Source organism: Cebidichthys violaceus, unplaced genomic scaffold (assembly GCF_023349555.1).
Source record: "Cebidichthys violaceus isolate CVI_PGR_0920_01 unplaced genomic scaffold, fCebVio1.0.p SCAF_8, whole genome shotgun sequence".
NCBI classification, from domain to species: domain Eukaryota; kingdom Metazoa; phylum Chordata; class Actinopteri; order Perciformes; family Stichaeidae; genus Cebidichthys; species Cebidichthys violaceus.
In genome coordinates, this window is record NW_027176964.1 from 3,081,073 (window position 1) to 3,142,500 (window position 61,428).

Genomic DNA, 61,428 nt, shown 5'->3' on the forward strand with positions numbered 1-61,428 from the left:
AATTTAAGTGTACTCGCAAATCTATAGTAAATCAGACGTTGTTGTGTCAAATGTGCTGAGTTTGAAACATGAACAGTGACATTCTGTGGATATTCTGCACATGATGTGTTACTGAGTTAATGCTCTTCTATCAACATCTTTGTTTAATCAATGCAAAGTCATTTAATGCGCAGATAACAAAATCTTCCTTGTTTGAAATATTAAAACATACTCACTAAAAATCTTCACAACTTCAAATTTCGAAATGTAATGTAATAAATAAACATTAATGGCTTTCATCAGCGCTTTATCAGCACTTCATTTTCCAAAATGAGAGCAGTGTAAGTATCAGAGGATCAAACTGTACACATTTATAATCCCATCATTTTCAACAATAGGGAGCGCTTCCATCCTCAGAAAAGAATTTGGAAATGCCTTGAAATTCTCTGACACATGGATTTAGTTCCCTGAATTCTTTCCACAAATGTTTCAACACCACTTAGAAAGCTGTGATTGTGAGGAGGGAAAGGGCAGATAAAGAAAACATTTATATTAAGAGAAATATAAATTGATCTTTAGGCATTTGGAATCTGTCCACCTTTGGTCTTTGCTGTCCCTTTTTTTCTGATTTACGCAACCATTACTTGTTTTACACTTCCCATCGTGGCCACCAGAGGGTGCTGCTGCCCACCACCCTCCCAGCCCCTCAGGTGCCAATATGTCCTCAATTCAATTTTCCCGTTCATTAATTCTGTCTTCATAAGCCAGCATCGCTGACAGCTCAGCGAGAATCCCTCCTCCGCGCCATCAAATAAGTGAAATCCAATGACGCATATGAGGTTGGGACCAGGTTATCCCGGCAGTATGCAGCCCCCAAGGGCCCTGCAGACGCCTTCAGTCTGATTGTACTCCTGCCACCGGGGTTACACAGTTAAAGGGTGACTGGGATAAGTGGGGAGACACACAGCTTTAATAGCGGGGGAGGCTTCAATTAAATGAATAGGATACTGTGTCAATGGGTGAGGAACAGACTGCTGCAGATGGTTTGTAAAGAGAAATTGTGTTTTTCTAAGTTGTTGAGGGAGTAAGTGAGGGATATCAGGGATAAAAGAAGCTGTAGTGTGCTCCCGAAGCATCTGCTGACTGTTGTTCTCTCTCCTCCTCGTTGACTCTTGCTCTCTTCTGTGTAGTCTTTTTTCTGCTCTCTTTCCGAACACAATCTTGGAGTGCAATGTACACAAGATGACGGAGCTTTCCCTGTTCCTGTTTTGTTTCCATTTAAACGTTAGTAACAACTCATCAAGCTTTATTGTCAAGGTTTAATCCACTAATGACCACGGTAAGAATATGAAACATCAGTGACTAATGCCGTTGTCAAGCTCTTGTAAAGCGTTGTGGCTACGCATCAGGGGAAGTAGAAATTACATTTCTTTCAGGACAATACTTTGGTCTATGCTCAGAAGTTAGTGGTGGCACTGTCAGAGTTGACCAGTCTGTCAGATATCAGGCAGCGTGAACTAATCACGAAAATAACATAAATAATAATAATAATCCAATTTGCTCACCACAAATCATCTTCAAATAGCTCTTTTTTTCCAACCAGCAGTCCAAAACCTAAAGCTAGAACCTATATGTATCTTGCATTTTTGTTTACAACAAGACTTATGTCATGAAAAACGTCAGTACTTGTGGGCACATACATTTGGATATCTGGAGTGCCGAACAACCCACAAACTGTGAAATCAGACAACCCAGTACATTTTTCAGACTGCGCTTTTTCAAGAGGCGGTCTTAAAGACACAGGTGCTGAAACAGAGCGTTTCAGACAGACAGTATGAGAAAAATAATGTGTTTTTTGAACATTAAAGCATGTTAACATGTTCTAGTAGAAACACAAAATACAAGAAGAAACCTGATGATTCTCCTTTTAAAGATGAATCCATCATCTGTACATTTCTGTAGATCTACTTCGATTATTGACTGATTGTTTCGGCTCTGAATCTTAGTTCTTTTTTTGTTGTCAAGAAAAAAATTCATGAATACTTTCAGAATGAAGGGCAGGAAAGTGTTGGCATTAATGACATTAAAATTATCTTTGAATTTAATGATAATGATTTTACCTCATAAATAAATGCCATGAGATGATCTGTTTCCATCTTAATAAAATAGCTATAATTTCTCTTTTCATTACTTTCTGAAAGTGAGATGAGAAGATCGATGATAAAGAGATATTAGGATATTTAAGTGTTGCACTTCCATAAAATGATGGAACTTATTAGAGACAATTTTAAAGAGAGTCCTGCATGTATTTCCTAATATGGGAGGAGATTCAATAGTGTCTCTTCATCAGACCCCTTTCTGCCTGGTAAACGCCCACATGTTTAAAACTCCACACTCTCATGTCGAACTGAACCCTTTCTATAAGGCAGCTGTATGCAGCTTTCTGGAGTACTCACTGAGATTATCAGAAAAAAACTCAACAAGAACAAATTAATATTTAATATTAACTGACCATACTTAATCAGGGTAGTCATTGAACAAATCAGAAGTTTGTAACAGTGGAGTTATATTACTTTCTGGTTAAAAATGTAACAAAAGACACAGAAACAATCATAATGGAGAAAATGTGTTACTAATGGGGCTGCTCCATAGTCAGTGTATTACTACAGTAGATGGAGTTTAGAGAAACAGACAGGAGTACAGCATGGGAGCAAATCAATGTACTGCTGTGGACGTATTTTAGACACCAAATCTATATCAGTTTAAGTGCAAGCTATATCTAGAATATTTTTGCTTGTGAGACAGCTATACAGCCTACAAATACTGTATCTCTGTGTCTACCGCTGCCTCAATGGGTTAGTTTGTTTGTGTTATTGTTTGACTTTGGTTGATTCGGATTCACCAAACTCCCACAACAAACTAGCCGATCGAGGCAGCATCTCCAGTAGTCTGTGCGGTAAAATTATAGTTTGTTCTTCAATGGGGTCTGGTTGGAACGTCTGTCTCACATATAGGTAAACTGGTGAAAATATTGGTAAATGGTAAATGGACTTTCTAGTCTTCCAACCACTCAAAGTGCTAACTATGGATGAGTACCTCATACAACCACACTTCAACACACCCAAATTATCCCTTTGATGTAAAAAATGAAAGGGTGATAAAACCATATTGATTCAGGTATTGATATTTCAATGGAAGCATGACTGCAGTTTATTTTGTGAAGATTGTGAAAAGTCATAAAGATCATTTTGATTTTTTCAGACTTGTTCACTTGAGTGCGAGGGTGGGTTGGACACCCAGAAGCTCCGCCTGTGCCGGGACTATCTCTTAGAGGAGGAAAACCACATTCCCCTGAATGCCGACCCCCGTCAACCGCAGGAACAGGAAGCAGCGGACACCGTGACAGTCGACGATGAGGACGCCCCATCACCGGAGCACCTGCTGGCAAAGAAGTATGGCGGCTTCATGAAGCGCTACGGCGGCTTCATGTCTCGCCGCTCCCCCTCTCAAGAGGGGGTACTGGAGGATCCTGGAAACCAGGACGAAGAAGAGAACGTTCGCCTGGAGATCTTAAAGATTCTCAATGCAGCGGCTGAGCACGGCGGTGAGGGCGAAGGTCAGGGAGGGGAGGCGGTGAAGAGGTACGGAGGCTTCATGCGTCGGGCCGGAGGGGGAATGGCGCAGGGCGACCTGCTGGAGGCGGTGTTGGGCCGTGGGCTCAAGAAGCGCTACGGAGGCTTCATGAGGCGTGTGGGCAGGCCTGAGTGGCTGGTGGACAGCAGCAAGAGCGGGGGGATGTTGAAACGGGCCTGGGAGAACGGCAGCGAGCTACAGAAGAGGTACGGGGGGTTCATGGACTAGGATGCGACAGTTATGACCCTTCACCCCCCCCCCCCCCCCCCCCCCCAATCCCTCCAACCCCCCCTCCCCCCTTCAACCAGTCACCTTGTAATCTGGATTTGTTGGTGTTTGAATCAACTGCCCACCCCCTCTGCTTTGTATAACGTGCCGCTGCCTACTCCATTGGTTCAATTGCTCCTGTAATGATAAAAAACGATAAACATATGTTGTTCTGATGTGCACAAATCATTTTTTTGGTCTGTTTTTTGGTTTTCCTGACGATATTATTTATTAAAAGAATTTGTTGATCAAAGTGTGTTGGTCAAGTGTATGATTTAAAATAACTTAACATGTTCACGCTTGTGTGTGTGTGTAAGGGTCTATATTTCAGAAGCAGGGACACACTCAATAAAGGGCTCTTATCAAAATATTTAAGTATATCAACACAGCATATAACATTTTATGAAATTGGTGTCGCTTTCATGCTTTCCGTAAAACTGGCGCTTTATCAAAAGCAATAGAGATAGAGAATATAGAGAGTCCTGTATTATTTTTACACACCTATAAGAATTAGTTGGACATGACACCTGAACTGATACTAAACCTGATTCTTAATGAAAGAAGCTTTTTAAAGCTGCTATCATCAATATTTGTTTAATAACAATGTATCAAATGTGAAAACAATAAAGACAAGGGGAAAGGGGTCGCTCATAGTGATGCACTTATAGAGAATTATTACCTGAATCTACAGCTGTCCTCGTCCCAAAATAGCTTTATGGTGAGTTTCAGCTGTTTTGCTATCTGGCCCACAACTTTACTGTTATGGTTCACTCTCCCTGCTGGCGTTGTTTCAAGCAGCAGCGGCAGATTTTTCACAAAAAAAGCTCTAAAAAGCCAGAGCACACCACCTGCTCAGCAGCAAACAAGAGACACACACAGTTAGAGACTAGCTGGTGAACATGGCAGATCATTTAACAGCTGAAGAGACAGATATTTCCCTCAAGAGCTGGTGGAGACCAAAAGCAGAGCTAAAAGAGAGGGAATATTGGACTTTCATTCATCAAGTGGACACAAACAAAACTCCAAATGATGTGTAAATATCTAAAAAGTTCCCCACATTAACTTAAATGTCAACTATGTTGTTAACTTATTTGTGCTGCCCAAAATAAATCAGTTATTGCAGGCTTAAAGGAGCAGTGTGTAGCATTTTGTGGTACCTATGAGCAGAAATGGAATATAATATTCAAAACAGTGCTTTCATTAGTGTATAATCACCTAGTTGCGTTAGCTTAGAATGAGCCCTTCATACCTACATAGGGAGCGGGTCCTCTTCATGAAGTCCGCCATGTTGCACTGCCATACATGTACAGTGGCCCAGAACGGACAAACCAAACACTGGCTGTAGAGAGAGCCTTTGAAGTTTTTACGTCACCCGAAGGCCTCTGCAGTTCCCCAGAAACACTTGTGAAACTGCGGTAACAACTGTCTGACTTCCGTTGCTCCTTAAGTAGAGTTATTACGGTAAGCATGGCCTCTGGGCAAGGGGAACGATGTCAGCACGGTTTTGCACTCGGCGGCCTCACGTTACCGCAGTCTTGAAAAGGGAGGAGTGAGCGGAGAGGTATTCAGTTGTTTGATATCTGCAACCACACTGCTAGATGCCACCAAGGGCTTAACTGTATGTTAAGGGGATAATTCAAAATTCTCAAAATGGGCTGCATGGGCTCACTATGTTAGAGCTAATGAATGATTAGACAATTAGTGCACAAGGAAAACATTTGTATGAAACCAGCCGTCAGTCATTGCTTTTCTTTGTCAAGGGACATTCAGGGTTATTGTGGTTGCACTCAAATCAGAGCTTCGGACATCTGTCACTAAATATACTTCACAGTCACAGGTTGTCATTTTGGATCGGTTGTCAAACTCAAGAGGGCGGATCTTAAGCCAAGTTCGGACTACGTGATTTTCAAAGTGGTCAGATCTCTGCACTGTTCACACTACACAACTTGCAGTCTTGTAATTTGGAGTCTTGAAATTATTGGGATTTTCACACCACATGACTGACGGGTCACGCGCTACAAGATCCTTTATCTGGAATCCCCCCATGAGGTCTCCAGACCATGTTTCGTCACACAAAAAACGCAAGAAATGACACGGGCATAGTCATGCTTGTTTATGTTGTCCATGTTTCCACACACTTTTACAATTCCTCCCCCAATGTAGACAGTCTCTGAGTTATGTGTTATGTTTATTCATGCAAACATCCAACATCCTAGGTGCAACACCAGCAACGTTTGGTCCATGTTGCAAATGCAACTCATAGTTTCCCCTCAACCCTTGAGCTCCCACTGGCTGTAGCTCCCAGACAGACTCTCCCGACAGGTTCAAATAATTAGCATACTAGATATCTAGAATGTGATTGTAGGGCACCCGCGAACCTCTCGGCTGGCATCTTTGGACAGTTCCCACATGACTCTCAAGCGCAGGTGTACGAGCGACGAGCCTATGCGGAGTTGCTCTGATCTGGAGATTTTGTCAGAGAGCTTGAAAAAACTGGGTGTGGAAAATCAGGGCTAAGGCCATGCACCCAATATGAGTCGGCCCGAGGACAGACTTCAGGTGAAACAAGAGAGACGAGAGATATGGATGCTTGTGTGAGTGTCGTGCTGTAGATGAATGCACAGAGCAACTTGTAATTGAGACTGTGACCGACAATGTGTGATAACCCAAACCCCTGAAGTATTTTGGATTAGTTTCTGTTTGCCTCCGTTTGTCAACCTAAATTAACGAAAGCCAATGTTGAGGCTCAAGAAGAGGACCAGAGTGGACCTGAATGTGCTGGCCTGTCTGCGCGGTCGAGTGGATTACACTGATGGCAACGAGTGTAGCTCACCTGGATTGCTGGTAAACCCTGCTTCTTTTATTGCGTTAACAAGTACAGTATGTCTGTATGTAAAGTCTGTAGCTGGTACAGCTGCACAACGTAGTGGTAATTTAATCCCCTAGACCTAGAAACAGATCCTTTTACCAGCACAACCTCTGCTGTGACACTATGCTTCACTGAATACACTGGTTCACCCACATTGTCCTCCAAATCAGTGGTTTGGATAACTGAATTATGATTAACATGGTTTTCAAATTATGATTACCATGCTGGGTAAAGTGAAGGGGGTATATATGTATGTATATGCATATGCAGTCAGGGGAGACTTTGTTTTGCCTCCAGAGCGGAAGTTAGGGCTAACCTCCATCACCTTACCCAGCAGTTGGGAACTGGACACAGAAACTTTATTTGGGTCTTGAGAGGTTGCAGCATCTTAACTCCAATTTGTTGCACCTCTGCGCTGGCTTCATTTCTCAGTACCTAGATCAGTTACAGTTGCGTGCTGTCAGGGCGTAAGTGGTCTGCTAGAACAGGGCTTCGTTGGATTTATTAACCAAAACCAGACTGTAGTCCGAGAAAGAAAAGCATCGACATTTGTTGGTGAGTGTTTTTCTTTACTGTCCCACAAAAATAATTTTTAAAATGTGAAAATGCAGGTGTTCTGTCCTCAACGCGACTTCAAACCAAATCCGCAGCATTTTGTGAGATCTGAACAGAGAGGTTGATTTTCCCATTAAATGCAAGCAGGCCCATGGCTTCAGCAGTCAGTGATTGCAGTAACCCACAACAGCCTCTATTGAGTCTTCAATTATCTGTCCATTTTTGAGCCAGAGGAGACACTTTTGTATCTCTGAAATAATTGGATTCATAAAATCCATAGAGTAGGCAATAACAGCGAATGTCTATTCATGTAGAAAAGGTGAGGCAAGTATATGTCAAACGGGGAGGGCTGGACAAATCAATACAACAATTTCTATCAGGCTTTTCCTCAGGCTATCTTTATTAGCAAGCGAGAGAGGCCTAAAACTACATAGAAATTCTGTATTCAACCAAATGCTATGAAGGCTATTTGTATACAAATAAAGGAAAACATGAAACAGGTGAGGGATAACAATGCCAAGATTGTAATTCTTTCTTGTGTGGTTCCTGTTCCAAAAAATACATTCTTTTTCATATTTTGTTTTTCCACTCAAAAATGTTTCTGCTCGTGACTTTGGAGAGAACTGTGGCATAGTCACATAACGAAAGCATCAGATTATCAGTCAAGGGGTAATATGTCTATATTCTATTAATCTGTGTACTTAGCCTATCAAAACTGTTTTATCTATGCAAAGAAACCTTTCTGTTCAGGTTTCTTTTGGTTAAGGAAGCACTTTGACGAAAGTGGGAGTTAAGAAATGAAGCTCTATCTAAGTCCAGTCAGGAAGAATATACTCTTGTATGCTTAGGCTAGTTTAGTTCTCATACATCTGCCATTCACTCCTCATGCATGCTCGCTCATGTCCTTGCTGTCATTGTTTGAGGCTGTCAATCATGATATCAGCTGGTCTCCTCTATCCAATAGCACAACGAAACAATGACACGGTTAGCCTATCATCTAGCTGCTGTCTCTCTTAGATATGATTGTCTCTCTACCTGCAGTACGTCCATGCTGCTGTTACGCACCCCTCCACCTCCTCATCTCCAATTTTGAATCACTTAAAACTTCTCGCTCCACTTATAACTCCCTCAGGATCGCACGTTCCTGTCAGTCTTTCACCTGAGTCTCCATTCTAAACAGTGGGTAACCGAGGTGACGGGTGCACACATCATTTTTAAACGAGGCTGGTTTTGGGTGACTGTGATGTTCCCAGGCCAGATGAGCTATATAATCCCTCCGGATGTCTGAGCGCATTTGGCCGAACATGCAATCCCCTCCTTTCAGTCACTACCCAACGCTTGTGACCATAGCTGAGGGTCAGAACGTAGAGGGTCGGCTCCCTCTACACATATATATATATATATATATACGTATATATATATATACATATATATATGTAATATTTATATATATTTTTTTTTCAAAGGTTTTCTGTTATTTAATTTATTCTTAAATGCATCCCTCATTTTACTTGAAACGAGAGAATAATATTGATTAATTATTCAATTATGTATTATTTATAATTCATCCAGTTCAATTTGAAAACTGACAATAAATATTGTTGAGATATTATTCAATAGCACTTTCTTTATTTGATTTGATTAGTTGTCTACATGCAGACATTAATACAACTGTTGGCTACTTCAGTATTTATGGGACTAAATCATAGCGCAAGTTAGACAATATTGTGATGTTCCGGACCTTTGCATGAGGAAATTCTCTTTCAATGGACATGGTTGAATTTTAATTGAATACCCCTGGTGTAGGAGAACTACGGCAGCAGATGCAAAAACCCAAACAGAGTGTTTACATTTTCTGTTCTACACTAGAAACAAAGTGCTGCAACATGTAGGACTCTAAGGATTCTAAGCTAACAAAAACACTTTCACTTTTCAGTTTCCTTCACCTTCAACATCACTTAATTGTTAAATTGAATTCAAATATCAATTCCTCCCTTCTGGTGTCTGTAAAGGATGATTATGTCCCCAGCACTAGTATTTCCTGCGTATCTGAGCCTGATTGCAAATTATACCAAATCAGAAATATTTATTCTTTGAGTCATTTTATTTTTCAATTAAATGAGAGATTCTTTTACATCTAAGTTTCCCTATGCATATCATCCTTCATGGCCACTCCATCTCTGTTATAGGATTATCTGAATCAGTCACTAATATAAATGAGATGTCTGGGGAACACACATTTCCCTCCGTCTATCTGATAACACACAACGTCATGACAAAGAATGAGTCTTTATTTTTTTCCTGCCATCTTTTGTGTTGGTGACGTCATCACCCAGCTAAACACAGCTTTAAAACTTTCTCAAACGAGTCAGTCAGGTAACCTCAAGTGATTATACAAGTTGAATTTAAAACCAACCGCCATCCAAACATGAAGTGGAAATAAATCAGAAGGGAAAGTGCATTGCCTTAATCACAGTTGCTCTGAATGTCCCTGATTACTCGCCAACAGCTTCTCATTCCTCCTGAATAGTTAAAGGGGAAAATTTGCCACATTTATAAATGTAGTGAACTGAAGCAATAAATTCCTCGGTGGGTGCTATATTGACTGAGGAGGTAGTGTTCCTGAACACTGCTTTAAGCACGAGCTTCTGTTGCTTGTCCCGCTGACCAGATCCTCTTGCACGGCCTCGGCCTCTCTCGACTGCATTTCTTCAGCCATTTACTCTGGCACTAATAAATGCAACTGAATATCCGAGTCGGCCAAAACACTATCAAATGTATCCTGTTCCATAACATCCTCTGCACTCATATGTTGGAACACCATTTATTTTCATTTCAGCAGGGACCAGGCTGAAGTTCTTTCTTGCATCCAACTACGTCACTGTCATGTCAAATGCAAGCACTGGATGCAGGACAGATTTTTCAACTAAGAATTCAGCTTTCTGGGTCAATATAGCAGCACCATACACTGTATATAAGAAGTAGTCATGGTGACGTCACCAATTGGTTTGTGGACTGATGTTTTGAAGCCTCGAGTTTGTTGATTCTGCCGTCGCCATCTTGGAATACGACCATTGCCATGTTGTTGTTTTTTGCAACCGATGAACAGAAGTGCCCATATTTAGAATGTGGAGGAGAGGCGTAGAGACGCCGGATACCGCTCTGGCAGCGACCTGTCAATCACAGTAATCCCGCCCTAAAGCATACCCTGCTTTATGGTCTATTTGACTCTAAATGGACCATAATCTACTAAATGAACATCATACTGCATTGAAGAAGACTTGAAACTAGAGATTGAGACTTTAAACTCATGTTTACAATGTTTACTTAGGTAATAAATCAAGAGAGAAGTAGAGTCATTTTCTCATAGACTATAAAATCAGACTTCTTTTTGCAACCAGAGGAGTCGCCCCCTGCTGGTCAGTAGAGAGAATGCAAGTTTTAAATGAACAACATAACAGAGTTACAACAGATTCAATGCTGCAGGATCCTAGTGCGAGGCCTCACAGCTCAACATTAAGTGACAAGTGTGTCCCTAAAAGCGTCTTGGGTGCTCGCACGGCACAACAAGCCAGACGCAGAGGTTTTTCAGAGAGGTTATGGTGACAGTTTTGGAAGAATTGGCTACTGACTAAGTCGATGGATGGTATCAACGCCTCAGTTAAACAGGTGCCCCTTTCTGCGAGGTCGCACTGTCTCGCACTGTCAGATGATGTGCAGAGAGTGATCAATGGTCTCACTCTGGCCAAATTACTTTTTCATTGCGATTGACGTCAATTATGTGCATGTATGTTAGATATTTCAGGGAAGAGCCGCCTTTAAAAGAACACACTACTGGGGACGTTATATTTACGAAACCAGAAGAGTTGTTCAGGCTACCTTTAGTCTTTTCAGAGGGTTAACCTAATTGTGCTTTGGTGGGGGAGCACAGAGGTTTACTGAGCAGATTGTAGGAGCTCCACCCCCAAATACACTGTATTGCCTCATCCATAGTAAAAAATATTTATATTAAATAGATAAATAATAATAAATAATAGAATAATGATAATAATAGGTGTTTGTTTTTAGTTAAACGGGCTGTAAGACAAATGGGATTTCAGTCCAATGGAAACACTTTTGGACTATTGTGGTTTAGGAACCAGGCTGGGCTCATCCAGCACACATAGCTATATCTACGAAAAATAATGTGATATAATTCGTTGATATCCCAAGGAAATTTTTCATATGTTATTCACATAATCTTGAACGAGGACATATAAAGACCGCTAAATCTGTAAATTGGGCAGTAGAGGAGGTGACATGAATGGGTCCAAACAAAGCTTTTTTTAGCCAGGAATGTGAAGCGCAAAGTCAATCTTGAATTTTTTAGTTTTTAAATTGACACGCGTACTTTCGTAGGAAAATGCATGAAATATTGAGGAGTTACTTTTTGTAAGATATCATACAAACCGTTGTTTGAGGATACGTTGTCCGATTTTGTCCCTGTCTTTGTCAAGCCAGCTATTAACAAATGTGTATTCATGAGAACAACATGGTAAGAAGTAGAAGTAGAAATATAGTATTGCACTGCAAGCATCAGTGCTGAAAGGGTAAAATGCGGCTACAAAATAGTAGATTAAGTAAAAATAGTCATTTACTTTACGTCAATCGAACATTGTAGACAAAACCGAGCTACTGTTCCTCCCGGGGAAGGGTTGCCCGCACCGGGGCCTGTCCATCACCATTGATGATACCGTGGTGACGCCAACTCGGACTGCGAGGAACCTGGGTGTGACTCTGGATGACCAACTGTCATTCTCAGCAAACATTTCATCCGTTACACGCTCCTGCAGATTCCTGCTCTACAACATCAGGAGGATTCGTCCCTTCCTCACTGACGAGACGGCGCAGGTTCTCATCCAGGCTCTTGTCATCTCCCGCCTGGACTACTGCAACTCTCTACTCGCCGGAGCCCCGGCGTCGGCCATCAGACCTCTGGAGCTTGTCCAGAAAGCTGCAGCTCGCCTGGTGTTCAATCGCCCCAAGTTCTCCCACACAACTTCCTTTCTCCGTTCTCTACACTGGCTCCCTGTAAGAGCTCGCATCCAGTTTAAGACTCTGGTGCTAGCCTACAGGGCAGTGAAAGGAACAGCTCCTTCGTATCTCCAGGCCATGGTCAAGCCCTACACCCCCGCCCGACCACTTCGCTCTGCTGCCTCGGGGCGATTGGTTGCCCTGTCGCTCAGAGGTCCTTGCGGCCGATCGACCCGGTCACGGCTGTTTTCTGTCCTGGCCCCACAGTGGTGGAATGAACTTCCAACTGACGTCAGGACAGGCTGAAAACCCACCTCTTCAGGAAGTGCTACCCTGAGCCTTCCACTTAGCACTTATTGTTTTCATACTAGCTTGTTGCACTTATTGTATTCGTATTACTTTTCTGCGCTTACTGTTTTTCTTTGTTTCTGCACTGTACTTTGGCTCTGAGTTATGCTCTGCTTCATGCTCTTAGATGCTTGTTTGGAAAAGGAAATGTACTTATGACTTCTGGTGACTAGTAGTTCTTTTGATTACCAATGTTGAATGCACTTATTGTAAGTCGCTTTGGATAAAAGCGTCTGCTAAATGACTATAATGTAATGTAATGTAATTGTATGGCGAGAAAGGGTTTATTTTTTTCTCCCCTGGTCCTCTTTCTGTTGGCAAAGTGGTATTGAAACATCTGTATACAATAAACTCTAAATGAACAAAAAGCAATTACCTGTTCTCTTCTCAGAATGTCCTGATTATTGCGACTGTACTCTTTGTCCTACTTGCCTTATTGACATTCCATGAAGAAGAACATGGTCCAAAATTACTGTTCTTACTCTTCCTCCTCGTCCACCACCTCTTACATGTGTTTTGATTGTGTTTAGAGTCTTGACAAAAAAAAGACAAATGGATCTAGGGCACTGAGTATTTGGTTCACAGAAGGGTTTAGTGTTTTAGCAATTGATATGACAATGAAAATCTGTAACTTGTTTAGAGAGTTATATAATGAAGCTCGTCACCATATTTCTTCATAATTGCTTATATGGAAACGCTAGCCATCAAAGTAAGGTCTAACTGGGACATAGAGGGGCCAGTTAATGTGTTATGTATCGTGATCCCAGAGAACTTAGAAGCTGGAAGCTGGTAAGAAGTTAGATTAGTGTTAAATTCGTGCTGGGCAACTTTATTATCGCGTTAACGCATTCATTTATTAACGGTTTATCGTGCATTAACGCAGTTTAAAAAAATGAATGCAATACACACTGTTGATTCCAGCAAGTCACCCAAACAAACGGTGGAGGGAGGCTTCAGCAGACTACGTTGGATGCAGCGTGTGGGAGAAGTATAGATAAACAAAAGCAAGACAAGCTAACAAATGCCACAGCGAAGTGGATAGATACAAACTGCTGGACGACTAGTATTGTGGAAGATGTCGGTCAGAGGAACGTGCAGATTCACGTGCAGATTCACAAGAAGAATACACGAGTTGTATGAAAAGGTGAGGACTACAAAAGCGACGGCGTTACAACGTGCACCAGCTGTTGCTCTCACTGGAGACTACTGGACATCGCTGGGTAACCATAATCACCTCGGAGTTACAGTGCATTATATTGATGAACAGTTGGAGCTGCATGCTCTGACTGTCATGAAAACAGAAGACAGACATTTTGCTGAAACGTGCGTGAACATTTTATTCATGTTGCACAGCAGTGGAACGTTTCAAACAAAGTCAGCACACTGAGCACAGATAAAATAAAAGTACGCAATACACTACTTTTGAATTCATTATTGAACTTTGTGAATAACAATGAGATTAATTGCAGAAAATCATGCGATTAAAAATTTTAATCATTGCCCAGCACTAATATATATATGTATATATATGCATATATACATATATAGGTTTGGGTCTAACCTCTGTGACAAGTATCTTGTGTGACCTGTGGCTTCGATATCCACATATAGTTTTCAGTGTGAAACGGCAGCAGCTGGATTTTGAAGGCGGTTCAATGAATCCAAAGCAAAGTGTAGCTGTCAAACACACTAGTTCTTGTTTGCCAGAAGATTTACAGGCGGACAGGACTGGCCCTGGGTATAAACAGCAAAATGCTGTTATCCTCCTCCTCACCACAGTACTACATAGTCGATACTTCCTGCATGAAAATCTTGCCAACGGGGTGTGCTTGACAACAAAAACAATGTGATGTGAAAGGTTTGATGTGTAGAGGCTCCAAAGACAATGTTTGCTGGCAAAAACAGAAAAAAGCTTCGATTTTGTTTTGATACAGCTCCAAACATCAGATAGAGACAGAGGTTTTTCAATAACACATCATAATTGTCTCTCTCTCTCTCCTCATCTCTTTCCATCTTGCTTTATTTTAGCTTTCAGCTGTGAAATGGGGGATCATTCAGCTTTGTGGATGGAACATAAAAGCATTTTACTTCAATTAGACTGCACAACAAAAATCAATCCTCCAGATAGAGCACCACAAGCTAGGTGTGTGTGTGTGTCACATGGCAGTGTTGGTGATTAGGTTAGTCTTATTCTCGTGATTCATTTATTTGTGCTGTGTTGCATGATCTATATTTACTTATTTCTTTATTCATCCATGTGTTTCCCTTCTTTAATCTTTCATCTTTCACCTGTTCTCTTGCTGTTTCACAACCAAAAACGTTTTGACAGAGCTTGATTCAGCCTAAAGTCTGATTCATGCTTAAGGCATGAGTTGTCGCCAGTGTCCGGGCCACTAAAATGGCGTCACCTCATCAAATATGTCACTTCTCTGGGTTTTGTGCACCGGGTTTTCTTTCCTGCCTGAGCACATCCAACATTTTCTAACTGTGCGGATTGGCAGACAAAAAGGAGAACTGGGATGAGCTGCTAGTGGCAGAAGTGAGGAAGTACAGGTACGACTACTGAATGAAGTTGAGGGGGGGGGGGTTGGGCGACATGTCCCTTCTATTCTGAAGGAGCTCATTTGTTCTTGGTTCTTATATTCTTTTAGGAAACCATGTTGAAGATGTGAGTTTTCGGTACACTGCCAACTGTAGTTTGGGAAGATATCGAGAAAACCGCACGGAGTATAAAAGATGCAAAGCTTTCCTCGTCATGATTATGCGTCAGTTCATGTAAGATGTTCAACCCTACACCGGTTGAAATCCAATTGCTCAAACCACTTTTGCAGGACGTCTGGGGCACATCGATCCATATGTTGAAAAGGTGTAGAGAAGCATACGTAATGTTTATTCCTCCCACAGTGTGAATATATCTGGGTCTGTCCAGGCTGTCTCCGGTGATAATGGCAGCTAAAGCTGCACTGAAATCACACTGAATTATTTGTTGTGTATCACCATGTCGTATGAGAAAGAGCAAGAAAAGTAGCTCCAGCTATTACAACACATCCAATCACAGATCATTTATGTTTTTCTTTGTTCTTTGTTTGTCAGTTTGGCCCAGTTTAACACCTATTTCACATCAACCGTGGGTCAACTGACAATTGTTTGAATGTTAACAAGATGGCTTGAGTTTTAATTTACAAAAAGAGTGAAAAAACAAGCAAAAACGGTAAGACCAAAAGTGACATATTCAATTCACAATAGACAGCGTTTTTCTACTCCCCTGTCTGGTTCTCAGCCACTTGCAGACTGACCCGCAAAGCCTTGGTGGCCAGAAGCTTATAAATGTTAAGCCCCTCCCCCAGTATAACCAACCGCTGTCTTTCATTTTAAACAATTTGCAATTTTACTGCCAGTTCTTTCATCAAACAAATACAGCACATCATAAGAACCACCATTCCCCAGTCAAACAGCTTAAAGAGACAGTGTGTAGGATTTAGTGCCATCTAGTGGTGAGGTTGCAGATTGCAACACCGTTCGCCTCACTCAGAGGCCATCCTCACTATAAAAACAACTGAAGGTGAAACAGAAGTCAGTCAGCAGCTGGCGGTACCACGGTGTTATATTCTGTGGCTCAGGTTACCTCAATTTAACAGGTGTGTTGCAGAACTACGGTGGACTATCATGATTTTAGTTTTCAGCTTAACACTTTACCGTTATATTATATGACTGTAGTTGATGGTTTGACCACTTGATGTAACAGTTTTGCATTTACCTTAATGCTTTGTCAGAGGAGGAATAAAGAAAATGTTGCAGCCACACAACCACCAGGCCTGTGAAACAAGCTTGTGTGTTTAAACAACACGTCATGGAGTTGGTGGGAGACATTGTCCAAGATAACATGTAGCTTGGACAGCATCCTTCCAGACACCGCCGTCAGGGAGCGCAGCTCCATCCCTACCTAGAATATCACTGGCCTTGCCTATCAATCCGTTGAGTCTATTAACGTCTACTACCCTCAACCTGCTGCCATTGTCCTGTATAAGTTGAAGCACCTCAGCCGACTAAGAATAGTTCAGATTGTTCTGGCCCTTCTTTTAGAGGACATCAATGGTCTTAGCCCAGTCTGGTTTATTGACAATGAATACTTCCAAGTACTTGTAGTCCTCCACAATGTCCACACTGACCCCCTGGATGGAAACATGGTCACCGGTTCCTCGGTCCTCCTGCAAATAGTTGTGCTCACACCATTATTCAAAGTTACCCTCCACAATCCTGTACTCGGTCTCCTCAGCTTTGCTGATACATGCAATATAGCAGAGTCAGTAGAAAACTGAAGATGTGACAGTTGAAGTCTGTGGTGAAGAGAGTGTAGAGGAAGGGAGACAGGACGGCGTTGCTGATCAATCTGTCCGTTGTCTGATGGTCAGGTAGTTGACAATCCAGGATAGGAGGTGGGGCATCCACCTGCATCGCTGTCAGCTTCTCACCAAGTGGAGCTGGCCGGGTGGTGTTGAAAGCACTGAAGAGGTCAATAAACCTGACACTCACAGTCAGCTTGTTCAGGAAAGTGTAGACATGGTTTAGCAGTTAAATGATTGCATCCTTCGCTCCCAGTCGAGGCTGGTAGGCAAACTTGAGGGGGTCTAAGAGGGGCCTGGCCATGGGCCGATCCAGGACAAGTCTCTCCAGAGTCTTCATGACGTGGGTGGTCAGTGCCACCGGTCTGTAGTCCTTGGAGCTGCTGGGACGCTGCATATTTGGCTCAAGAACGAGTCATCATCGGCTTGGAGAGGGCATCTAATCTGGGAACCATAGGAGGGGTGAATTGGACCCTTTCGGGATGACGGGGTGCTGTAGGGAGGGGGAGAGAGTGGGATAGGTGGTGGTTGAAGGGATACAACAGATGAGTCTATCAGGGGATAGGCAGGGGCCAGTGTGTCAAATCTATTAAAGAACAGAATAGGTTTGTTGGCCCTCTCCAAGCTCAACTCCTATGCTGCCAGTCAGCGTGAAACCACTGATGGTCTTCATGCCACTCCAAACCTCTCTCTGGTTGTTCTGCTGGAGTGTCCGCTCCAGCTTGATCCTGTACTTCTTTTTAGCCTCCCTCATCTTCACCTCCTCCCGATTGCAAGCTCTAAACGCCCTCTTCTTTGCGATCAGGATGTTCTTTATGTCCCTTGTTAACCACAGTTTGTTATTTGAATAACAATGGACAGTCTTTCTTGGGACATTGCAGTCCACACAGAAGTTGATAAAGTCTGTTGTGCACTTTGTAAGCCCATCAAAGTCCTCTCCGCAGAGAAGAGCTGTGCGCCTCCTTAATGTTAGCATACAGCAAGTCCAGGGTCCTCTCCTCTCTAGTTGGACGGATAAGCTGGGCAGGGTTTGTTCTTGGTGACATGGTTGAAGTCACCTGAGATTATTTTGAGGGCAATCGGGTGTTGAGTCTCGAGCATTTGACGCACTGGTGTGAGAATGTGTTGCCATTTTCAAACACGCATCAGGACCATTGTTTCTAGTCTGACTGTGAAATCCCACCAACAGAACTGAGACTGATGTAAGTGTGACAGCCTATAACACACTAGTTTGCATTTGTTTTAATGTAATGTAATTAATGTCACGTCTGCTTCCTGTTCGATCACACCAGAAAACTTTCTAACATTCCCACCTAGCACTTTTTTCATCACTTCTAAAAATACTACTCCTTGCCTGTCTGTCCTTCCCCTCTTTCTCTCACTCAATAATAATAAAAGTATTATTATGAAGGGAAAAGATAAGGAAACATAATATACGTTATCAATCATACATCAAGTTTTTTTTTCCCAAACTTCGATTTATGTGCATATATTTTGTTATATGCAGCACTGAAGCATCCGTCAAACATTACCAACATACTTCAGCACATATCCTTTTCATTATTGCTCTCATGTGGACACATTTGGCTTCCTTTTGTTTCAACGTGTTGCATTATTAGAAGCCGTCAGTCCTCGCTCCTTCCCTGGCCCTGTTCTAGTGAAATGTGATCACTTATCTTTATGACTTGGTGGGGGAGTTTTTGAAGCACGCTCATTCCATTATATTTATGAAAACTCAAAACAGCCAACCTTAAAGGGGGACTGAAACATTTCAACTAATTGATATCACCATGAAGTTGATTACTTACATTAAGACAATTACTTTTTATTATCAAAGTTTTCTGAAATGTTATGTTTAAATATGCAAATGAGGCATTATCTAATGGTAACGTTTGGTGAATTTAGGAGAAATCTAAAGATGCAAATAGTTATATAAAGGCAAAAAGGATTAAGGTAAACAACTAAATGGATATTTTGGATGTCTTCTTTCCACTAGTCAAAAAGAAATGTTATGGAAGTCAAATTTTTTTTAAATTAAATAAATTAGCTGGTGCAGGAAAACACTATGATTTTGCCTGTAGTGTCTCGTGACACAGGAACTTGGCTTCAGTTTTGAGGAGTTGTAGCATTTATTCACCAACTCTAGCCTGAACTACAGGCCCACACACACTGCACTGCTACGTGATATCTCAGAAACAACTTCAAATTTAGCACAAGCGTCCTCTTAGATGAACTGGATGATTTATAACAGTATCTTACAGTATTTCATAATAATATACATTTAGAAATTCATCCTTCACATGTAAATTAACAGTTAATTCCGTCGGTTAACTATAGCGGCAATTAACTGTAATTTATCTAAGCTATTATAGAGCCGACTGCAGACCTGTAATCCAGAAGGAATGGGATGGTGTTCAAAATGGAGTGGAGATCTGGAGTTGCCAAAGTGTGTCTCTGAGACGATGGTGAGGCAGTCACCTCTCTCACTGATGACTCTTTCTTTCTTCTTCTCTTATCTTTGTCCTTTTCACTGTCATGTAGTTACAGGTCACATTTACGTGTGTAAAATGTGTGTGAAATTATTTATTTTTCTTTTAAACATGCAATACCTCTTTAGTTTTGGAATACAAATGTTCCTAACATTATTTGTCTTACAAAGTCAGCTGTATAAATGATTATGGACAAGTAATAACTGTCCTCAATCAGAATTATTGTATTGTATACAAATGTATTGTGTTTTTTACTTTCCTTTCTTTTTAGTTGTGGGGAATTAAATGCAAAAGTAGCAGATTTTGCCCTTTTTAAATAAACGGTAACCTGCTGGTATACTGTAAAATCACATACGGTATCCAATATACAATAAGATACCGTTAAAATAAATGACAGTAGATGCACCGTGAAATAACAGTAAATTATGTTGCCAGTATTTTACTGTTATTTTACGGTGAAATTGTTTGGAGTGATGTCTTCATATCGTATAACAAGGTAAAAAGCCTAGATAACTCCCACTCCTCTCTCTCTGCCCCACACAGATACACACACACACACACACACACACACACACACACACACCTTGTCCTCTGACAGCTGTTGATATAAGATCTGAACGTATCTTATAAATCAATCAGCCAGCTCTCTTTTCATAACATCGGGAGCTTGTGCAAGAGATTAATTATCATCATTAAAAAGGAATATTAATTCCTATCTTGCCATCAAGTCTGGATTAGGATAGATGATATCAGCCACCACCACCAATATAACTTTTTATTAACTGTTCAATCAAAACGTAGTTAAGGATAAGGTAAATTGATTTAATGATACGTAACTGTGGAAGAAGTCCTTCTTCTAGTGGTTTCAACTTTCTCTTAAAGCTCACATGGGCTATGGACATGTGGCCGCTGTCTGTGATGAGTTCTTGTGTTTTGGAAAGGTTCTGTCTCCACTGATATATTAAGGATTGTGGGTCAAAAATAACTTTTGGCATTAAAAACAAAACCCAAAGTGGAAAAGGAAACTCTGACATTAATCTTTTTGTAAGCTAGCTGTCACGTTTTAGCTAACATTAGCACTTGGTCCAGCAGACCTCTGCCAGACCGGCATTGTTAGAAAGTTAAAAGTGAAGTTTGATCAGCCCTGTTCTATATGTGAAAAACCAACGGTAGAGAGAAACAGATAATCTTGCTGTTGGGAGTTCCAGGTGAAACTGTATAAGACATAACCAAATGCTTGTTGTGTGGTGAGGGCCGTGCTCTCCTTAGTATGCAGATTATATGTAAATCTCACTCTCCTTGCCGTCTAACCTCAAACCACTCCTCTCCACGGCAAAACTTTGACAGAGAGAAGCTGGCAACCAACAGGCCCAATCCCAATGCCCCCCCCCCCCCCCCCCCAAGGACTCAAACCCTGAAGCTTCAAGGACTTATTGACGTCACCTGGTCAGTGGTTGAGTGTGAGAGACTGTAAGGGCTTGAAATGGTGTAAATATGAATGGGACAGCACTTTGCTACAAAATATCACGTTACCATGACAATGATTGTGGGTATTTATTTTAACTTTTTACTCCCTCATCTGATGGTCTTCCAGGCTCTTTCCTCACAAGATGAGAGGTAATTTTGAATAATCTATTTATTCGTTTTTGTCAAAACAGCTTCAATGACAAAATTCAAAACTTGATGAATAAACACACATGCTTCCACTGATAACTCTGTGTTTAGAGTCACATTGAATATTCGCATCGGATCTTGCTTTTTTTGCAACCAGAAGTGACACGAGAGGGTGGAGCTAAGTACAACCCAAGACATTTTTAGGCGACCGCAATGTTATAATTAACTTTCATGAACTGAAAATACACTGTGAAAGGGCTTAAAGTTCTAAGACGAAAACACGGACAACTCCCGGACTGGACAATGCTGTGGTAGAGACCTGTCAATCACTAGGTAGCCCCGCCCAAAAGCATACTCTGATTTATGGTCTATTTGACTCTAAATGGACCATAATTTACTAAATGAACATCATGCTGTATTGAAGAAGACTTGAAACTACAGATTGAGACCATAAACTCATGTTTACAATGTTTACTGAGGTAATAAATCAAGAGAGAAGTAGAGTCATTTACTCATAGACTTCTATACAACCAGAGGAGTCGCCCCCTGATGGACACTAGAGAGAATGCAGCTTTAAGACACTTCCGCATCGGCTTCATTCGGCAGGTTGCCATTTTGTCACAACTCGGTGCTTACTCTGAACGTAAGCAAGGCCACTAGTTAGCTCAGTGACAAGTCCAATAAAGTTTATTCAAACTACATGGATGTGCCTTTAGTGCAGAAAAAACATAGAGAATATTAGCTTTAGTTTGTGTAGTTCTACTACAAACAGAAATTAATGGAGTATTTAATAATACTAAAACTAGCTCACTAAAGCACACCTACACAGTACTGATTAAGAAGATTTTTTGACTGTTGAACTTGGATAAAACAATAAAATTAAGCAATAAATATAAGTGTTAAATAAATAAACTTTAAAACAAAGCATAACTCTCTGGGACATGTTATAATGAGAACAGCTGTCATTTAAAATGTTTTCTACAAACTAAATTAGAGATGCATGTTGGGAGTTTTCTGTTAATTGTTAATCTATTTACCGACTTGTCGTTTTCGCACTAGAATTAAGTATTTGAACAATATTCTACTAATATCTTAAATGTTAAATCAAGACTTACTTATGCATATATAAATTACATTCACTTTAGAGCTGCAACAACGAATCGATAAAATCGATTAAAATCGATTAAGCATTGGCAACGAATTTCATTATCGATTTGTTGCGTCGCGCGATTATTACGCCACTCAATAAGTTGCAGAGATGTTTGCGTATTAAAAAAAAAGTTGAGTTGAGCGCAGAGCAGAGCGGAGGTAGAGGAAAGACCATCGGAGAGACCCGTAACGTTGTTCTGAAACACACGGCGGAGGCAGAGAAATCAGTACGACCTAAATCATCCAAGGTGTGGCAGCATTTCACACAAAAATAAATCGAAAAAGTGTGTTAATTGCAAAATATCCAAAAGCGACATGGCACGACACGGGAGCACCACGGCGATGATTCAACACCTAAAACGTAAACATGTTGGAGTCCTTGAGGAGGAGGAAGGGAGTTCAACAGCAGGTTAGTCACTACAGAATTCTACTGTTGTTCCGTTTTGTAGTGAGGAATGTAACATCCCTCCAGTAGCTCTTCTGGTGCTGCTGTTTACTCGTTATACTGCTTGACAAGCATGACAAGTTAGCTGTAGCTCGTTAATAACAGTAGTAAAGCAGGGGTGGAATAGTTTGCAAGACTAAAGACACATTTTTATTCACTCGCCTTTTCCCCGCCGATTCATTGATTAATCGAAAAAAATAATCAACAGATTAATCGATTATTAAAATAATCGTTAGTTGCAGCCCTAATTTACTTATTGATTTAATTCAATCACTTATTACAGGTTTAAAAAAGGCTTAAAATTTACAATATTCTCATATTGAAAACAATAACTGTGTGCAAAGTAGGAAGAGCACAGCTCTACAGCAGGCTTTGAAGAATGCGAGTGAATGGCTCCACTTTTTAGAACCGATGTAGTTCATTAAAAAAATGTAAATGTCATCAGAAACACCAAAATAATGGCTAACTGACTGGCTAAACTGGCTCTTATCAATTGCTCGGTGTTGGTGTATGTACTTTTGAAGGATATAAAGCTGTATTTAAAGGAAGTATTGTTCTTCCTGCTGCCACAGCCACAGAGGGGTGCTGGAGGAAGCTTGCACTGTGGAAATGGGTAAGTGGGCCAAACTGGCTTCATCACTGCCACTTAACTTTACACATATTTTATCATCAGGGATGTACATGTAACTTTCATCTTTGATTTGTAATGGGTTTTTACCTAGCAATATCCATGACATCTTTGTAGCTGTGACCCTGTCGGTGGATTATGAGACAATGGGCCCCTGTCACATGACTGACATGCAAAAGGCCTCACCACATCTCCTACAGGAGCAAGCCACACAGACTTTATAATTGTTACGCATCTTTTTATTGCTGTTTGGTGAACCTTTACGGTTGTTACGCATCTTTCTGTCGTTGTTATTCTCTTTGTGGTCCTTTTCTATCTCTTTACCAGACAATCACAGATTAATTACCAAAGGAGATTACCAAATGTCTGGAGATTTCTAGATGGGAAATTGTTGCCAAATCGGTGCAAGAACAACCACTAAGTAACCAACACCCCTGAGTAGCCAACGTTTTGGTCACACACGCATGTGTGCTGGAAGGTTCTGCTTTTGTTTGCCCTTTCACCTAAAAGGGTGTGAATTTTCACTTTTGGTTCTTTGAGATTCAATAAGTAGAAAGGGAGTGCTATATTCAGGCTCTTACTCCAGCACACTGTGTGCCAAACCATTTGCAAAATGTTTAACTAACTGGTCTTTAAGAAGATCATTGTCTCACAAAAAAAAGAACAGCAGCTTTTTTATTTGAAAAGGTTCAATGCAATAATCAGGAAGCATTATGAATAAATAATGAGTGTACATTTTAATTATTTAGTCTTTTATTTAAACAGGTACTCTCATTGAGATCAAGATCACTTTGGAAGATGGAGCTATCGTGTCACTTTTGGTTGCAACAAAACCAGATAGTGACAGCCAAGACGGCAACAGTCACAATGCCGAACTCGAGGCTTCAAAACCATAGTCCAAAAATATAATGGGTAGCGTCTCTGTGACTACGTCCACTTTGTAAATACAATCTGTTATCACACTCGTACATTAGTCTCTGGATGATGGTGTACGATGTATTGCCAAAATACTTGGCCTTCAGGCAATGCAAATGATTGTGTTATTAAATGCAAAATGTGGTCAAATGCTTTCCTGTGTCTTTGCCTTGCCACTTCAAGTGTGTTTGTACAGTCCACATGTGCCTTCACCACACAATCCTGCCCTTTGTGTTCCGTCAACAATTGTTTATTTGTTTTATGTCATGGATCCCCAATAATTTCTGCCGTAGTAGACGCCAATCCTCATGACGTCCATACATTAAAGACATTCAAATAAATCATTAATACAATAATGAAATAAGGTCCAACCCAACAGATAAATCAATAAAAAATTAGACGTGAATATCTGATCTTAATAAAATGTAACAAAGGCAATAATATCAATGTGAAGAAATTGTTAAGTAAACTAAATAGATAATAATAAATGAATATGCTATTAATAATACTGAAATTAATATTAAATGTGAAAGGAAGGCCTTCATTCAGCCATTTATTTTGTTGTTTTAAAATGTATTCATTTATTTTTGCATACATTTTTTTGTATTATTATTTTTAAATGTATTTATTTTTTGTTTCCCTTTGCATCTTCCGCCTCTTCTCCTTCCTAATTATTTTCCAAAACGTATTTATTCCTGTATTATTTTCTTTATACATTTATTCATGCATTTCCTCTTTATTATGTAAATAAGAGGGTTGTCATTCGTCACGAGGCAAACTTCACACCTGCTGGTTGATTCACATCATGTTTTGTTGGCTAGAAACAGATAGTTAATACATTCAGATTTATTTTTATTTCTTGTTACTTATTTGTCATTTTACCAGTCAAATATCAGCTACAAATGCAGATTATCCAGTCAAATGTTATTTTCTGTTTCTGAGGAAAGTTGATCAGTAACTACATAAAAAGCAATACAATCTTAAAGATTACTCATTGTTATATTTTTTCACTCTTGCAATGTTTATTCATCTTTTATTGTTTGCTGATCCATAAACTGATTTATAATTGTCATTTGTTTTTTTATTTAGCTGTAGTGTTAGTTTTACATTCGACTTACATTGAATAAAAAAAGTGAAAAAACATACACACTCCAAGTCCCAGAATACCTCGCGTGCCAGAGGAGACGCGCGGGGCCGGGAGTGGTTGATTGCTTGTCACGTGACACATCTGGCTTCTCCCCGTCGAGTAGCGTTCTGCTTGTGTTTGATGTTATAACCTGCATTGTGTCTCCCGAGGCTATAGAAACGGTCGAGCCTCACCCAGGAAACTCAGCCAAACATCACGGTACGTTCACCGGCTCCGGGAGCTTTAACGTTGCTTTTATCAACTTCTGCACAAGCACACACGTTTGGTTAGAGCGGAGTGTGTCGTAACGTTAGCCTATGTTGTGAGCAAAGGTCTCGGGTAAAGCTGATAACGTTACTCTGGGTGCCCGCGAACCATTGTCAGCAGCTCTCTGGACTTCTGTCTTGGTAAGTTAAAATCTCAATTTCGAATAAACGGACGCATTATCAAGCTAGGTCCTATCTGTCACATATTTCCCGCTTTCTTGCAAAAACAAACCCGTTGTTTGTCTTTAGTTTATCGCGCAGTGATAACTGTTAAAGGTTTTAAAATAAAGTTTCTTACCCAGGTTAACCCCTCAGATCATTCACTCAGTGCGTGTTTTTTGCTTACATAACCGTGCGTTTCCACGCGTTTTAGCCCGTAAAGTTACCGCTATTCACAGAAACTTTAACATTCATCACTCGCATTCTTCAAAGCCTGCTGTAGAGCTGTTCTCTTCCTACTTTGCACACAGTTACTGATTTCAATATGAGTCCAAGATTGTAAGTTTTAAGCCTTTTTTAAACCTGTAATAAGTGATTGAATTAAATCAATAAGTGAATGTAATTTATATATGCATAAGTAAGTCTTGATTTAACATTAAAAATATTTATAGAATATTGTTCAAATACTTAATTCTAGTGTGAAAATGACAAGTGGTAAATAGATGAACAATTAACAGAAAACTCCCAACATCCATCTCTAATTTAGTTTGTAGAAAACATTTTAAATGACAGCTGTTCTCATTATAACATGTCCCAGAGAGTTATGCTTTGTTTTAAAGTTTATTTATTTAACACTTATATTTATTACATAATTTTATTGTTTTATCCAAGTTCAACAGTCAAAAAATCTTCTTAATCAGTACTGTGTAGGTGTGCTTTAGTGAGCTAGTTTTAGTATTATTAAATACTCCATTAATTTCTGTTTGTAGTAGAACTGCACAAACTAAAGCTGATATTCTCTATGTTTTGTCTGCACTAAAGGCACATCCATGTAGTTTGAATAAACTTTATTGGACTTGTCACTGTGGCAGTGAGCTAACTAGTGGTTCCTCGCTTACGTTCAGAGTAAGCACCGAGTTGTGACAAAACGGCAACCTGCCAACCTGCCACAGAGATTATTCTCTGCAGTAATCCAAAACCATTTTTGTGGATGGAACCAGTGCCATGCTAACTTCCTGGTTGGCCTACAAAAATGCATCATCCCTGCACTACTCTTCTATTTCTCTCTAATGTGTTCTCTGTCCTTCCCTTCCTTCCTTCCTTCCTTCCTTCCTTCCAAGATCCATCATGAATTTCTTCCTGGAGACCCTCAAAGTCCTCCTGCTGTCCATCTGGTACAATGTGGAATCTTTCGTCCACCTCTTCGTGCCCAAAAGGAAGAAGAGCATAGCTGGCGAGGTGGTGCTGATCACGGGGTCTGGTAGCGGGATTGGCCGCCTCATGGCTCAGGAATTCGCGGCTCTCGGCACTGTGCTGGTGTTGTGGGATATCAACCAGGACGGGATGAAGGAGACGGCTAGGCTGGCCAAGCAGAGCGGAGCCAGCAGAGTCCACCACTACCTGTGTGACTGCAGCGACAAGAACGAGGTCTACCGAGTGGCTGACCAGGTAAGGGTGTCCGCTCCACCAATTACAGCTGTGTCTTCTGGGTACCCTACTGGGCCCTTGTCGTCCTCATTAGTTTACTGCAACACGTTCAGTCAGGAGTACATAAAGTCAAGTACGTTTTTTTTTTCCTCCTTGGGAATTTTTGACAACAGCAAAAGCTGTCAAACTTCTGATCATTATTTACATAATGTACTTTACTTAGTTTGTATTATCTAATGAGTGATGAGGACAAAAATCTGACTTGAAGATTTTTTTTTTTTTATTGAAACAAAAATAGACAGAATGTTCAATGATCACCTAAAGTATATTACTGTGAAAGCCCATGAAAACTAATAAGTTCATATGTGGGGATATAAACAAATTAATACATAAACAGGCTGTTGCCTATGGCAACATATGAAATAAAAGACCTGGCTTTGTTGAGACATCTGTCTAATGATCTCCTCAGCTTTATTTCAGCACCACACACACACACACACACACACACACACACACACACACGCACACACACACGCACACACACCAAACGGTGCTATCCGTAACTCGTAATTCATGTTGATGCCTCATGAGTAATGTGGGATTAATATTACTTACAGTATTACATGGGCTGTTTTATTTTATTGCAAAAATATACGAGGCAACCAGTTGCAATCACCAGACTGTGTTATATAATGTGTCCAAAGAGAGAAGTTGTTCCTTCAATGTGTAGTTTTCTAAGACTGAGCAGCCCGTCAGCTCTTCATTGCTCCTCCAGAAATATGAAATGCTACGTCACAGGAGTTCTGTAATCAGGAATAAATAGTGTTAAATACACATGGACCCAACTGTATCTTCAAACATCTTCAACTACTTAAGGGGGCATACCAAGACGGATACATTGCTGTTTGGATCCTTTGCAGACCTCCTGACATATTGTCTGAATTAACTAAGGAAGGGCCTCACTCAATACAGGCTTTTTAGTTCAGCTAGCTACCATTCATTGTAATCTGATTAGGAGTGCCACGAAATACTGGTATTGACGACACTGTTGGGCTGAAAGTGAGCCGTGGTGTTGTTCTGTCGGGAGATGCTCTGAGTGAGATTGTAGCGCACCAAGTCAGAGTAGAAGAGCTACGAGTGAGGGGAAGTCTGCTAGCTGCTAGGCTAATTCCTGCAGTGTAAAACTCCATAAGCATTCAGTGTGCTGTCTTGAGTTGCTGTGTTAAAGCTGATTTGCACTCTTGTGATGCACTGCAGAAGGATTCATGTTTAGTTTTTGTAATGTTTATTTACTGAGGAGACTCATTCACATACTGCTATTTAACAGATGATGCTTTTTACATGATTGATTTGATTTTTGAAAGCACTTTCTAAATGAGTTCAGATTTATCGGACTGCTTGTGTGAACTGATGAAAAAGAAGCCATGAGCAGTAAAATAGGAAAGTGAGGATGAGCTGCATTGAGACGTTGTTGTCAGGTGAATCGTAATGGAATCAAGAGGCCAGTGAAGAGTCGCACTTCTAATTAGAATTACTTTTCTTTTCTAAATGTTCTTAGTTATCGTGACTAAACTAAATGTTGCTAACTTTAACGATAAATCCAATAATAGAGGATAAACTTTGTAAGCCAACGAACCAGTAACTTGGGGTAAACAGCTGACATCGGGTTATGGTAGCTAGCAAAGTGTTGCTAACTGTAACCATCTAGAATCTAGCTGTAATTCTACGATAAGCATGAACTAAAGCTGGCTGCTTAAAGGATTCATCCGAACTGTTAGAACTATTGGTTACCCCACAACACGCGTTGCTTCAGCGTTTTCCGACGGGCGCGGCCAGATCTGAGGAACAGTGCACTGTTTGTCCATGTTCAGTAGTATGTAAATCATGCACCGCCCAGCTCCTGTACCATGAACTGGTTCTGCCAACGGGATCCTGGGAGTAATTTGATGCCAAAGTCCTACAAATAGTGCAGCTTCATGCTGGCTGCTGGGAAAGTCCACTAGCTGCGTGTGTGTGCGTGTGTGTGCGTGTGTGTGTGCGTGTGTGTGTGTGCGTGTGTGTGTGTGCGTGTGTGTGTGCGTGTGCGTGTGTGTGTGTGTGTGTGTGTGCGCGCCCTTGAGGCAGGGGAGGAGTGACTATTGTGTAAACAGACACTTTATTGACTGTATGTGGACTGAAGTGAGAACACAGAGAGCCGGATCTGGACAGCCACCGACACAGTTCACTTAAAACAGCAGCATCTTAATTATCGCCTGATGCAAGGTGTTTTCAAAAAGTGACATCATTCAGTCCACAGAAGACGGGAGCGTGAACCGGCACAGTGTGTCACAACCTGTCTCCGGTTTTGTCCGCTCTAGACTTTGTGCTGTCGATAAGAACACTGTTTATGTCAATGAAAAGAGGGAAAACCAATGTTGACCGAGAGCGCAGCCCTGATTCAGCAGCTGAAAACTGAATGAATAAATATTAAATATTAAACGGACTTCAAGTGTCTCCCGACAAGCGTACTGTTAGAAGGCAAACAGGGTCCCTCAGCAGGCGGACGCCTTCCCGCTATCAGTGTAAAATACGTCGTCAGTGTCGAGCACGCACCTCGTCTCCCACCTGTGTTTAGTACATAACTGACAGCTGGGCGTCTTTAATATTAATAGTCAAAGACAAAGTCGTCAGGAGTCATCAGTAAAAAGCTGTAGTGCAAACTATACAACACTACCACACAAAGTACACAAACACTACATTTGTCCTCTTATTAGTAAAGAGCAGTGTACAAAACATCCGGGTAGCAGCCCCTCTCCTTCATAGCTGAGCAATAACAACTCTGTGAGTCACAAAGTGTTTGTGGTTAGAATGCTCGCTTGGCTGCAGAGAGAGTGCTGTGTAAAGCTCACTTTATATAGAAATGTAGTTTATGAAAATGACGGCAGGCGTGTGGCAAGTGGTCATGCGCCTCTCAATTTCTGTAACTTGACGATCATGTGACCGTCACAAATAGTCCACTGATAAAAACTCTGTTCATGTCTAGGATTACACAAAGAAGGCTGATTTGGTTTGAGATGCTTTACAGACAGGAGGTGTTGAAAATCTTTGAGTAAATAATTTGCTGTTTACAGGATATTCAACCTTTTTGTTTCTTTATAATGCATGTAATACTTGACTTGTTTCTTTACAGGGCTTGTAAAAAGGCAGTAAAGTATTTCATGTATATGAGATATGAGTTTACAGATAATTACAATCCCTCCTCAACATAGTGGAGGTTGCTTTATGGCATTTTAGATTTATAGCTTGTTGTGACCTAAGTGTTTGTCCAGTTTTCTTACAGTGTAATTTAAAATGCTCCCTTTTTGCCTTTTTAAAGTTGATAATACAATAATAACTTCAAATATTTGTTATTATATTCTGTTGCATAGTTAGAGAGAGCACACACTTGTCCATTGAGGGGAGAAACAGGACTCCTTCCTCACTAGCAACAACGTTTTTACTTATGTGTTATTTTATACTTTTCATAAATTAGTGACAAAATGCGGAATGAAAGAAGTTGAAAAATTCAAAACAATTATAGATAAATAAAATGAAATTTCAGCGTGATTGGCCCCTGGAGCACCCAAGAGGGTTCACACCTTTGACACCTTTTTCACCCCCGATTTGTTTTCTTGCCTGCTGGATCCATTTTTTATCCAAGGAGTCGTCGGTGTCATTATACAGGATTGCACAGAGGACTGTAGTTACAGCCCCTCTTAGCAACACACAGAACATGTATTCAAAATATTTAAATTAAAATAGAAGCAACTCTATGACAGTAGCACTGAAGGTAGAAGTCAACATGTCTTAATAGAAGTAAGGGTTCTGTCTCTGTTCTGGTGGACGCATATCTTGATCAGCATAACCCTATATTAAGGACAGCTAATAATCCAGGCGGTTTGTAGTTTTATTGTGTCCATTTATCAGCAGTCACACTCTTTAATTGTGCAGGGGTCAAATTCCTCTGCACCACCACAAAGACCCAGGGCTGGACTCCCAGGGTTCGACCAGCATAGTACACCGGCAACTTAGAAATCACGCTTTGCATATGGAAATGTGTTGTTTTTAGGTTGTGCCCTATAAAGATCTCCTTCCACACTCAACCGCCTAAATAAGAGGGAAACGGGTTGAATCACTTCTTCTTTGTCCTGTTGATCACAGCCAACATGTGTTTAGCAGCTCCGCTCAGTCTCAGCTGGTCCAACCTGTGTTTCTCTCTGTGATCGTCTACCTGATTCACGCTTTAATTATTATGTTCACCGTCTGTTTTCAGTTGAAAGACATGGAGGGAGCATAACACAGTGATTGTAGCGCTGTTAGCCAGTAGAGCAGTAAAGCATTAATTTGGATGGAGGGCCAAAGAACAGTGACTCAACGTGTATCTACACCCTCCTCTGGCTGACATCACAAGGACTGCAGCGCATGGGGAACTCACACATCCACACCAGAACATATGGTTCAGCTTATACTCCGCCTGCTTTCCGGTGCTTTGATCCATCTGCCTGGAGCTACCACCGAGGTTCATTTCTGCTAACGGCATACATATAGGTCCAGTACTTGTAAAGACCGGAAGGGTTTCAGGGTAGGATTCCCTGGAGACGCATCTGATTGCCTTTCAGCTTTTAAATGGGATTGCACTTGGCACACGCAGCAGACACATTATTGATTGGTCCAAACCAAGGAACCTATAAAAGAAGGGATCCCGCTGTTTTTCTTGGCAAGACCCGCCCTTTGTAGCATTCAAGCGCTATGACTGGCCAGACGTCGAGGCTCGCCGAGTTACCGGTAAACTGATTTGTTCGGGTCTTATGACCGACTGGAGGTCAATACCTAACCCTCAACCAGCTACTCAGGGAGGGTTTATGCCAAGAAATTCAGTGGGATTCATGTATGAATGCACATACAAGGATTTGGCTTGGTGATTGATGCGTGACAATAAACAGTGCAATGAGACACAATTTAAGAATAAAAAATAAGAACATTTACAATTAGATATGGCAAACAAAAACAATTTCCGAGTACATTAAAACAAGTCTGTTATGGTGTTTGTTATATGCAGTTGCCGGACAGAGCCATAATTTAGAGACCAATAACAAGGAAAACAAATGTACACATTCAGATAAAAGAGATCAGTCAACATCAAGTAATGTGTTTTTATTTTGTCAAAGCACTTCGGTGTGTCTTTATTTACAGAAATGTGATTGCATCATACGTGATGGACATTTTCCTGTTGCTCCACGCAGGTTAAGCGAGAGGTGGGTGACGTCAGCATTCTGGTGAACAACGCTGGCATCGTGACGGGAAAGAAGTTCATGGACGCTCCCGATTCCCTGATTGAGAAGACGGTGGAAGTCAACACCATGGCTCACTTCTGGGTCAGTCAGCCTCAGCAGACGACGAGAACATCACCACACACATTAGCTTCTCTCATGGAGACCTTGTCTTGATTAAGCATATGGATTTAGATGCAGATCAGTCAGTATTGTACTGCTAGTTATATATTAAGGTCACATGATGACAACTGAGCAAAGTTGCAGTTGAGTTTTTGAAACAAAATTTAGATTTGACAATTTTCTGTTTTAATTTTTTTTTTTTTTTTTTGTAAAATGATCTAGATAGTTCATGCAAATGAAATGCCATGTTTATGTTTCTCTATTTAGCCGGATGGTTAATGTGTTTCCTGTGTCTCTGCTCAGACCTACAAGGCCTTCCTTCCTGCCATGATCGCCAACAATCACGGCCATCTTGTCAGCATTTCCAGCTCTGCTGGACTCATAGGAGTCAATGGATTGGCAGGTGTGTGTTTCCTCCTTCTGACCATATCATGCATGTCACTTGTATTACAGCTTCTTTCAAATTCAAACTTTTGGTTCGTAGAAAAATTCCCCAAAATCGGGGTGGAAATTGGTAGTCTAATGCAGTGTTTTTCAACCTTTTCTGAGCCGCGGCACATTTTTTACATTAAACACCAACAACCAAAAAAGTTGTAAAATGACACCTTTAAGCATAATACAGCAGGCGTGTCAAACTCAATCCAAAATAAAAAATTGGAACTACGCTGAGGTCCAAATAGAGTCAACATTTAATAAACAGGATAGAAGGGATATTGGACAAAGTGCAAGAAGAATACATGTTTAGGGAGGCTACGTTGTTTTATGCTTATGTACCAGAGCCAGATGTCTGGCATCTTCTCTTGGCTGCCAGTTCATTAATATCTGGGGTTAAGTTCTGTGCTGTGGAAACCCTCAAGATGAATGTGAAGGTTAGGGTTAGGGTTAGTGAGATGACTCCTGTATGGGTTTTTGTTCATCTTCATCAAAGAGAAAAGCTGCTCACACAGGTATGTGCTTCCAAACATGCAGAGCATTTGAGCAGCATGTAGGCGGAGTTGAGGCATCGTTTCGGGGATGAAGCTTGGAAACTGTGCAGCGCCCACAGAGTCACACTTTGCCTTGAGAGTGTCGTTACGCTGGAGGTCTATCAGCTCCATTTGGATGTGCACATGTGCTCTTTCCACGTCAACTGCAAACGGATTGCTGAGCAGTTCAAATTTAAATTTCTGAGCTGCAAAGTCGGCAAATCGCAGAGTGAACTCTGTGCCATGTGCGCTCAGTTTATCAGCAAAATGCGCAGTCGGGAGCGGTGGAGACACGGTTTAGCTCTCACTGTATCATACATGTCTGTGATCACACGTCCCCGTCCCTGAAGCTGGAGGTTTAGCGCATTGAGATGCTTCGTTATGTCGCACAAAAAGGCCAGTTAACATTGCCATGTTTCGTCCCGGAGCTCTGTGGTGTAGCGGACCAGTTATGATAGACATATGATTCTCGCGGGCCGGATATAATTGTACCGAGGGTCGGAATATTTGAGTTTGACATGTCTGATATATGCTGACAATTTAATGACAAGTCTCTCAATTTGTTGATCCTTACTAGGCTTTTCTTCTGGGTTACAATGTTGTCCAGGGCCCAGTTCAGAGTCTGCATTTTTCCTTTTCAAATATATTATTTGTTTTACATTTTTACTTAATTTTTTTTAAGATTACATTTGAACGCATCATAACGTTATAATGTACCTTTGCAACACTCATTTTTACTAAAAAGAGCTTTAACGCATTATAATGTATCTCATCGTAACCTCCGTTAACGTTAGCTGTTAGCTTTGTTATTTAGCCATGCAGGACTTTGCTGCCCACCGGCTGCTAACGGCTAACGTTAACTAGCTCTCCTCCTCCAAATCCTGTTCCACATGGATTTGTTTTTCACAATGTAGCATTAGGGTGCTTTGTCTGGAAATGTTGGGCAGGGGCATGCTGGGGCCAAATTTATTAAGTACTACTATTATCTCAGGATTTAGGGTGGTCGTCCACTGATCGGAAGGTTGGTGGTTAAATCCCTGGCCCCTGTGGTCCACATGTCAAAGTTTCTTTGGGCAGGGCAGGATAGTAAATCCCAAATTGATGTGAGTATGCATGTGAATGTATTACACACGGAAAAACAGGCACCTTGTATGGTAACCTCTGCCAGCAGTGTATGAATGTGTGAATGCTGGCTTGTGTTGAAAAGCACTTTGAGTGGTTGTTAAGACTAGAAAAGCGCTTTATAGGTGCAGTCCATTTACCACCTCCATTGGTTTGGTTTTCCAAAAGACTATTAGTTAAGAGTTTACTGCCTCCTTTCAGATTTTAGATGCCGTTAGTCTCCAGCCCCCCTGGTACCTGTGGTGCTGTAGAAAAATACGAGTCCCGTCACATTTTCAGAATTCTGGCATCGACTAAAGTGAAGCACTTAACACTGAAGTGAAAATGGCTTTTATTCACTTAACGTGTTCAGATGCTCTTTAGTGTCCTACAGTATCATGTAGTAAATCTGTGGAGAGGAGAGGCAGCCTCTCTTCAAACCCAACATGATCAATATGCTAAAGTTTCAAAGCCGTTTGGAACAATAACAGCGGGACTTTAGAGACCTGGTTCATGTCGCTAATATAGAGACAAAACTGTTGTTGTTCTGGATGTTTTTGCATGAATCCCCCTCTGACACTCGTCGGTGGGAATATTTCATCGGGGCTGCTGCCTGCTAACTTGTGTACCTTGTTCTGCCCAGAGGTTGCTTTACTCACAACACTGAGTCAGAAAACACTGCTGGTTTAAAACCCCACGATGAGTCTGCAGCTCATGTACCCAGAGCTACGATTAGCATCCACTGACCAGGGGACAGTTATTACAAGCAGAGCTGAAGCTACTCTGACGGACCCTCGGAACAAACACTGTGCCCTGAATGCCTCCAGGGATGTACAATGGGCTACAGAGCATTCTAAACAATATGAAGAGATATGAATAATTTATATGGGGAAGTCATAACTGCAGACGAAATTTCTATTCACATTCATGATCAGAGAGTGCTGCACATGACGAGAGCATCAGAGGGGGATTTAAGTAAAAACATCCAGATTAACGCAACAGTTTTGCTTCTATATTAGTGATCGCAGGAGCCCCGCCCTAAAGTATAACCTGCTTTATGGTCTGTTTGACTCTAAATGGAGCATAATTTGCTAAATGAACATCATGCTGTATTGAAGAAGACTTGAAACTAGAGATTGAGACCATAAACCCAATTTTACAATGTTTACCGAGGTAATAAATCAAGAGAGAAGTAGAGTCATTTTCTCATAGACTTCTATACAACCAGAGGAGTCGTCCCCTGCTGGACACTAGAGAGAATGCAGCTTTAAGACACTTCTGCATCAGCTTCACTCGGCAGAACCGGAGGTTGCTGCCTGGTATATTATACCTTTTATGTATATGAAGATTGAAATTAAATTACAATTTTTATGTAGAAGTGTTGGCCCAGCTCGCCTGGAACAGAGCGACTGTTAGCTGCTAGGTAGCTAGGTAGCTTGTTCTGCTCCAGAGCAACTTGAATACAGTTGTCTTCACATCAATGTGAAATGGAATTATGACTCTTGTGCCTCTTTAGCTGCATAACATGCATGTTAATTGTTTGTTTACCTTGGTAACACATTTGTTATGGAGAATCATGGGGTTTCACTGGTATTGGTATCAACTTTCATTCAAAGTTTATACATCTGTTGTGTTTCAGGTCAACAATGTAAAAAATGTTGTTTGTGAATAAATTCACATAACGGACACGACTGATATTTGTTATAATTTGAAAATCAACAGCCTCACTAGTAGCATTCGTTATAGTGGCGTGTGTGAATGATATCTGCTAAGGTAGAACATCTTGAAATACAGTCCATTTACCATCCATCCAAAAAGTTCTCAACCAAAAAATAATCACAAAGAAGAAGTTAAAGTTATGTGTTCATAAATGGATATATAGCTGGTGAACTGATGGTATACTGTATTTGATTTTTTTATTAGTTTAAGACCACTTGAGTGAACCATCCATATTTTATGATGGAAACACAATTAAAGAAACGGCACAACTTCTGTAAATATATTTCTATAATACTGGCTGTAATTCATACGTCTGTTTACCACTGAATGTGCAGTGTAGCTGTATTATACAGTGATATGTTGTATAATTATATTTGAATAATATGAATATGAATATTGCATTAGACTTGAATTTGTTGATACTCAAGATGAAATGACTTAAATTATAGCAACCCTATTTTAGAGGAAGCAGGTTGATTGAACTGCTAATAAGCAGATTATTCTGTGTTTTAAAACATATTACATTTTCCGCATAAACAAACGCCACCATAGAATAATTGCACTTGGTTGGAGCCATTGCTCATTGCAGTATGAAAACTCTATGGTATTAAACAGTCATCTACAATACTCTGTATAAAATGCCTGGTGTTACTTTTGGGAATTGGAAACCTACAAAATGAAGAAAGAAAAAACAATATGAAAGAGATGGACACAGTGGGTACGATTCATATAACTAGACCAGGATATGCTGACTAATAAAGATAAGTGTTGGACACTTGACCAGTGTATGCAGGGCGGTCCTCCGACGTGACACCTCTAATGAGACCATGTAGGCCTATTTATGCCTTAGTTTGATGGTTGATCCCTCGTGCTGCATCGTGTATTCAGAGAGAGACTGCAGGAACGGTCCTGTAAAATGACGTTGGCTGATAAAAGCTTGTAGTTTGGTGTTCCTCTGAGCGGCTGATCACACAGAGATGTGTTGCTAGAAGCGCGTCGGCAGCAAAACTATGCTATGGTAGCATATGGTACGATCCACCTATGGCCCAGCGTCGCTCTTTTTTTTTTTCCCCGTGTGTCTCAATTTTCTGGCGGTTTTTAGATGAAGTTCACGTAGATATTCTCAACTTTTCGGCGCCAGGCACAGAGTCACATCATCCGTCAATGTCAATTGCCTTGGCAACCAATCAAATCAAGCAAGAGGCGGGCTTTACTACTTTACCACCGCCGCCTTCCTGTTTTTGATGCCGCATCACGACAAATGTGGTCGAAAGGTTGATATTAGCCGTTTTTAATTACTATTACTACATACTTTTTTTTCCTCCTCTTCATCCAACAGCAGAAGCTTGACTTCGGCTTGATTCCATTTTTTTCCCTGACACATGATGGCCTGATTGTGTGTAGCGTGTGTGTCTGTAGTCTCTACAACTCTGTAGTTAGTTTTTCTGTGTAAAGGAGGATCTGAACCATTAATTCTATCTTTTTTAAAGTGAAGATACAGTCTGAACTGTGTCCCATTCTTCCTGTACAGATAGCTATGTTCTAACTCTGCAGTGCTACAGTCCAGACCAGGTTTCATGTCAGGTCAGATGAGAAATATGTTTATTTTGGGGTGAACTGTCCCTTTTTGATGTTAAAACAAAAACATTGTGTAATTCCAGTCAGGTTGCTTAACCTGGTCATAGTTATGAGGTCAGTTCACTAAGGTATGTTAAGTGAATGTGAACACATTTCAACATGAACATCTGATCATCTTCATTTTGGGACCATCCCTCTACATAGCTAAATGTCTTGTAAACAAGTTTAGTAACAGTGTTTGATGTCAATTCAAAGATCGCCTTTTTAGTTTGAAGAGTATGATTCACATTTCTTCTTCTTCTTCTTCTTCTTCTTCTTCTTCTTATCATTATTATTATTATTATCATCCCGAGACGTTCCTTGTTGCCAGTGTTTTGGTACATTTTGTAAAAAATAACAAAAAGTAAAAAGGTAAAGAGGTAAAAATGAAACGCCAAAGTACGGTTTACATTTTGTACTACCTTGTGTTTTCAAGTGCCTTCTTCATTTCAAGTGTTGATTGTAAAAATAAAAGTTATTTCATCGGTTCTAGTTTTGTTTCCCAATTAGAATATTCTCTTTAATGGGTAGTTAATGGAACTTTATCTTGAGAGAATCTTGAGAACCACAGAATATTACTATCAATAGATCACTCTGAGTGAGTCACCCTCTCACCCATATTTGTCAGAGAGATGTGAGTGCCTTATCAGTGATTGTGTAATAGGTGTAACCATGGCACAAGATACTTCTTATCATCTATATGCTGTATTTTGATAAGCGTGCATGTTACATGGTGGCTGTAAATGTGCACGAGTCGGTCCTGTCGACATCCGTAGACGAACTGAGGGGAAGTTACGCCTGCATGGATTTTCCGATAAAGTTAGCTACTTTAGCGAACACCTGATCAAGTTAGGTGTTGTGCTAGCCACAGTGCAGCTGAGTCATGTGTGAGGTTACACGTGATAATGGAGGGAACAGCATTCAGCTCATCACAAGTTTTTCACTGATTGTTGTCCCAAAAAAAAATAAACCATAAAGTAAAAATTGTTCACGAGTCTCAAATCTTGAGTCGTGTGTGTGTGTGTGTGTGTGTGTGTGTGTGTGTGTGTGTGTGTGTGTGTGTGTGTGTGTGTGTGTGTGTGTGTGTGTGTGTGTGTGTGTGTGTGTGTGTGTGTGTGTGTGTGTGTGTGTGTGTGTGTGTTCTCTCTCATGCTGCCTGTGAATGCTCAGAACCAGGACAGACGGAATACTTCTCCTTAATCCAAACAGGCTGGCCTCATGTTGTGTGTGTGTGTCCGTGTGGATGTGGAAATCAGAGCTTTTTTTTTAAACGATGATGCAACCAGACTTGCACTGTGTTCTAAAATTATTTTTTTTGTACTTTTAGTAAATACTGCAGCTGCACTCACAAAGTACATACCATTGCATTCAGTATGCATTCAATTTGGACTGCTACTCACTCATAACATGGCACCTTGAACTTTGACCTTCTTGCTCACATATCTGCTGTGCTGTGCAGAGGATTTTGGGTCAGAATAATCAGAAGAGGATGCTGGTTTTCATACTGCAAAATGTGACCGCATGTAGCAGAACGTCCTGGTATTTTTGGCACACTGCATTTGACATAATATGTATGAGGCCATATTACATATTTTTCTGGCATACTAAATAATATGGTTTTATGGGTATTTGAGCCATGGAGTGAAGTAAAGTCTTTACAGCACAGCTGTTGTCATTAGCTTTGTATTTATCTGGTCAGAGAGGTTGCACTCAAAATGGGGATTTGATCAGCCATGCTTGGTCTTATGTTTCAGTGTTGACAAGGTTCTTTATGAAAACACTAGTCTGGATGGATGCACAGTCTTTTCTACAGCCCAGCGATTCATTTCATTTTATTGTCAATTATGAACACAAGATAGAGATGAAGTGATTATTGTGCCGTGTTACTTTTCGCAATCGTGCTCTTGTCTTCTCTGGTTTTTGGCCCTCATGGGTCAGGGACGAACGCTCCACAAAGCTGGCCGGCCCCGGGGTGAAGGTAGCTTCAGGCTCCGTTTGTGAGCTTTAAAGCACCTTTCACCCTTAACAACCACTGTGATTAGGATTAAATTGGTCAAAGTTCTTTAGAAACCAGCCTTTTTTCTTTTTGTGCTCAAAGTGCACCAGATCGATGCGTTATCTCGATAAATGTGCTAACATTTTTTTTCTTTCTGAATGCATGAAGTCTACATAGTCAATGAGTAATCGTGTGTATAGTCGTTATCTCAATATTAATCAAAATCAAGCAGCCCTAGTGTTTTCACATGTAGTGTGTTGTTGAGGCGTTTGAGTGAGCACAAGTGTATTTGGGAATAAGTTGTTAACTTGTAAAAATACTCAAACTTGTTCCTCCTCTCCCTGCAGACTACTGTGCCAGTAAGTTTGCAGCAGTAGGATTTGCAGAGTCTGTGGGTCTGGAGCTACTGGCTACTGGGAAGGACGGCATCAAGACCACCATTGTGTGCCCGTACTTCATCAACACTGGAATGTTCGACGGATGTCAAACCAAGTAGGTCTCTTCACGTGACGTTTGCCTATTTTTGTGCTTCCACGCTGGAGACAGCCGTGGCCGTTCTCGTTAACGAGATATCTCAGGACCTCCTGGAGGGAATTTCTTCACGTTGGCACCAAAGTCCACCTGGACTCCAGGATGAACCGATTACAACTTGGTGGTCTAAGATCACTGTGGCCTCAGAAAACCGTTTTTTGGCCATAACTCAAGAATTCATAATTTCACACAAATATCTAAAGGGAGAAAACGATGAGGTAAAGACATTTTGGACTGACAACATGGCTGGTTCTAGCTGTTTAATGTCAAACTGGACCAATCAAACCATGAACTGTACCTGGAGAAATACCAGTGGAGGAAGTGAGGAAATAAATGACTGGCTATTTGGGTTAAGTACTGTTATAGTGCTGTTGTTATTGGGGATGTCACATTTCGATACCACGGTAAAAAAACTAAGTCAAACAATAAATCCCTTAAGTCCCAACATGCACTCCTTCATTACCCTAATTTAGCTTTGCAAACACATTTTCTATCGACACCGTTAGTCTGGAGCCCTGACAGTTCTCAGCTACGGAATAATTTTTTCATCGAAACACCAGTTGTATTAACGTGTATTGGCACGCTAAAAGTGTTGAGTTGTGATGAACGCAGTCACCCGTGGACGTGACCCCTGACTTTATTTATGAAGAGAGCTGCAGCCATCAGCACTAATCACATCTCAGACTATAACTATAAAGATCTCTTTGCATCGCTCTGATGACTTCAGACGATTGGCCATTATCGCCTCGGCTCAGCTCAAATCAACCAATCACACAAGTTCTCTCCATCTCCCCCCACGTATATTTTTGACACTCCGATCACACTGTCCTCCACCATTTGTTGTTTTCTGCTCTTTTAAAATGCCATGCCACTGTTGAGCAATCATGCAAATGGTTCAAATGTATTTTTCCTTCAACTCTCCTTTTTCTCTGTGATCGTGGTCGGTCCTCGGCTTTAGCGTTTATAGCTCCCTATAGATTTTATTCATTGAGGTGTGTGTGTGTGTGTGTGTGTGTGTGTGTGTGTGTGTGTGTCCGTAGAGAAAACCACTAAGCGGTGCTGGCTGTGGGCTTAATTGCCCGGCTGTGATGACCATAGTTCAGAAGACTGCCGTGAGATGAACTGACTTGTCGTGGCAGAGGAGGTGTAAGAGTTCCTTTATGTCTATTAGGAGCACAGTCTTATTTATGACAGCCCTGAAAGACCAGGGACCCTCCAACGGAATAAACTGCAACCAAAATGAATCCGGGAAATGAAACTGACTGTATAGAAGGAGAGGGACAGAGAGGACGATTTTAACGGAGCATGAAATAGAGCAGTCGGGTTAGAATACACATACAGAAGAGACTTTATTTAATATTAAGGCGAGTGAGAGGGGGTGACGTTTTGACATGGTGCAAAACTTGTCTTTCTCCATTATGAAGTCCACAGTTACTGTAAAATTCTCTGGTTTATCAGTGAAGTGCATGAACTAACCTGCAGACAGGATTCTGTGCTATTCCGTTTCAACATTGTGTGGCTAAAAAAAACGTGCAATCAGGCTGAAGCTTTGTTTCTACTCGCCGTAGTGAAGCCGCCGCTTTGTCGGTCATCGTTAACTTTGTAGCTTGCTGCGTGATGCGTGCGCGATCATGTGACTGTCACAAATAGTTCACTGATAAAAACACTATTTACATTATACAAAACAGCCCAATTTGTTTTCAGATCCTTTAGAAATTGGAGGTGTTAAAAATCTACATTTGACAAAATATTTTGCAACCAAATCAGATAGTTTACAGGATATTCAACATTTCTTTATAATGCTTTAATACTTCATGAATAGTCATGAATATGAGATGTGTGTTTACAGATGATTACATTCCCACCTCGTCTTTGTGGTATTTTGCCGGTTACACTCGTCTTTTTGACTCTTCACAGTTCATTTTGTTTGTACGTTCTGTACAAACGGGCGTTCCGGAGAATAATGCAGCGCAGAGAGTATAAACATCGAAACGCCAGAGGGTGTACAATCAAAATGAACTGTGAGCAATCAAAAAGACAACGAGTGTAGTCGGCAAATAAACCAACCGGCCATAAAGCAACCTCCACAATGATGAGATGGGATTGTAATTATCTGTAAACTCGTATCTCATATTCATGGAATACTGTATTGCCTTTATACAAGCCCTGTAAAGAAACAAGTCAAGTATTACATGTATCATGAAGAAACGAAGGTTCAATATCCTGTAAACTATTTGTTTTGGCTGCAAATGATGTACTCAAATGAAGACCTGTTTGTAAAAACGTATTGTCCTTCTTTGTCTTCCGACCACTCAAAGCGCTATAACACTACACCATAACCACAGCATTCTGGAGCAAGTTGGGACGCATCGACATGGACTAGCGGAGCCGAGGATCGAACCGCCGGTCTTCTGATTGAAGCACGACCCACTCTTCCACTGAGCCACATTCGCACCGTTCAAAACCCTCAAACGCGATTACGCCATTTTCTGCCACTCGCACCTCGAGCCGGTTTCACTACTGCGACCGTAAACTTTGAGGTCAATCGTGGTGTTCTGTCGAGAGATGAAGTGACTCAAACCAAGTGAGAGTCCAAAAGCTATGATGAAGTAACGACTTATCTGTTGCAAAGACAGCTTTATTATCTCACAAACCTATATTCAAGTTGCTCCTTTATTCCCGAAACTCTGTATTGGTGAGGTGTTTATGTCTTCATTAGAAACTAATGCGTCTTCTAATTTCCTACATTTGAGTAACACAAACTCGCTCTAACAAGAGAGGAGCCACCAGCCCGAGGTCTCTGTGGTGAGACTGGTAGACACCGGGACTGAGAGTGTCTTTCTGCTTTTTTAACACACACACACACACACACACACACACACACACACACACCTATCCGGATATCCTGGGGTCAGGTTTTACAGGTGTTTGGAGACTTGTGTCCGTCTTTATTTCTGTCTCCCTGCCCTCATCCGTCCAACGGGCCCCTGAAGCCAGCAGGACACATGCTTTACGCCAGCACCAAACACCTGCATGTCACTTTCTACTTCTCACACTTGTACCCTTGTAAACAACACAGAACAACAAAACACTCTGAGCTGCTTAGGATGGATTCAAATGTCTTTGTAGTAATATTTAAGAGAGAAGGTGAATGTAATAACTGTTTGTAGGTGGTTCAGTGCTGTTAACAGTTGTATTTTTATTTTCCCTCTGAATCCTTTTTCTTGCATTCATCAGGTGGCCAACGCTGCTGCCAATCCTGAATCCAGAGTATGTGGCCAAGAAGATTATTAATGCTGTGCTCACAGACCAGGTCTTCCTGCTGATGCCCAAGAGCATGTACCTCATCACTGCTCTCAAGAAGTGAGTGTCCTCTTACCTTTCTTCGTCTTCTTACTCATGACTGCACTGACGTTACACACATCCCTCTTTGTCACAGGGTAGTTCATATCTACTGACTCAGTGGTGCATAGAACATAAGTCTGTCCATTGTTGGTTCATGTCTCCCAACACCATATGCAGTGTGTACTGTTATGTTGACCACGTCTCATATATGTCTATGAGAGAATGTTTGTGGTTGACTTTGCTGCTCACATGGGTTTTAGCTTAATATCGGGTATCTTGCTAATGTTTAACAATAGCAATATGAAGTAAACAACATGTAGTACTTAACTTCATCATATTGATGATTGGACCACAGTGACAGTATGACTGGTCGCCCTGCTCCCTGATGTGAGGTCACATGAAGGGTCAGAGGTCAGTCTGACTGGAACAGGTGGTCTGTTAAGCGTTTTAAATCCTTGTTCTCGCTTGGATACGTTTGTCTGGAAATATAATAGAAAAGATTTGTAAAGCTCCTCTGCAGATGCTTTTTAAAGGATATAAAAGTACTTGCTGTCAAAACTTTCACTGTGCTAATGCTAACTCTCACCCTCTGTCCTGACAAGTTGGCTCTGTGTCGGAGGTTTCAGGTTTGTTTCCCTCTTGATGTGTGTCTGTGTATAAGACAGCGGTTGGCCTTCAAATTTGTGTCGTGCCAAATCTAGCTGGTCCAGAGAGCGTTTGAATCTCACATTTTAAGGAAGAGCACAGACATCTCCCGCTTCAGAACAGGAATGTGAAAACAGCCCTCCAGAGACAAATCAGTGTAGTCGAGGTCAAACATTTTAAGGGAGGACGGGATTTTGACAAACGCTGCAGTCAAGCTCTCTCAGTAGTAACTAGTAAGTACTATTCTAACAGCATGTGAAGAATCTAATTTTCAAAGTAGGTTGTAATGGTGCTCGCTGTGTGAAGCCCCTTTCTGACTGCAGGAACTTTCCCAAGGGACTAGGAATTTAATAAGGAGCTCATTGCATTTCAACCACAGGGACCGGGGTCTTAGTTAAGTTTAGGGGACATTTTACCTCCAAACAGGTCCTGGTCGGGATACAGTACTTTCTGAAAGTACAGGAACTTTGGGGTTGTCAGGGATTCCCGTCGGGGATTAGTCAAACACACAGTTCCGCTGCAACTGAAGTAAATGGCGTCTCGCAGTAAACCTCATAGTTACTTGAAAAGTAGTCCCGGGACCCAAATGACCAGGGACTTCTTGGTGGAAATGCGGCTGTAGTTGATACATACGCAGCCACTTCAATCAATAGCGAGACTAGAGAAATACATTATGAAATCTTTCTGCATTGAAAACCCCAGTAGCGTATGTTCCAGGGTGGAGGATGACTCATCCATTTTCCGTTGACGAGGAGTGGCCTCGGTTACGTTGGGCCTTGTAATGGCAAGTCGTGCCCATGAATTCTGTTTTGCTGTTCAGGAGTACAGATGTTATTGCGAGGGGGTCACAGAGGTGCAGATTCCAGCTTTTACCTCTGTGGCACTAATCATCTACAACAACAAGCTTCTGTTGGTTAGCAGCGCTCTTTTAGCCCATATTTGGTGTATACTGTGAGGATGATTGAGATTGGTCCTCTTGACAAATTAGATAATTGTGTTTGTGTAACATGGCAGTCCACCATGTTTCCATCCAGACCAAAGCATAAGATGTGTTAAAACGCATCATACATGTCGTCCATGATTCATTTATCCAATTCCCTGCACGCGCCTTTAATCCTGTACACTGCATTTGATCTTGTGAGCCACTAATGTTGGTTATTAAAGTTAATGTTCGGCAAGCTTTGGTTTGAGTGCAAAATCAGAATTCAGAAATTCCAACAAAACAAGAAGTTGTGGGGGAAAGGTCACCATTAGTGTTTATTGTTGATCACGAAGTGAAAAGATACGAGACACAGAGAGGTTTTGTTATTCATTTTGAGAAAATACTATCACCGGCATTATCGGTGTCAGAACATTAAAAGGTACCAGGTGTGCGTTGGATCCTGTGTACTGATGAGGTAAATTGCTGAATGCGCTGCCTGCAGCTGAACATGTTCTCATCCTGTCCCTCCGTCATCCTCTTCAGTGCTCTGCAGTGGAAGCTGACCTACCTCCTCAGCTCTTACCTGGGAATGTCAGTCCAAGTAGACTGCCACACTAACACAAGTGTACACTACAAGTTGCACTAGTGCACACATTACATTTCTTATATTACAGCCACCTCACCGTCTACCGGGGCTGGAACGGGACTATAGTTTGATGTATATGGCAAGCCTTTGTAACATTTAATCAGTAGAGCTGACTAGTAGCAATTTAGTTTTCAAAATGTAAAATGTTAATTTATGATGTCTGTAAAACAATATATGTCCCAATATATTTTCACGTGTAGAGATGACATTTCGTCTAGTCAAAACTGATTTACAGATATCTTTTAATTCAATTTAACTTTTTTGATATCTTAAATTCACTTTGGACTAATTATAAAAGGAATTGTAGATATCTCATATATAAGCACTTATTACTTGTAAGAATATAATTTCCACTTGTTGCAGTTGTGTAATTCTACAAGACACTAGTTAGAATTCCAAGCTGACATACCAATAATTTAATTTTGACTAGAATTAGAATCCCGATATGATATCTGTAATATAAGAGCAATTCTACATATCCTCATTACCACAAATAACAATGAATCCACAATTAACATTTAGCCGGGTGAGAATTGAGTTGTACAAATCTTTAATCAGAATTGCAAATAGTCAAAGTTACATTATGGATATGTCTGTTTAACATAACAAAATTAAATTTTAGAAATCTGTAATTGACTTTGAATAGAAATCAATGATACAAGTTGTAATTGGTGAAAGATATCTACAATCAACATTTCCATTAGTAAGAAATGGATTGTTGGTATCAAGAAAGAACAATTTGACTAGTGAGAAATGCATTGTAGATATCTTTTAATTAGAATTGCTACTCACATGATGGATATTGGAAATCTATTCAAAAAGCAAATGTTGATATCTACAATTGTTATTACTAGTTAAATGTTAAAAGGGCTTGCCATATTGTTTGTGTGTTGGGGTTTCTTTTCTTTGTTTAATGCAGTTCACTTCAGATGGAGAAACTCCAGATCAAAAATTATAAGAAATTAACACAAACACGCAAAATACTGTATGCGCACACGCACACACACACACACACACACACACACACACACACACACACAGCAAGGACTTATCCACTAGCACTACTTGGCACTGTTATTCTGGTGGTTGTGGCTTCAGCATGCAGCACTCTCACAGCTGACGGGGAGCTTATTTTGACCTCAGACACTTTAGTCTGCTTTTAACATTAACGACACACTGCTTCCCAGACACAACTGAACCTTTTTGGAATGCCATCGATAGATAAAGAGTAGCTCGGAAGACAAGTTCTGTAGTTTGACAAAAGCTTGTACAGGTGTTGATCGAATGTGAGTGTCTATTATATATGTCTACTACATATTGTGTGATATTAAGTGCTTAATAAAGATTGTTTATTTTTTCATGAATCTGAATGTGTTTATGATAAAGTAGTTTGTAGCACTACTATCACTGAGGCTAATTGGAAGTAGGGCTGGGCAAAACGGCCCAAATCTTCTTTCACGATACAGGTCATTTCATATTTCAATAACTATATTCATCACAATATAGCATGTTTTTGGGTAGTTAAATACATGGTTTTCTACACTCTGAAGTGAAAAATACTGAGTGTGTTCTCATATAATCAAGAACTGAAGTGCACAATAATCAGATTTTCTGAGAAATTTGAGTTGGTATCAATTTAGATGCTGTTCTTGTGTATCACGATATCTCAATATATGATTTCATCGTGATTCTATTCTATTGAAAGACTTTTGTATGCACTTCACCGTGTAATGATTCTATCATTTTAAAACTTCTTGAATAAGATTAATTACACACGCATCAGAAAAACTGCATCAATAAGGCAAAAGGTAACGCCTGCACTACTCCATGCCACAGACATTTGTTAAAGACTTGTTTTGACCCTACTTGGATCTTCGTCAGGTCAGGATATTAGAAAAGTGGAAACCACACCCATATTCATACATCATGTTCACCAACAGGCAAACCAGCTCTGTGAACCATACCAGGCTGTGTGGCTGTTATGGTTCATCCACACTCAAAAAACCAGCATGATCAAATATGTGTTATCAAGCTAACTGTTAAGCTGTGGGTTCCTACGTCTGCAATGTCCTCCTGGCTAAGCAGCCTCTCGATGGCGGGGAGGACGAGGCCAGGGTTGTTTCTTCCACTTTGGATTTCATCCAATAAACAAACATTAAAGACATACACGGACAATGGATGCATTATTGGCAAGCTCTCGGACAGCTCTACTTCCTGGTCCTCTCGTCGTGGACTGAGGACATACTGGACTCTACAGTGACTCGCTATCGCCTCCCGAGGTACTAGTGGTACTACAAGACAGGACGGGCTGGTGCTAGCTGGTTAGCGTGCTCATTTCAGTAGATACCCTTGTATCACCAAATGTAGACGTCTGTAATAAAGTCAACCCTGTAACCTCTTCACATTCTGTTGATAATGTAAGCTCATGTTTTTAATGTTTTTAACAAAAATGATGGCTGCATCTTACACATTACACCTTTAAATAGCTACATGCAGTCATTCCTTATTCATACAAATCCAATGGCATTTGATATGCATGTAGATGCTCCAGTTATTCTCAAAAGACAGGTCTGGGTCTTTCATTGCCTCAGTGGCAGAGAGAACTACAGTAGGCCTTTATTTGGGACAGGCTTATACTAGTGAACGACTGTATTATCCATTTCCCCTGTTCCTCAGTCAATGCAAACACAGATCTTCCATGTTTACCTGTTGTCTTGATAAATTCAGTATAATGTCCACCAGTACAGAGTCATGTCCGACGTTCCACCTCTCTGAGCAGCCGGCCCTTTCTAGGCTTTTTAATGTGAACAAAGCATCCGGGGGTTCTGTTGATGGTAGCTTTACATCGATCGGGAGTGCGGAAAAGATACTTGCTTCCATTAAGTGATAAATAATGCATTTCTTGTAGCCTAGCATGTCATGATATTACTAAGTCTTTCTCCTGCTGTTTGATGTTAAGAAGAATTTGTGTTCAGAAAAACAGTATTTCTCCAGTTCCATTCCGTCTACAATATGGTCTTTGCTTTTACTTCCTCTCAGTGCGGTGAATAAATGTGGTTGACACTGTGTCTGCTGACATTGACTCACACTCTCGAGCATCACTACAAACTGATAGATCCCACATCCTGCTTTCAAAACGGCCACGAGCACAGTTATGGCACAACTGTGCGTAGGCAGTTTTGATGAACGTCCTCATTTATCAAAGCGTAACCTGAGGCCATCTCAGCTGGACCTTTTCTTTGACTTCATCAGTGTGCAGTGATTCACTGGGCGGTGTAAGGGTAGTGTGGTGGACATTTTTCAATTATCACTTCACTTTCAAAAGCGTTTCCCTTTAGTCTATTTGTCGTTTCTAAATGCCAGCCATTTGTTCTCCTCATTATTTCGAGTTCAGGTTAATTTAGTTATACAATCTTTTATCACAAGTATAAAGGGGACATAAACAGTGAAGACATTAAAGGCAACCTACCCAGATCTAATGAATCACTCTCAAAACAGAACAAAATATGAATAACAGAGCAATTTTTGCATGTATAGAATAAAAAAGCCTTTATGAGGGACCAGATAGTAGGAAGCCTGGATGATTCAAGTGAAAGGCAGAGGCTGACTGAGAGAACAGTGGGGGCTGGGCTGAACATTAGAGTTGATGTAATGTGGATAGTGGCAATCAGTGAAAGCATATGGGACTGGAAACCTTGTCTTAAATTGATGTGGAACATGGGCTGGTGCCAGTGGCTGGAAAAGTAATGGAAGCATCCACAACTGGTGGGAATATGAGGATCTATATCTGTGTTTATGAATTCACAGATTTGTACATTATTGATTACATTTTGATTAACCTTGCTATGTTGACGAAACGGAAAGTAGTCCTTAGTCCTGGTGGACTTTGGGCCTTTGGCACACATGGTAATCCAGCATTGAGCATCAAGAAAGAATCTCTTCACTCCATGATTTTGTAGTAGCACCATAATGTTCATAACCTTCATGCTCCATCTTCAAAGTACATCAAATGCCATTAAGGGCATATAAAACATAATCTTTAAGTGGTGGGGTGAATGAATCAAGGCTGTTATCGTCTTCTGCTCTGAAACGATTCACAGATTCACAAAATTGGTTCTTTCACATCATTAAAAAATGTCCATGGCTTAAGCATCAATTTCCTACAACATTGATGGACACGTGAAGAACCAGAGATACCATCTTTTTTATGTCATGCATTCCTTGTCTAAACCTGGTGCCTACGTTACCCACAATACAACTCCGCTGCCGACAGTTCGGTTGGAGATTTGGGTGTGTTGTGCTGGTAGCGACTAATGTAGCGCCACACCTCCAGACTCAAATAATATCACTGGATACATTAAATGCTTTAAACTACTTTTTTAATACATGCAGTAGATCTACCCAACACCTGGAGACAGAGTTTGATGTATACAATTGGTGTACTTCCCCTTTAATTACAGTGTGGCTTGTCTTCATTTTGTGGACTCAAACAATATGACGGTGCAGTAAGACAAAGGTAAAGTATTTCAAGAATACTACAACATATGAGGGTTTACATTGCTGTGGAGCAACTAACTCCAACATTAACAAAAGAGAGCACACTGCAGCACTTAACAAAACCTTCAGCCAACTCTGAAGAAAATATCTTTCATTTAAAAAAATTGTGTCCATACAGACTTGTAAATAACGGTGGGATTTCGCCAATGCTGGAGTCATAACTTTAGTAACATCCCAACACTCTTAAATGATAAGGGTTCTTCCTGAAGGGCTGAGGTTCTACCCACAACCAATTGTTTCTGAAAAAAAACCTTTTTGAAAGAGTTCTTCAAGGATTGTTGGAAGCATGGGTGTTGAAAGATGGTCCCGGCCCACACACACACATTGTTGTGATTTGTACTGCACCACATCAGACTCATGAGGAACCCTGGGTGGGTTCTAAATGAAACCCATGCAATATAATAATTTCTCTGGGTTCTTGTTTTAGAGGGTGAAAGGTTCAGAAAGGTTTCCAGAAAGTTTGCACCATAGAAGGGTTCCCTGTAGAACCTCATGCAGGGGGTTCTGAGTGGAACCTTTCACAGATGGTTCTAGGTATGAGCCTTTATGTTGTGTTCTAGATGGAATTTTTATTAAAGGCTCAACCAGGAACCAAGCCGAAGAACCCTATATGGTTCTAGTTTACACCGTTATTTCTAAGAGCAGTTGCCAGTTGTAACACAAGGTTTTTACGTCATTGCAGGAAGAAACACTATAAATATTCTACCTGCATGTCCCCCTACATTAACAGAAGAGTTGACATGGATGGATTCATATATGTGGGAACAACATTGCAGCACACCAAGAGCACATCTAAGGAGGTGATACATTTACAAATGTCTCCAAATGCTGAGCTTGACCGAGTACAAACTGGACGGACGCCCAGCGGAAAGAACAGAGACATAATATAAGAAGCAAATCAGACGGCTGCTCTGTTTCTGCTCTGTGTTTATGGCCTTCAGTCAAACAAAACACAGGCCTCAAGCTGCCTTTTATACAGCCATCAAGGACCATCCGTTTTATTGACACACTGGGTGTCTTTATGGCACTGGGCACAAGTATCTGGCTTGATGCGACTTATGAAGCATGATAATGATCCTCTCTGGAGCTGTTTTTTAGCTGAACAAGTACACCCCACCTACAATAGTGATTGCAATTGTTGTTTTATGTGCAGGTGTATGCGTGAAACAGGTGTTTAAAACAGCTAGATCAATTAAGAATAGCATTTTATGGAGCTGATGCTAGTAATCCGGGTCAGAAATGTCACTTCATCCCTGTTAAATGAGCCTTCTGACCTTCATGGTTTTAAATGTACCCACAACATGGCCATGCCATTGTTTGATTCTGATCAGTGAGAGTGTACATTGTCAGTTAAAGGTTTACTCTTCTGGTTATACATATCATGATCAGTTTATTTGTCATTCTTGGAAGTAGAAGCACTTAAAAGTGTCCTTCCTTTCCACCGCGGCTGGGTTGCAGCTCTCCGGCTGTAAGCGACAACCTCGATCCAACCTCATCAAATCTCCCTCTCCACCCACTTGTGGCAGTACGTTTTTTTGTAGCAGGACGTTTTTTTTTCACTGATGGTGCTGACGTGCAGCTGTGGAGATGCACATTTCTGAAATGGTCCTTGATAAAACGCTGAGGGAGAGTTAAAAGTATTTTATTGGTGGGGGACAAACATTAGTGATGGCAGTAGCTGTAGTTAAGCATCATGTTGAGGATTTGTGTGGCTGCATATAGTTTTCTTCAATATCTTACCTGCTGGTTCGGTCATTCACCAAACATTGGAAACCTGCAATAAAGTATGCAGCACAGTCTCCGGGTGTGGTGGCCACCTGTTGTGTTGCTGCAGGTCTCCAGCCAGCCTCCACGAAGAGTGCCAGGCTTTGAAGACAATGTGACATAGTGGGCAAACCGTGAAATTACAACTTTACATTCCTCCTGATGCACGACAGGATAGCTCTACTGTTTTGTTTTTGTCATGTTTTTCCAGTGTAGCAAATGGGCTACAACTGCATTTTGTTGTGCAACCCTGTGGGGCATAATGATGATAAATGCTACTTGAATCCTTTGATCATGTGGTGCGTCATCATGCGAGGAGAGGAAAAAGGTTTGCATGTTGGCCTTCATTGGACAGTTGACAGTGAAGAGACAGGCTGAACCCTGGGGGAGAGAGGGGGTGTGACATGCAACGAAGGTTCTGCTACCAAGACGAGACAAAAAATGCCCAAAAGATAATCTTTAAAAACAATTCATTCTCTACATCTGTTTGTCAGAGGTTTTCACAGACCTGTACCAGGGGCTAAATGTCCGAAAGACTTGGACTCTCAATCAATACTGACCTTTCTTTTTGCCTCCACATTTATGGAAGTGTGATGTGAATCAGTGGAGCACCCTTTAAGTGCACATCCTTGTCTTAATGACCTCATCTCTGTTTATATGCAGCACTCCTAGCCAGAAGATGACTAATTTCAGTTGTAACAATGTTACTGTTGTCACATTAAAGGTTGTCACATAGTTCCCATTTTTTAAATGTTGTATTGCTACTTAATATTAAAAGCATATATAGGCATGTTTAATCCAATGTTTAAAACGATTTAATCCAATGCAACACAAAAACATTGCAGATATTCCTGAACCTGATGAAGCCCAAAGCAAAATATGTTGCTTATGTTATTTAAAGAGTATTAATAAAATATATCACATCTTTAGGGACCTGAAACTATTTATTTTTTTATTTATTTTGTATTTGTGATTATGGATTACAACCTTCCAGTAGCACATGGTGAACATGTAAGAAGTTCTAAAAGTAATTGTGAGGTTTACATATAGAATTGGTATCGGTAAGCTAAGCAGGCTATTGGGAAGCTACGTTGTGTTTTCTTTGTCTGTTGCTGTTTTTTTTCTTCAGACACGCCCAAGTAGGTGGAGGTAGAGAGAAACAAAAATACTGAGGCTGAAGAGCCATTTAACTGGATCAAAGAAATAAATAGGGTCATCCAGTTGATGAGGTGATCCTCTGTTTTACAGAGTAGGCTAATGGGCTTCACAGGAGAGTAACCCGACAGCTTCAGAGGATTATTGATTAGTCTGGTGAGGATGTAAAAGGGTATTAAATGGAAAGCAATGCACTGACTAATCTTCTTGTGTATGTTGGTGCTTTGTGTTCATTGGATGTCGAAGCAGAATTGTATTGGTTTTTAACAGAAATAAGAGTTACACATTTCACCATCAAAAAGCACACAAATAGAAAAGAGAAAACAAAAATATCACAGGTTAAATGGTGCCATCCATCCATTCTCAACAGAGAACTCTCCCCGCTGACCGCGCAAAGTAAAAATTAAAACAGTAAAACATAGCAGTGAGAGAAGAGAAAGACACTTATGAGTTCCTCCTGGGCGGGTGCGGTGATTGCAAGAGAATTGGCCTCTCAGCACTAACCGAGTCAGCTCCCCAGGGAAGTAGTCAAGTAAAGGAGACCACAATACATAAAGGACTTCCCATCACCCTTCAGAACTGTGGGTTACAGTCACCTTCTTTGAAAAGGCCCTAGTCTCTCTGAACCCTCAACCCAAAGATGCCTCTCGGTTTGGGAGATATGGTTTCCCAAAATCTTTGAATCAATTGCCAGAAGTAATGGTAAAAGGTTTCCATTGTCTTTTTGACACGTTTCCTGTTCCCCTCAGCAGTATGGTGCAGGTTTTTCAAAGATCCTCATTTGTTGTTTCCAAGAACAAAAAAGTAACAAAGAGCAGATTTCAAACAACAGTATCAGGGGCTCCTTGTTGTAAAGAAGCCCACCACTCTTAGTCTACAATCAAGTCCATCCCAGCCCCCACCACAAAGTGCTGTCATTAGACTGAGCTGAATACCTTTTAGCTTTTAGACCTGTGAGTGTGTGAGACCAGACGTCAGACAGTACCAGTCCTCTGACATCCAGTGTGGACAAAGACCTTGTGATTGCTTGACAAGTGGCCACATCTCTGTTGGACTGAGCATCTCCATGACGGTGATTGATCAGTGATTGTCTGCTACTCTCAGGACCGTACCCACCACTGAGGTCACCAAACTCCAGACCTCTGAATACGTCTGTTATGTATAAAATAAAAGTTTTGAAATAATTGTCTAAAAGTTTGTTTGGTGCAGCACAGATATTTACAACGCCAAGATCGCTAACATGCCCATCTGATGACATCATCAATAGAGAAACAGTTGAACCGTGGCCATCAATCATGATGCCCTGTTGTTAGTTTCACCTTCACCCCCATATGTTTCTATTTCCATTGGTAGACGATCCTCGTGGAGGACGGTAACGATACAGTATAAAGATCAACCGATCCTGCGTTTACCGTCTTTACTGAGACTGACGGAAATGAAAAGACTCTTGTCCACTTAGCTTTGGTAAGGGAAGAGATAGGGGATGGGCTGAGACTGAGGGGAAAATAAAGAGAGGAGGTTATGGAGATGAGAGAGGAGGAGCTCCAGAGAAAGGGACGGACCATGAATGCAGAGGGTCAGAGAACAAAGACTGGAGGACAGAGCTCAGGTTCTGGATGTCTGTAATTATAAAACTCTGTCCTGTCCTCCGATCTTTATTCTTTTCATGTCCTCCCATCATCTCCCTTACTCATCTGTACTCCTCATTCCTTCTCTTTCCTCACCATTCCTTTCACATCCACAGTACGCCTCTGTAGCTCTATTTTATTTCTGTTCTCTCTCTCACCTCTGTTAGCCGTGAAGGTTCTTAGATTTTGTATATTTTCTCAACATATCAAAAATAGTGCTTACTTTAAGATTTGCTGAGATGTTTATGGAGATATGAGCTCCTGCTAGCGGGGCAGGCTAGCACTTGTTAGCAGAGCATTGCTGATCGATTCATTTCCATTGTATGGACCCAATAGTAGAGGTGAAATGCTGCCCCCTATTTGTTTGGAGGTAATACACGTTGCATTTTTAAGGACACAGTTTTGTGTAAACACATTGTAGTTTGTATACCAGCAAATGCACCATTGACTGAAGGTCAATATAAATGGACGCAGCTTTCTTAAGAGTCGCGTAGGCTTAGTCGCGGTGCCTACATTTCCCACAAAGCAACACATGGGACTCTGCATTGGCTCCAGTAGAAGGAGGGCATCGCTTAACCCAAACTGTGATCCCCTCGGTGCTTCAGCAGCGTCGTTTTGCCCTTTAAGTAGGTTTGATGAGAGACGTCTCTGGTCCATTTGTCTGCAGAAAGAGCTATTATTCTCCATTAGAAAGCCTTTCCTCTCTGGAACACAGCTCGCACAAACAGGGATAGTGCCTTGCCTGTCACCTCTGTTCATTTTACATAAAAGCCATTGTGCTCAAGCTTTTAATAATGCGTTGTTGGGTTATCCAGCCTTGTCGCTGCTCGCTCTTTGAAGACAAAAGAGTCGTCGTCAGTCATCCAGAAGCTGCTAACTCCGGCTCATTTAGGAAGAGATGCATTCTGACTTTAACAAATGATTTAACATTAGCACAAATACGTCGCTCCATTAGGAACTTCATTCTTATTGTTGACACTAACAAAGCTATCGGCCCCTGGAATGTGTGTCTACTTTTAAAGGAGCACTCCAGAAATACACGGTTCTTCCTTAACCCTCTGAACCCCAAGCAGGCTCACATTTGAATGTCTGTGGCCTTGTTTTATTTACATCCAGTACATCTATAGCGTCTGGCTATGATAAATGGTGCAGTTTTGGCGATAGTTTGAAAAAAACATGCTTTTCAATCCAGCTTGTGGGTTTGGGGGTTCAGAGGGTTTAAGTTGTGGGACCTGCTAGAGTCACATGACGCAGAAGTTATCCTGAATTTGTGGCTTGGTCGAGCTCCAAAAGCCCTGAATCAAACATTTCCCATTAAAAGTTGTTTTCTACGGAGCTGTGCAGTGGGAGGAATCGCTGATGATTACAACTTTAACACGCTGTCCAGTTGAGTTTCAAGACATTCCTTTTATGTAGGTAAACAAGCATGTGTGCAGTCTGATGTATTTAATGTTACACGGAGTCTGTAGCATGGCTAACCGATTTTAAAAAACAAAAGAAGAAACAAAGAACATGTCTTGATGTTTTATTTTGACCAGATGCACGTCTTTGATCAAATCAAGCTCAAAAACTCGTGAACCGTGGCAGATGTGAGAAACGTGGCTCGTCGGTTTATTCAGCATATGCACGAGTTGTTGTTTTAATTTCTCATCAGTTCTGCCACAAAACCAGATGAAAATGTGTTTGTACATTTGAACTAAAACAAATGTGACATGATGTCACGTCTACGACAGTGTGAAAGGTGGAAACATTATCACCACTCAAATACACGCTGTAAACAGTCATTATGTGTCACTCTGCAGGAACATAACTTAGCATAATGACAGCAATATCTGTTTATTGTGGTGCAGCCAAGTGTGATAATGCTAATGATAGGATGCCATCATTAAACTAACAACGAAATAGATCCACCATATGAAAGCTTTTTTATAGTAAATACACCAAATAAAATCAATAAGAAATGCTGCATAGAATAAAGTCATAACAATATGAAATCAAAACGATAGAAACAGATGAAAATGCATACATACAAATGCTGTGTGGATAACGTCTAAGCACCTTACGGTCTAGTCTAGTTCATCACACCTCGCTACAGCTATCAATCCTGTAATCAAACCTCCGTCATGGAGGTTCAAATGATGAATGATGATGAAGAGATGTGTTGAATTAACAGTATGACAGTATGATAGTTTTAAAGGCTGTAGTTTGTGCTGCTGTTTATCTGTATTACGTTATACTGACAGATGTTTATTTCAAGCCAAAGTTTGAATTTTAAACAGGTAATTACAGATGAAATATTTCTCTTTTTCCAACAAAACAAAAGGTAGCTTGAGACCTAGCATGCTAGCACTTTACAGACACACCGGCTTTTTAGCATCCAAGTCTTCAACTTTCTCTGCACATGTGCCTTTAGCTGAAAGTAAGTTGGGGCACATTTTTTCAATAAACATGCTACTTTAAGTGACTCACACTGGTGACAGAACAAGGGAACAGACGGGTGTCATCTGCATAATAATTATGTGGGATTTTATTGTTTTCTATAATTGTGCCACATTCGACATGGATTCAGAAAATGGCCAGAGATTGAGGCCTGGAGGACTATTTAGGTCGTAATAAAGTAGTCCCTATTTTAGGCGGGGCTAAAAAATTCAACCTCCTCAAGTGTAAGTTAAGTCAAGCCCAACATTAAACCAGGCTTAATCCTCTATCCCATGGATCTAAAGTGTTTCTATATCCAAACCCAACTCCTCACCTGAACTGCTGTGAGATTTTGCAGACACGCGCTCATCTGATTTCTCCGTTGTGTTTCTTTCCACAGCGTCCTCCCCATGAAGCAAGGCATTCTGTTGGGCCAGTACCTGGGAGCCTTCAACCTCATGGACACATTCAAGGGACGCTCCAAAAAACAGGAGTGAGCGAAGAGGAGAAGAAGAAGTCAAGGGGGACTGAAATGGAAGGAGGCGTATTTTAATCGTAATCTTCCCAGAATAATACGGATTAGGGCAGAACAGCAGTGGCCAAAGGTTGGATTGGATTTGTAGACTTTACCTCCTCTTTCATTTCATTGGCTCATGCTTGAATACAAACTCTCTTATACATAGCTCACAATGTATAATCCATCTTTTAATATCCTTCATAAATGTCATCATTTGTTCAATCATTTGTTGATTGAAATGTTATTTTATTAATAACAGTTATCAATTGAATATAAATATATTAGTTTTAATTATAAGAAATGTCCTTTTAAATTCAGCCGTCCAGCGTTTCTACCCACTACTATTGCTGAGGACCAATGCTGATGATTGGCATCCACAAACAGCCACAGTCAAACACTCACTGGCACAATAAGGTGGAAACATGGGTTGAGTCCCTTCTGTACATTGTAATAATGTGTCCGTGCTTTGTGGTGTGGCCTTCCACGGCAAACACCAAACCAAAGAAACTATAAACTGCTTCAAGACAGGGTGACGTGTGGAAACAATACAAAGTGGGGTTTAAAGGAATCTCTGCTTGAAAGACGAGGATAGGTCCAATTGTTCTCTTCTGTTCATGACTGGTAGAACAACATTGACAGTCTACCAATGTTGTCTAACTGTCGACAGGACTCACTGTCTTTTTAGTTATTAACAAATACAAAGATCCAGCATTAATCAAATGTTTTTTAATCAGTAGAACCAGCTTCAGTCTTCACCACAACAAAACCCTGTTTACTGTACAGGATGCCCATCAGAACCCTGATCAGACAGAGGATGTTTTTGCAGTTTTCTGTATTTCTGTATGCTAGGCAACCATCAAATAAGTGCTAACATTCAGCTGAACACAAATCATGAATTGTACGCTACTTAATAGTTAAAAGTAAAGTTTAAGTTAATGAAAACAACGTACCTGAACATCCTGCTGAGAATGAGCGTGTTTTCCTCTCCGTGAGTTAAATGTAATCAACTCAAGGCGTTCAGGACGCACCTGCAAATACGTAAAGCGCGTATAGGAGACAAACTCGAGGCGCTCAGCAACGTAAAACGCTTGACTCTCGTTGAAGATGTTGACAAAAAGCCGCCACAGGCAGCTAAAACGCTCTCTGTCTGATCTATCTATATTCACTTATTCAAAAAGCTGGATATTTTTTGATAACAGGGGAAATGTGACACTGCGCTCACATGAAGTAATATTCAGGTAAAGTGTCATATAACACTGTTGTGAATGTAGCCATAATAATCATGTCCGTGAGGTTTTAGTTTTGTTGTTGCTCAGTATTTTGCTGTCCACGTCATTTCAAATGAAAAAAACAGGCACTTATATTCAGGAAGAGTGAACTAAAAGATTTTAGATATCTGATACCTCACCTTATAAAGTTTGGACCACTTAAATGTACTCACTGTTAACACATTAGCTGTAACTAGCTAGCATTGTAATAGCTAGCCATGTACTAGCATGCTGCAGCTAGCTAGAGGGTGAATGGAGACCCCTCTACTTTTTTTCTTCTTGTTTCCTTATATTCCTGGATCGGTGTAAGAAAGCTTTGAGATAAGCACAAATACATGACCGCAAACTTTAATAGGTGAACTTCAGCTACATCCGCTAACTGTTTATTCCTCTTTTCACCTCAGGTCATCTAGCTAACGCTAATTTGAAAAGCTTCAGAGGTCCTTGGTTTACTAGCAGCACTCCCAGCTGTGCTTTAACGTTACTATATTAGAGTAGTAGTAATAGTTAGAGAATACACAGGGAGCTGGTTTATGACAGCACCGGTTTCACTGGTATGTTCAGAAGGTAGTGTGTCTTTTTCCTGTGGATGAAAAAAAATGTTCAAACCCGAAGTATAGGTTTTTTGAAGTATGTTTGAATTTTGCACTTAAAATATAATTTCCACATTAGTGGTCCTGTCATTTACTACAACATAATGATGATATTACAAAGGTTATAATATATATGAGTACATAAACTTTGTTTTAATTAACGATGTTCCATTATTAATATGTAATATGTAACAGATTGCCATCATAAGTGTATATCATTTGTAGTTGATGTTTTTATATTGAACACAACTTCTGTAAAAGTCATCTTAACTACTCATCTATCTATATGGAATGGGTTTTAATTAAGAGTAGCATCTGTTGCCTTAATCATGCAAACAGCTATGAAGTCATGAAGAAAGAAAACATGGAGATATGTATCTAAAGGTACATCTGACTGCGTGTGATGTGCTTTCAGAGATCTCACAGTGTGAGTGTAAACCACTTGGAACTGTTTGAAAATTCTGATCAATAAATTCCAATTTCAAATGTTTTACATCTATGTTTTGAGTCTCTTGTTCAGCATTATGACTGACGTGAGTTACCTTCTGCTTACAATTTGTCAAGTCTTGTTGGGTCATAATTGAATTAAGTAGTGAATGATAAGAATTCATGGAGCACCAAATAGCGCAAATAGTTAAAGCGCCAACGGCAACGTCTCAATGGTTAAAATCCAGCCGGGAACCTTTGTTGCATGTCATACCCTCCTCTCGCTCTTCCCTGTCTCCAGTCTGTCTCTTCACTGTTAACAAAAAAAGATTTCATGGTGTTGTTTATATTGTAATTTTACCGTTTGAAGTCCTCAATGATAAATGATTGTCATTCTATTTCAGATTTTCACTTTGATCAACTGCTTTTTTTTTTTAAACATCCCCTTTAAACACGGCACTACACTTCTTTGTAACAGTCCCAACTGCTCAAACAGTAAAGGAAGTATTTCACTCTCATGTTTTTGTAAGAAGAAACGTGTAAAACACATCTGTTTTAAAATCTGCTGCTCAAAGTTTTGAAATGCTTTGTTTTTTAATAACAATTTGAAAGGAGAAAAGAGAAGAAATAGAAAAAGAAAAATAATAGCTATGGATGTCTGTATGGCCTCTTAAAGGGGAACAACTGCCATTCAAAAATGTGTATATGAGTTTAAAATGTGTGTAAAAAATACTGCAACCGTCTAATGTATATATATATATATATATATATATAATTTTGGTGACTTAGAAAGTTGTGTCAATGAAATGAGCTTCATAGCATGGCCTCTTAACTTCTTGTAAGTGATTATGAGTGACTACAGCTGGTGACTTCTCTGAGGCCATTTAAATAGGGCTCATTGGATACAAACACCCACAAACGCTACAATGGGAAAGTCAAAGGAGCTCAGCATGGATCTGAAAAAGCGAATCATTGACT

General features: G+C 40.7%; 2 protein-coding genes across 3 annotated transcripts in view; both read left to right on the plus strand.

The window, feature by feature from the left end:
• LOC137866115 (proenkephalin-A-like) overlaps positions 1–4,133 on the plus strand; it is a 5,714-nt gene extending 1,581 nt beyond the window's left edge. Inside the window, exon 3 of the mRNA XM_068701792.1 lies at positions 3,241–4,133. Coding sequence (XP_068557893.1) covers positions 3,241–3,840 — 600 coding nt within the window. The 3' untranslated portion in view covers positions 3,841–4,133. The remainder of the gene's footprint in view (positions 1–3,240) is intronic.
• A 21,343-nt stretch (positions 4,134–25,476) lies between these two features.
• LOC137892632 (epidermal retinol dehydrogenase 2-like) lies at positions 25,477–60,514 on the plus strand. Of its 2 annotated transcripts, XM_068737913.1 has the most exons (8): positions 25,477–25,592; positions 25,706–25,780; positions 26,920–27,247; positions 32,488–32,619; positions 32,941–33,040; positions 40,383–40,527; positions 43,804–43,929; positions 58,047–60,514. In XM_068737913.1, the coding sequence occupies exons 3-8, from the start codon at positions 26,927–26,929 to the stop codon at positions 58,141–58,143; spliced, it is 921 nt and encodes a 306-aa protein (XP_068594014.1). In that variant the 5' UTR covers positions 25,477–25,592; positions 25,706–25,780; positions 26,920–26,926; the 3' UTR covers positions 58,144–60,514. The 2 variants fall into 2 exon arrangements, with proteins under 2 accessions (XP_068594014.1, XP_068594015.1); XM_068737914.1 differs by lacking the exon at positions 25,706–25,780.
• The last annotated feature ends 914 nt before the right edge of the window (positions 60,515–61,428 follow it).

Coding starts and splice junctions, on each gene's coding strand:
- LOC137892632 (XM_068737913.1), top strand. CDS start 26,927: ATGAATTTCTTCCTGGAGACCCTCAAAGTCCTCCTGCTGTCCATCTGG. Junction 32,620..32,940: donor ACACCATGGCTCACTTCTGG/GTCAGTCAGCCT, acceptor GTCTCTGCTCAG/ACCTACAAGGCCTTCCTTCC. Junction 33,041..40,382: donor AGGAGTCAATGGATTGGCAG/GTGTGTGTTTCC, acceptor CTCTCCCTGCAG/ACTACTGTGCCAGTAAGTTT.